This window comes from Malus sylvestris, chromosome 17 (genome assembly GCF_916048215.2).
Source record: "Malus sylvestris chromosome 17, drMalSylv7.2, whole genome shotgun sequence".
NCBI classification, from domain to species: Eukaryota; Viridiplantae; Streptophyta; class Magnoliopsida; order Rosales; family Rosaceae; genus Malus; species Malus sylvestris.
The window spans coordinates 5857955-5926115 of NC_062276.1; the positions used below are offsets into that span (position 1 = coordinate 5857955).

General features: G+C 39.2%; 8 protein-coding genes and 1 non-coding gene across 14 annotated transcripts; 7 read left to right on the forward strand and 2 right to left on the reverse strand.

Annotated features, from left to right (window-relative positions):
- The first annotated feature begins 1832 nt into the window (after positions 1–1832).
- On the forward strand, positions 1833–7194 carry LOC126610265 (proline-rich receptor-like protein kinase PERK8). Its single transcript, XM_050278277.1, has 8 exons — positions 1833–3608; positions 3936–4343; positions 4679–4765; positions 5329–5399; positions 5644–5720; positions 5824–5971; positions 6373–6534; positions 6614–7194. Exons 1-8 carry the CDS (start codon positions 2558–2560, stop codon positions 6962–6964), a joined length of 2355 nt encoding a protein of 784 aa, XP_050134234.1. The 5' UTR covers positions 1833–2557; the 3' UTR covers positions 6965–7194.
- A 1278-nt stretch (positions 7195–8472) lies between these two features.
- On the forward strand, positions 8473–12212 carry LOC126612000 (uncharacterized). Its single transcript, XM_050280287.1, has 9 exons — positions 8473–8799; positions 9495–9603; positions 9763–9857; positions 10456–10581; positions 10678–10798; positions 10894–10978; positions 11229–11342; positions 11462–11501; positions 11765–12212. The coding sequence occupies exons 1-9, from the start codon at positions 8623–8625 to the stop codon at positions 11915–11917; spliced, it is 1020 nt and encodes a 339-aa protein (XP_050136244.1). The 5' UTR covers positions 8473–8622; the 3' UTR covers positions 11918–12212.
- Positions 12213–16492: 4280 nt separating this feature from the next.
- Positions 16493–16611, forward strand: LOC126612678 (5S ribosomal RNA). The gene has a single exon (XR_007619245.1). It is a non-coding gene; the product is annotated as a 5S ribosomal RNA (ribosomal RNA).
- A 325-nt stretch (positions 16612–16936) lies between these two features.
- Positions 16937–20836, forward strand: LOC126611318 (probable isoprenylcysteine alpha-carbonyl methylesterase ICMEL2). The gene is made up of 11 exons (XM_050279540.1): positions 16937–17370; positions 17582–17658; positions 18166–18235; positions 18324–18404; positions 18597–18671; positions 19132–19233; positions 19340–19477; positions 19778–19843; positions 19956–20099; positions 20253–20343; positions 20526–20836. Exons 1-11 carry the CDS (start codon positions 17084–17086, stop codon positions 20685–20687), a joined length of 1293 nt encoding a protein of 430 aa, XP_050135497.1. The 5' UTR covers positions 16937–17083; the 3' UTR covers positions 20688–20836.
- A 1046-nt stretch (positions 20837–21882) lies between these two features.
- LOC126611317 (uncharacterized) lies at positions 21883–27424 on the forward strand. Of its 2 annotated transcripts, none has more exons than XM_050279539.1 (9): positions 21883–22268; positions 22737–23259; positions 23472–23553; positions 23767–23842; positions 24302–24382; positions 24658–24794; positions 25235–25487; positions 25702–25765; positions 26549–27424. In XM_050279539.1, the coding sequence occupies exons 2-9, from the start codon at positions 22785–22787 to the stop codon at positions 27181–27183; spliced, it is 1803 nt and encodes a 600-aa protein (XP_050135496.1). In that variant the 5' UTR covers positions 21883–22268; positions 22737–22784; the 3' UTR covers positions 27184–27424. The 2 variants fall into 2 exon arrangements, with proteins under 2 accessions (XP_050135496.1, XP_050135495.1); XM_050279538.1 differs by having other exon boundaries at positions 21884–22179.
- An 8569-nt stretch (positions 27425–35993) lies between these two features.
- On the forward strand, positions 35994–45560 carry LOC126612588 (histone acetyltransferase HAC12-like). 4 transcript variants are annotated; one of them, XM_050281048.1, is made up of 17 exons: positions 35994–36153; positions 36773–37001; positions 37110–37212; positions 37529–37721; positions 37814–38044; positions 38576–40074; positions 40193–40474; positions 40558–40836; positions 41387–41515; positions 41639–41839; positions 41939–42081; positions 42185–42485; positions 42981–43120; positions 43329–43407; positions 43707–44102; positions 44363–44589; positions 44698–45560. In XM_050281048.1, the coding sequence occupies exons 2-17, from the start codon at positions 36784–36786 to the stop codon at positions 44738–44740; spliced, it is 4464 nt and encodes a 1487-aa protein (XP_050137005.1). In that variant the 5' UTR covers positions 35994–36153; positions 36773–36783; the 3' UTR covers positions 44741–45560. The 4 variants fall into 4 exon arrangements, 3 of the variants coding, with proteins under 3 accessions (XP_050137005.1, XP_050137006.1, XP_050137004.1); XR_007619175.1 differs by lacking the exon at positions 35994–36153 and having other exon boundaries at positions 36169–37001; positions 44698–45017; positions 45302–45560; XM_050281049.1 differs by lacking the exon at positions 35994–36153 and adding an exon at positions 36169–36465.
- An 8828-nt stretch (positions 45561–54388) lies between these two features.
- On the forward strand, positions 54389–56525 carry LOC126610448 (transmembrane ascorbate ferrireductase 2-like). The gene is made up of 4 exons (XM_050278501.1): positions 54389–54728; positions 55246–55294; positions 55758–55957; positions 56050–56525. Exons 1-4 carry the CDS (start codon positions 54582–54584, stop codon positions 56356–56358), a joined length of 705 nt encoding a protein of 234 aa, XP_050134458.1. The 5' UTR covers positions 54389–54581; the 3' UTR covers positions 56359–56525.
- Positions 56526–57018: 493 nt separating this feature from the next.
- LOC126610447 (uncharacterized) lies at positions 57019–60311 on the reverse strand. 2 transcript variants are annotated; one of them, XM_050278500.1, is made up of 7 exons: positions 59580–60311; positions 59336–59470; positions 58847–59217; positions 57978–58722; positions 57790–57886; positions 57629–57683; positions 57019–57492 (listed from the first exon to the last, which is right to left on the reverse strand). In XM_050278500.1, the coding sequence occupies exons 1-7, from the start codon at positions 60085–60087 to the stop codon at positions 57430–57432; spliced, it is 1974 nt and encodes a 657-aa protein (XP_050134457.1). In that variant the 5' UTR covers positions 60088–60311; the 3' UTR covers positions 57019–57429. The 2 variants fall into 2 exon arrangements, with proteins under 2 accessions (XP_050134457.1, XP_050134456.1); XM_050278499.1 differs by having other exon boundaries at positions 59336–59479.
- A 688-nt stretch (positions 60312–60999) lies between these two features.
- On the reverse strand, positions 61000–63339 carry LOC126610449 (cyclin-B1-2-like). The gene is made up of 4 exons (XM_050278502.1): positions 63154–63339; positions 62906–63006; positions 62082–62179; positions 61000–61354 (listed from the first exon to the last, which is right to left on the reverse strand). The coding sequence occupies exons 1-4, from the start codon at positions 63277–63279 to the stop codon at positions 61254–61256; spliced, it is 426 nt and encodes a 141-aa protein (XP_050134459.1). The 5' UTR covers positions 63280–63339; the 3' UTR covers positions 61000–61253.
- Positions 63340–68161: the final 4822 nt, after the last annotated feature.

Sequence of the window (68161 nt, forward strand, 5' to 3'; positions counted from 1 at the left end):
CCATTAGAGAGAGCTTGCATGCCATATATTCTATCATTACCTCAACCAACAAACCTCTCATTCAATCGAAGCACTTGAGTTGAAGATTTCAAGATTATGAGATGGATTTATATTAATTAATTAATTAATTAAACGACCTTATAAAACAACTCAAAAGACAAAAGCCCTCCTCATCCTTCGTAACTTCGAGAGCACCTTATATATAGCAGGTTTATCATAATACAATTGTATTATCATAGTTAGTGTACTAGATTGTGCTTTTGACATCCAAAAAATCTCTCCTCACTTACTTGTAGTTGGAGAGCAAATGAAACAAATAAAACAAGTTAAAAGTTGGGTTTGCTACTCAGTACTACAGTCTGGTGATATTCATCTTAACTTGGAAGTGAGAAGTCATATGTTCGAATCTCATGGATGTCGAATTCGATACCAAATTAGACTGTTCATTGTGTAACTTAACCGAACTCATTTTCTCCTGAATGTGAAAATATCGATGAAGTATTAAAGAAAACGCTGTATTTTGTAGAATTGTTTATTGCCGTTTGATCAACATGCGCACATTCGGAGATCATGGCCGTTGGGAACTGTGCTGGCAGTGAGAGAATGAGATCTCACAGTATTTCAGTATTTGTTTATTAATTGATTTCAAAGTCCTCCGCGGCCTCGTTATTTGACTATTCTTTTTTTTTTTCATACAAAAACTTTGTTTATTCACCTCCCCTTGATGCAAGATTAACACAACTACGCAGTACTTCAACTGCAAAAGTTTTTAACCTAACAGAGTGAAAGCCTTGTTGGTCAAGCAATGCAAGTCTTTTTACATGTTAGGCGTGAGCACCCTCTCAATAAGATATTTCATTTTGCTTTTAGCTTATTAGGTATTAGCCACCGTTGCCAGCTGTTGTTTCCACATACGGAACATGTTCAAGAATGAAACTTAAAAGAATTGACGGGAGCTCAAACAAGCGGTGAATCATGCGATTTAATTCGATGCAAAGCAAAGAAACTTACTAGGGCTTAACATGCTATGTAACATCTCACATCGTTCAGAGGAGTGAATCTTGTAAGCCTTATATGTATATTCACATTTCTACCTAACATGAGGCCTTTTGGGAACTCACTGGTTTCAGGTTCTATCGGAAATCCGAAGTTAAGCGAGTTTGTGCGAGAGCAATCCCAGGATGGATGACCCACTGAGAAGTTCTCGTGTGAGTTCCTATAAACAAAACTGTGAGGGCGTGGTCGGGGCCCAAAGTGAACAATATCGTGTTACGGCAGAGTTAAATCCGAGATGTGGTGGGGTCCTGAGCCGGGATGTGACATGCTAAGAATCCTCTTGAAAGGGAGGGGCGCCTTTGGCAACGCAAACACAAATAGTGTACACAATAAGTTTTACCTAAAATCAAGTTTACAGCTTGGAACGGTTTCTATGGAAAACAACTTGAAAGGGTTGTTCTTTAATATAATTAAAAAAATTGTGGTTAGTTGCCCTCAAATTTTTATACTTTTGCTTGAAAACAAAGAAAATATACATTGAATATAAGTTATTTTTAATTTTAACACATATGATAATACGTGAGGAAACTGAACATAAAACATTAAGTGTAGAAGTAAACTTGCACATCAAATAAGAGTTTTTTTTTCCCAAACACATCAAGTAAGAGTTTGAATAATATCTTTGAAAAAAAAAAAAGAGTATGAATAATATATGTTGAGAACATTACTAAAATTCAATTAGGAGAAAAAAACAAGAAGTAAAAATTCAAAACAAAATGATACACAGGAAGGAACAGCTAAGAGCCAGGCGTACTAAGCATAAAATTTGTGATCATGCTGTGAAGTAATTTTGCAATCATTGTTTTTTGGCACTCTGCATGTGTAGTCTCTCACTGGTCACTGGAGAGATAGAGTGAGACAGACAGACTACTTCCGAAGTCGCCCCCACGTTAACTAGCGTGTTTTGTGGATTTGTAACTTTTTTTCCTCCCGCTCTCTACCTTTTTTCACGAAAATATCAAACTTTCTCGGGAACCATTGCGGCATTCGAAGATTCAATCATTTACGAGATAGGTACGAATTTGTTCGAGCATTTAGTTTCTGGGTTTTGTTTTTGAACTGTTTTAAAGATCTGGGTTGCTGCATTTGCCCAGTAAAGTTATGAACTTTGTAGTGTAGATCTGGGTTTTAAAGCTTGAAGCTTGCAGATGGTGGGTTTTTTTGATCTGATTTGTGCTCAAATTTTGGGGTTTTGGTTGTTAAATTTGTTCTTTCGGGGGTTCTGTGAACTGGGTAGTGCTTAGATTCTGTGAATTTTGGTTGATCTGAAACTTTCCGGGGTTTTGGGAAACAGTGAAGGAGTTAGAAGAAGACATTGGATTTTGCCTGGAAATTTTGAATTAGGACATTTGGGGATTGTATTTTTGTGATGTAATGGCATCTGTTGTATAATCATCAGTGAAAGTCACTATTGTTGTCATTGAATTTGGAAAGTTTGGTGATGGAATTGATATAATAAGCCAAAAAATAAGCAAAATTTAGCATTCAATTCCACACAAACATGTCTTCAACAACCTCACCTTCTCCAAATTCTTCCCCTTCTGCGGTCCCACCAACTTCACCTGATACCTCGTCACCACCCCCGTCAAATTCTTCAACTACCCCAACTACCACTGCAACCCCTTCTGACGCTTCACCTCCCCGTGCCCAATCTCCTCCTCCAGCATCACCAGCTGCTCCCACTCCAAAATCGTTACCACCGCCGTCAACTCCGCCACCAACTTCACCACCGCCTTCCACGCCTCAGGCTCCACCACCTTCCACGCCTCAGGCTCCACCACCTTCCACGCCTCAGGCTCCACCGCCTTCCACACCGCAGGTTCCACCGCCTTCCACTCCTCAGGCTCCACCACCATCCCCTCCACAGTCTCCACCCCCATCATCTCCGGCATCACCCCCGCCATCACCTCCTCCAGCATCACCACCACCTTCTCCACCAGCTGCCTCTCCTCCGGCTACGTCTGAATCCCCACCACCTGCATCAAAGGGTTCTCCCCCTCCCAAATCTTCCCCACGTCCAGCACAAGCCTCACCTCCACCTAAGTCCACAGAGACACCACCTCCTCCAGCTGATGTCCCGCCCCCTTCGTCCGCTTATCCACCATCACCACAAGGAGAAACACCAAAAAAATCTCCTCCATCCCCCACTTTCACACCTCCTCCATCTGGCTCCAAATCTGCTCCTCCACCAGCTGATAAATCTCCCCCTGCACCCACGGTGCAATCACCACCTCCTTCGGTCCCTTCATCTTCTTCACCTCCTGTTACTTCTCCTACCCTGCCTAGTAGTAATTCGTCAAGTCCCCCTCCCTTACCACAGAAGCCAACTGCAAGGTCAACCACTGGTGCCAATGTGACATCAAATGCCACATCCGGAAAGAAAGGAGGGTTAAACACTGGAGGAGCTGTGGCAATTGGAGTTGTAGTTGGATTCCTGGTGCTCAGTCTTGTTGTCATGGCGGTGTGGTACAGAAAGAAGCAGAAGAAAAGAAGAGCTGGAGAAAATTTTGCGTACAACATGCCTTCCCCCTTTGCTTCATCCCAGAATTCAGGTAACTCATTGATCATGCACTACTTGAATGATATCATTTTCTTTTTTTTGTTCGCTGACACTTTTTCAAACTTGCTTCATTGACAAGGAACTGTAGCAGCTGTTTTATACGAGTTGGATGAGCTTGCTTATTAAAAATTGCTTTATTTTCTTGTTGGTTTCTGCCATTCTACTTTCTTTTAGCACCATTAGTTCTTATTCGACCTTTAGGCTTTAACATTGTAGAAAATCATATTAGAAGTAAGCTTTTGAGTTAGCTAGCAAGCTTTAGTTGAATGTGCGATGAGGTAATTGGATTCAAACTAATGAACTTTTTTCTGCTCTCCAGATTCGGTATTTCTTAAGCCTTATTCTCCAGCTCCCCTCATAGGAAATAGTTCTGGCAGTGATTTGATATATGCACAATCAGATGGTGGCGTAAACAATTCAAAGTCATGGTTCACATACGAAGAACTAAGCAAAGCCACAAATGGGTTTTCAAAACAGAACCTTTTGGGCGAAGGTGGATTTGGTTGTGTTTACAAAGGTGTTTTGGAAGACGAAAGAGAAGTTGCTGTAAAACAGCTCAAAATTGGTGGGGGACAAGGGGAACGTGAGTTTAAAGCTGAAGTTGAAATTATTAGTCGAGTACACCATCGCCATTTGGTTTCCCTGGTTGGTTATTGTATATCTGAGCATCAAAGGTTGCTTGTCTATGACTTCGTTCCAAATGATACACTTCATTACCATCTTCATGGTGAGTCTTCTGATTTTGAAAGCAAGACCAATCTAATATGTTCAGGAACAAAATTAGGGGGCTTGTGTTATATCCTGTTGGGTTTGATATAGATGTCTTTTAATTGAATTATTAACTAGTATTCTTATAAGCGATGGCTACATTAACCTGTGCCAAATAACTTGCTAATGCTGCAAATGGTGCTTGGTAATTTATGCTTCAAAGTCACTGCATGTAGTTCTCTTGTCTACATGGGGTAAATGTGGAGCATAATTTTGAAGTGTTATTCTCGTTTGTGTGTAAGTATCTTGTGAAAAATTGTACCACTTTTAACTTCCCTCTATTGAAAACTGCAGGTGAGGGCATGCCGGTTCTGGATTGGGCAACCAGAGTCAAGGTTGCTGCTGGTGCAGCTCGTGGAATAGCTTACTTACATGAAGATTGTGAGTTTATTCTTCTGTTCTCGACCTCCCAATTTCAGATTTGACTTTTTAGACCTTGGTTTGTTCGAGTACAAACACTGGCAAATGTTCTATTATTTGTTAATTCAATGAACAGTATCCTTTCCTTTAGCCATAAATTTCCTTTCAGTACAAACAGTGATTGATTCTATGCGACAGCCATTAGTCAATAATCATACAGAAACTAAGTGTAAGCGAGGGCCCTGTACATGAGAGTTTATGGTTCACACTAATTTCCAAGGCCTTCAATCTCCGAGTAATATTAACAATTGGGAAAGAATTTCTTTGCTGTCAACACAATGACATCTTTCATACAAACAAGCTTCATTTCTGAATTTAATTGTGCTCTATGCTTTAAAGTTTTTATTTCCAATATGGTAACCCAACGGCTAGTTATATAAATGAAATAAATCTTTATACATATAAAAGTAGCTATTTTCACTCAAAGTTGTGCAAAGTTTGTTTATCCATCGCTGTATTTATTGTCAGGCCTTTGAGCATCTTATTCTCTCTTTCTCATTATTTTGTTTTAATGTGTTTATCAGGTCATCCTCGCATTATTCACAGAGATATTAAGTCGTCAAACATCCTTTTGGATAGCAACTTTGAAGCTCAGGTATGTCTGTTTATATAACCATAATTTTCATGAAAAAAAGCTTGTATCAGGTTATAGTGGTTGCTTGTAGTGCTTGTAACACGAACCCATTTCCATCTACTTCTAAGCAAGAGCCGTTTAGTAGCCTGATAATCATATTCTCCTCTTACAGTAACTGACAGCCAGAGCTTGGTTTTGCTGTTTCCGATTGCTAGTCATTTGATAGCAATTAATGTTCTAAAGATGAATTTTCTCTTACTAACAGGTTGCAGATTTTGGGCTTGCAAAGCTAACGTTGGATTCAAATACTCATGTGACCACAAGAGTAATGGGAACATTCGGGTAGATTTCTTCACTTTATTGGATTAGGATCCTCCCCATTTCTTCAATCTTTCTATTCATGGCATCACTTACGTTCTGATGAATGGAATTGTGTGATTTTTAGATACATGGCACCAGAATATGCAACAAGTGGAAAGTTGACGGACAAGTCTGATGTTTACTCTTATGGTGTTGTGCTATTGGAGCTAATTACAGGTCGCAAACCGGTGGATTCTTCTCAGCCATTGGGTGATGAGAGCCTAGTTGAATGGGTAAATTCATAAACATTGTTGCTATCTCCCTGTAGGTGGTGGGAGTTAATTCTTTTCAAAAGTGCGTCTATGCAAATCCTTGCGATACTATTTTTTGCCAAATTCCGTATTTTTCTTTTTCCATCAATTACGGAGGGGTTGAATTGTGTTTAGAATTTTAAAAGGATCAAGTCCAAAATTTTTATTCTCAGTTATGCATGTCATTACTGAGAATTCTCAAATGGCTCAAGTCAAAAGTTGTTAGTCTTGTAATTCTCAAATGGCGCGTTTAGATTACTGCTTTCCGTTGGGCATGTTTGCCGTGGAGATTTTACGTGTATTATGCTTACACTTTGATGGATTGTTGTGGTTCAATCTGGCATGGTTAAGTCCTAGATTATAATAGCTAATTTTTCTTCCAGGCTCGACCTTTGCTTAGTCAAGCACTTGAGTGTGAAGACTTCGAAGGGCTGGCAGATTCAAGGCTGGGAAAGAATTACATCGAGAATGAAATGTTCCGAATGATTGAAGCAGCTTCAGCTTGTGTGCGTCATTCAGCTGCGAAAAGGCCACGGATGAGACAGGTATTTACAAAATATTGCATGACACTCACCCACATTTACATGTACAGCAGATAACTAATAATCGTCGTTACTTTCCTAGGTGGTAAGGGCTTTCGACTCCTTAGATGAATTATCAGATCTCAGTAACGGAATGAAACCTGGCCAGAGCGAAATATTTGATTCTGCAGAACACTCTGCACAAATTAGAATGTTTCAGAGGATGGCATTCGGTAGTCAAGACAACAGTACGAGTTTTTTCAATCAAAGTCAGAGTAGCTGGAAAAGTAGGGACTCCCGAGAGCAAGGGTACCAGAATCAGAGAAGCTGGGCGAGTAGAGACTCTCGGGAGCATGGGGATCAAACTCAGAGCAGCTGGAGTCGAGACCAGAGAGACGCGGGAAACCCGAGTACTTCGATATCCATAGATAGATCTGGGATATGGAACAACTGAGAGTTCAACCAACTGTTTGAGCCAGGCTAAGCTGTGTTGTGCTGCTCATTTCTTGTAAATCCTACACATATCATATCATTTTTCCATTTATTTTTTGTATTCTCTGCTAACATGATTTTGTTGCCAGGATCCCAATTTCTGTATTCTTTTTGTAATTTAGATTCATTGATGCAGTATATTGTATCTGTATTTGTTGTTTTAATAGAAGTATATAATTTTATTATTCTGAATTATCTTCTCTCCAAATTACTATGCATTAAAGTTTTTCCCGCCCTTAGAAAAGTAGCACGCCTCTATACCCTTCTCGGCCATGTGACTAAGATTAAGATAATCTGTATCTCCTAGTTGTAGATGACAGACACTTATATACCTTTCTCCGCCTTTTAGTTAAGATCAAAATAAGATGCAACTGTGTGGGCTGTGCATGCAACCGGTTAATAACATATCTCGAATCAAAAGCAAAACGAAAGGCAAACATGTCAACCACAAACTAATAAGGGTCTTTTCATTCCAAGTATAGAGGGATGGTTGGTCCGAGTCCTCATTCAAAATGAAGGTACGTACTAGAATACGGTTCTCACAGAGTTCCCGAAATTCCATTTTTTGACACCGTATTTAATTTTGTTCATCAAACTATGTGTTATGGGCAGTGGATTTTGAGGACATGAAGAAGCTAATGACAGATGAAGAAATAAGCCAATTGGAGTGAGTGGTTGTTGCAAAGATGGGTGATTTGGATGGTCTTTGTGATGCTTTTAGAGGTTGCCATGCAATTTTTCACACCTCCTCCTTTATTGATTCACACGGTATCTTCAGTTATTCGATGAGTTTGTCAAGACAGTGTGTTCGCTTGCACCAGAGTTTGATACTCCTTCAAGTGGATAGACTAGTTTAGAATAATTTTCTAAAATTTTGTGCATGTATATGAAACTCGGGAACAAATGACATTTCTTGAAACTGAAGGGACAAGAAATGTTATTGAAGTTGTCATTTCCTCTCTTCTTGCTGCCATTTGGACTTGAAGAAGCGACTATGAAGACAAGAATATCATTTTGATGAGTTTAGCTGAACCAATTAGGAATCATGCAAAGAAAACAAGGTATACAAATATAAACATATAAATATTTGAGGCCTTGGAGTGAATTTTGTATTTGATAATTATTCACACCAAATAAGATTTTAACAAATTCATAATTTTATTGTCATCGCCATTCTAAGGAAGGTATCTTGCAATCCAAATATAATTTTTTTTTTATATAGAATTAATGCATGATGAATTTTTTGGAGTGCCGAGAACGGCTTCCAATAAATAATCAGGACAAAGGGAAAGAAAATATTCAAAACAAATTGGTAAAATTGAGTAAATCTAGAAATAATTGGGCTTTCACTTTTGTTTTTCTGAGATCAAAAAATTATTGGACCTAATTGAAAAACATCAAACCCAAAAGGCCAACTTACCTAACTGAATTAAGAAAACGTCCTCCAAACGACGTCGTCGGGCGTCGAAAGAAAGGAATAGGAGAGTGTGGAGAGTTCGGTTGCGCCGCAAGAAAACTAACCAGTACAAAACGACTCTCTATCTCTCTTTGTGATCGGAAGAACTAACGAACGGAATCAAACCAATCAATCAAGCGATCGAGAAATCAAGAAGTGAAGAAATGGGGGAAGAGAGAGAGGACCCACAGCAGCTGAAGAGAGTGGCGGCGGCGGCCTACGACTACGAGAACGACCCCAGATGGGCCGAGTACTGGTCCAACATCCTCATCCCTTCTCACATGTCCTCCCGCAGCGACGTGATCGACCATTTCAAGCGCAAGTTCTATCAACGCTACATCGTCCGTTCTCTCTCTCTCTCTCTCTCTCTTCTTTATGCAGTTTCTTTAATCTAAGTGATTACCCTGTATCGATTGGTTGTTAATTAGCATTTATTTCTTCGGAATTTGGACTCTGAACACTTGAATCTCAATTGGGTTTCTTCTGTTTTGTGCAATTCGGGTCGGTTTTCCAATTGGGTAATTGTGGGTTTTGTACTCTGTTTCTTTGTTTGATGATAATTTGGGTTATTGGTTTTGCTTTCTCCGAGTCCTCGATCTTTACTACTGGGGTTTTTCTTTGCAAGATTTTACGTTTTGGGAATTCGAATTGGAGGTGCTTGAATGCATGCTGGCCCGCTATAGAACCTCATTCGAATGTAGGGGTTCGATTTTGGAAAGTTTATGCAGGATTCAGTAGCTCTTTCAATTGTTGATTCAGTTGATTTCTTTTCTTTTAGATTTCTGAGTATAAGTGAGATCTTGCTACCTTGTTTCCAAAGGAATAGTTTTTGACACATGAGTGCAACTTTAAAGTCAACATTTGGTTGAAGAATTATGCTTTAGGGAATTCTGTTTGTAGTTTTATCATAGATTAAGAGTGCCTTGTTGGTAGATGTTTTGGGGGAATGTAATTTAGTCGGAGATGCATGGATTTTGTTAGATTTTTGTTAATTCCGTGCATCTTAACAAAGTTTGTACTTGGATTTTGTGAATAGGATCCTGAGCTTATGGTAGACGCGATGTCATCAGGCAGTTCTTCTCAGCCAAAGAGACCATCTGCATCGTCCCGGACAACAAATGACCAAACTCAGCCCCGTAGCGCAGGTTGGAATGCTTTAATTTTTTGGGTACAAAAGTTAGATTTGCCTAAATTGCTGTTTCCCTTAGAAGAAATGAAATTTATCTTAAAAGAAAACTCTAGTTGCTTTCAGTAGCCTGGAATTTGTTGATTATAGTGAATTGACCTTGAATTGGTGCTTGTAGGTTCAACTCCCAGAACTCCAGGGACAGCAGCAGCAGCTCCTCCAACTTCTCTGCGTTGGGATCGAAAAACCATTCAGTTTTCTGTAAACGCTTGGGTACAATCAAGTCTACTCATGCATTGATAGATAGACACGAGTAACCTATATAAACACGCGTTTATATCCACATATATGCACAGAGAATCAGCTTTCTTTTATTTTCTTATCTATCTGTCAAACTATTTCCTTATAAGGCGTATGATGTTTATAAATCAGCCTGATTTTGAAGAAATATCATATGACTTATCGTAGGTTTTTTTGTTTGTTATTGATCATTCACAGTGTATCTTGTTCCCTTGCAACCATGTTGTCTATTGACAGTCTCATAAACAGTTTTCTGTGGAGTTTACGTTTTACTTTTTATTAACTGCTTATTCACTTCTCTGAGCCTGAATTATTCTATCTTTTGACTCTATGGTTTTTCAAATGCAAAGAAACTGCTGTAATGTCATTCTGGTTCAGTTGGGCAAGGGTCTTTCTTTATGACAACTATGTATGCCTCTTTTGAATCCAAAACTTACTTTACCAATTTAGAGAAAAAAGTTCAAACTATTCATAATTTAGGCGTTAAAAATGGCCTCTTGCTAAGTTCTGCTTAGAGTTTAATAAGTCTCTGTTGTTATTGGTTCAGTTTGCTTGTCTTTCTTCCCCGCAGGTGTTTCTTGTGGCTGTGCTTGCAATTTTCCCACTGGTGCCTAAAAACCTTTCAGATAGGGCATATCGGCTTTCCTTTATGGGCACTGCATGTTCGTCTCTGTATTCCTTGTACTCACTGTATGGGGTAGATATACTTTCTCATATTCACTTGCTTCTTACTTCATTAATTTGGATATGCTGCCCTTGTTCATAATTTATTAACGCACCCTTTACTTTTCAGAAACCAAGGGCTTGGAACTTGCAGGCTTTGCAAGTTTACTTTCAGTCAATAATCACGACTAAGGATTTTATCTACTTGATATACTGCATTACCTTTGTCACATCACATCTTTGCCTAAAATGTGAGCATTCCTTAAATCCTCAAGTCTATGTTGTCAACCTAAGTTAGCCTCATTTTCTTGTTATGTCTAGTTTAATGGTGCGATCTTTATTGCAGTTGCACTGATTCCCATTCTCTGTCGGGCTCTTGAACATGTTGCCAAGTTCCTTAGGCGCAATTTTAGTCAATCCTCATTGTACAGGTAGAAGAGTTGATGTTTAACAATGTTGCTTGATATTTTCTTGTGGTGTTTGAATCCAAGTTTTATTAAGTTGAGAATTGGTAATTCTGAGTGCTGGGCATGAGGATTGTTTTCAGGATTCTTGTAGTGCTTTTACTTTTGGTTTGATGTTCAGTCCAGTCTTACTAAATAATACCTTACCGACGATGAGTTGAAATCTACTCGTGTTCTTTACTAAGCAATCTATTTCTCTTTCTGTCATGGTGAACAGGAAGTACCTGGAAGAGCCTTGTGTTTGGGTGGAGTCTAATAGAACTACCCTCAGCATACTCTCTTCACATGCTGAGGTCGGAGTTGGCTTCCTTCTGATTATATCATTGTTCTCGTGAGTTGCTTGGAACCATTTTCTCTGCTGCTTTTTTACCAGTCACAGATGTGTTCTTATTCCATTGTTATTATGCTTTTGACTTCTAACATTTCGTAATTTGTGATGTATATTTGTAGGTGGCAGCGCAACATTGTACAGGCATTCATGTACTGGCAGGTGCGTGTGTTTCCGTTCTTTTCTTCATAATTATGGTTATGGAATGGTATCTTTGTTCCTGAAGCTAAATTGTTTTGATTATATTGAACACACACACACACACACACCCCACAAACACACAAATGGATACAAGCACATGAAAGTATGCACCGAGTTAGTGCCCCTTGCATCACATTTCAAACGTTGTTCTTCTGATATCTCAACCTTATATCAGAGCCTAATGAATTTCCTCCCTCCTTGCCTCCTTGGAACACATTTTACAGCTATTGAAGCTCATGTATCATGCCCCAGCGACTGCTGACTACCATCTGAGCGTGTGGACTAAGATCGGAAGGACAGTTCATCCCCTCATCCACCGCTATGCTCGGTTCCTGGAAACTCCTCTTTCTGCTGTTCAGAGATGGTGGTTGAGGTAGAGAGTACTCGGAGACTCGGAAGAAGAGGATGAGATTTGAGGGGAAGGACGTCGATGGAAATTACCTTGAAATCCTGTAAACGAAAAACTGACGTCTGATATACTGAATTTGTCGAAACTGTCATTTGGATTCTAGATGGATAAAGAGTATATCTACCGAGGTGGTGTCGATTCTGTAGTTTTACTTCGAATTAGGGTTCTCAGTTCTCCCTACAAATTTTATAATGCTCCGGAATATACGATGCTCTGGGATTATTAATCATTAAATATTGTTTTTCGTGTGTGTTTAACTAAAATTTTAACCATGGAAGGGTTTAAGCGGGCGCGGAGATGCTCTCATCGTCCACATAAAAAGAAACGATTCTTTGACCTAATTATTTTTATTTCTTTTTATAAATATTATCTTGTATGTTAAATAAATATATTTTATTCAATTGAAATAAATGAAGTGGAAAATGAAATAATTGAGCAGAAAACTTGATTATTTCTTACGCGAATCGTTAGATCGACAAAAAACGATACAAAATAATAGATTTTCGGGTTAACTGTAAATGAGTAGGATTGTTATTGGGTTTTAACGAGTCAACTTGTTATTGGATCATCCGTTAAGAATATGATAAGATAACGTTGTCAAATCTAGACACCATGCATGACAATTTTTTGCATGACGTGTTTATTCGACACAAAACAATACGACTTGTTAACAAATCGGAAATTTAACGAATCACTTGTTAGAACCCGTTAAGATAAAGAGTTTGATACGTCACGTCCAGTTAAAATAACGTGTATGACACAAAAACGACACTAAACAAGACAAACACTTTTGCCACATAAGAGCAAATGAGATGCCAAAATGTACACATCAGTTATAACAGTAAAAAAAGACCACACTAATATTCTCCAACCGAAGTGCCAAATCCTATTGTGACGATGACATGGATTGGTAGCAAAATAGGTTGTTGTCAAATTTGACAGCAGCTTCAAATGTTTTTTTTCTTAATTATTAAATGTATTTGATTAATTTTTAATTAGTTCAATTATTTATTATAATTAATGTTGAGTTGATCGATGCAATTATCATATTTTTTTCTTCTTTTCAATCAAGGAAGGTGAACAGATTACTGATTAATCTTTAAATGTCTTTTATTAAATTTTAATTAGTTTAATAATTTATTTTATAAAATAATAATTTAATTTGACATATTAGTTAGAGAACAACAACAACAACAACAACAACAACAACAAAGCCTTTTCCCACTAAGTGGGGTCGGCTATATGAATCCTAGAACGCCATTGCGCTCGGTTTTGTGTCATGTCCTCCGTTAGATCCAAGTACTTTAAGTCTTTGCTTAGAGTCTCTTCCAAAGTTTTCCTAGGTCTTCCTCTACCCCTTCGGCCCTGAACCTCTGTCCCGTAGTCACATCTTCGAACCGGAGCGTCATTCGGCCTTCTTTGCACATGTCCAAATCACCGGAGCCGATTTTCTCTCATCTTTCCTACAATTTCGGCTACTCCTACTTTACCTCGGATATCCTCATTCCCAATCTTATCCTTTCTCGTGTGCCCACACATCCCACGAAGCATCCTCATCTCCGCTACACCCATTTTGTGTACGTGTTGATGCTTCACCGCCCAACATTCTGTGTCATACAACATCGCTGGCCTTATTGCCGTCCTATAAAATTTTCCCTTGAGCTTCAGTGGCCTACGACGGTCACACAACACGCCGGATGCATTCTTACACTTCATCCATCCAGCTCGTATTCTATGGTTGAGATCTCCATCTAATTCTCCGTTCTCTTGCAAGATAGATCCTAGGTAGCGAAAACGGTCGCTTTTTGTGATCTTCGCTAGATTGCTCCGGTCATTAGTGTGGATAAGTATATAAATGGATAGAGATAGGAAAGCAAACACAAGATGTACGTGGTTCACCCAGATTGGCTACGTCCACGGAATAGAAGAGTTCTCATTAATTGTGAAGGGTTTACACAAGTACATAGGTTCAAGCTCTCCTTTAGTGAGTACAAGTGAATGATTTAGTACAAATGACATTAGGAAATATTGTGGGAGAATGATCTCGTAATCACGAAACTTCTAAGTATCGGAGTGTGGTGTCTTCTTGACTTGCCTTATCTGTCTCATAGGTAGATGTGGCATCTTCTCTGGAAGTACTCTTCCTCCATCCAGGGGTGGTATCTTTAACTGGTGGAGATGCACAAGGTAATGTATCAATTTCACTTGAAGCTTACTTGTAGTTTCAGGCTTGGTCAAACGCGATACAAACCATGTAGTAAGAGTCCCCCAAGTCGCCGAGCTAGGGGGTCTGCTGAAAGAGGTGACAGACAAGGTAAGCAATCAGAGCTCCGACTGATTGTTCACCTTCTCCCCATCTTGCAGCAGCATGAAGGATAAAGAGAAGAAAAATGAGAAGAGATGATATGAGATACTTTTGCTTTTGAAGAAGTAACTTTCCACAGGCTTATTCTTGAACTGAGCTGGAGGGTTTTCTGGTTTCCTCCAGAGTATAAGGCCGACTGAAGAATTTGAGGGTCAAAACAAGTCCATCAAATCTAGAGTACGTTCCACCCTGCTGATATGGGATACTTTTGCTTTTGACAGAGTAATGGATGTATCGGCACGTGTGCTGTTACGCTTGTCTCCACATGCTTCCTTGTATCCTTCGCACTTGCCCTATCTGTTCCTCAAGCAGATGCGGAATCTTCCCTGGAAACATAAGATGTTGAAGATGAGTACTCGAGAGCAATGCCAGGTAAGTAATCAGGTAAGGGGTTCCAGGCAGTCAGTTCCTGGCTGGAAGCTTGATTCCAAGTGCTGACTGATTGCTCTCTTTCTCCTTGTCTTGCAGGTAAAAACAAGGCCAAAGGAAAAGACAGGGAAAAAGCATGATATGAGATACTCTTGCTTTTAACCCTGATGATATGAGATATTCTTGCTCTAGTATAGCTTGTTTGCAGAGGTATTATCGGGGGGAAAGAAAGCTGAATATTTCGAAAGGCTTCGTTGGGAGTGCCCTCTCAGATATGATGAAGGGTTGAGCATTTTTGCAGGTCTGCCTGTCTGTTGGGGATGGAGGTCGACATATATAGGAGTCTCCCTAACAAGTAGTAATGTTATTCCTTTACCCTGCTTGGTCATAGCACGGTAGTGGGAGCTGCCAGTTTCACATGTTTTAACTCTGTCAGAGCACTTTGAAAAAGTGGTCTGTGGTATCTGGCTCTCGAGATTCGGAGAACGATGCCTCTTCGATTTTTGAGAAAGCAATCATGCTGGGGGTCTGGCTCTCGAGATTCGGAGAGCAGTGTCTCTTCGATTTTTGAGAAAATAATCATGTTGGGAGTCTGGCTCTCGAGATTCGGAGGGCGGTGCCTCTTCGATTTTGGAGCAAGCAATCTTGTTGGGAGTGTTGTCTCGAATGTGAGTAAAGGTTGGGCATGTTTGTTAGTCTACCTTGCCACGAAGCACAAAGGTTGACACACAGGGACTTTCCAATTATCCAGCAATGGTACTGTTCCTTTACCCTCTCTTCGATTTTGAGAAAGTAGTCATGTTGGGAGTCTGGCTCTCGAGGTTCGGAGGACGGTGTCTCTTCGATTTTGGAGCAAGCAATCTTGTTGGGAGTGTTTTCTCGAATGTGAGTAAAGGTTGGGCATGTTTGCTAGTCTACCTTGCCACGAAGCACAGAGGTTGACAAACAGGGACTTTCCAATTATCCAGCAGTGGTATTGTTCCTTTACCCTTGTGGGTAATAATATGGTAGCTAGAACTTCAAAATTTATGTGTCTAAACTTTGTTAGTGCTGTTTCTTTGCTATTCTTTTACCTTTCTTGGTCAGAGCGATGTAGTGGGAGCTGCAAGCTTCACGTGCTCAACTTTGGCAGAGAACTTTGGCAAAGTTATCTGTGGTACCCATGAGCTATTGTTGCGTGTGGGAAGTGGGTGATTGAACAGTAAGATTCATGTGCTTTCTAATTCACCAGAAGTCTTCGACAGAATGCCCATAATTTCTGCAAAGCTGAGTGTGCGTGTGACAGGTGCTGACAAGGCTAGAAAAGTAGGTGCCTCTTCGATTTCTGAGATCGGCCCTCGTGGTCTCTGAGCAGCCCAGCTTTTGAGAAAGCGAGCGCCTCTTCGATTGATTCGGAGAACGATGCCTCATCGATTTTTGAGAAAGCAATCATGCTGGGGGTCTGGCTCTCGAAGATTCGGGGAGCAGTGTCTCTTCGATTTTTGAGAAAGTAATCATGTTGGGAGTCTGGCTCTCGAGATTCGGAGGGCGGTGCCTCTTCGATTTTGGAGCAAGCAATCTTGTTGGGAGTGTTTTCTCGAATGTGAGTAAAGGTTGGGCATGTTTGCTAGTCTACCTTGCCATGAAGCACAGAGGTTGACACACAGGGACTTTCCAATTATCCAGCAATGGTACTGTTCCTTTACCCTCTCTTCGATTTTTAAGAAAGTAGTCATGTTGAGAGTCTGGCTCTCGAGATTCGGAGGACGGTGCCTCTTCGATTTTGGAGCAAGCAATCTTATTGGGAGTGTTTTCTCGAATGTGAGTAAAGGATGCGATCATACCAACTCACATGCACCGGATCCCATCAGAACTCCGAAGTTAAGCGAGTTTGGGCGAGAGTAGTACTAGGATGGGTGACCTCCTGGGAAGTCCTCGTGTTGCATCCCCCCCCACCTAACTCCGCCTATGTCTTACATGGCCGGTCCCAAGCCCGGATAAAGGAGGAGGGGGAGGGCGTCAGGTAGTCGACAGCCGGCACTCCATGATCACGTCGAATCCTTATGAAAATATTAGTTAGAGAACAAAACTTTAAAAGATGTTAAAGTACCATATAAACTGTCAAAATTTAAATTTTATGTTCAAAATTACACAACTGTAAATTGTGGGCCTGAATATTTATTTCATTGTTACTTTTTTATACATCTTTAATTTTTATTTTCTTGTACCTTTCAGGTTCCAACGGTTCGAGGCTTCCAGTTGTCAACCGCGAGCTTCAAAATTAACGGTTTAACGGTAACTTAGTGAAAATATTGCCAACCGAAATTAGCAACCAATGACCAAAAAATCCTAAAAAACAATTTCAGATCCATTTCTTTTACTAAATACTGGAGCTATCATCCAGCTATATATCCAGCAGCTATGGCGTCGGAAACCGATCGTCTTCTCCGGCATTCTTTCACTTCCGAGGCAGACGTCATGGCGGAAGATGCGGACGCAGCGACGCCCTTCCTTTCTAGGTTTTTGAGCTATCCTATTGCTAATACCAATACATCGAGCCACAAGAGGCGTCGCAGGCTCGCCAAGAAACAAGCCTCCGCCTCGCCTTGGCCTCACCGGCAGCAGTCGTTCAGCCACGACATTGGCCACGCTGCCAAAGAGACTTACTTGATTACTAGCCTCAGCTTCACGCTACTTCAATGCCTCGGGTACCTGTTCTTCTTCTTCTCCTTTTTCTTTAGCTCCTCCTAGTTTCACCTTGCTCAATTATTGGATTTAAGCTCTGTTTGGTTGCCGAGAAAATTGTAGGAAACCGAAAGAAAATTGAAATGTAGGACAAAAAATTAACCAGTCTAGCAAATTTGTGAATTATATCGAATTTTTGTGTTCGATTATTTCTAATCATTTATTTTCTTTCAGGCTAGGCTATCTGTGGATCACAAAGTTACTTGCTCTTGGTTGTTATGCTATGTTACTTATGCCCGGATTTCTTCAAGGTGTGTGTGTTTATGTAACTACTTGCTATTACATATTCATTGCCCGTATAAATTGTTCCCCTTTTCGTTATCCGTTTGAATTTCGTCAAATAATAGTATCTACCGATCAAACTTATAAGAAAATTGTCGGTTATCCTGCGTAAAATAAAAAAGCATCCGCTCGGATGCTACCACATTTGATGAGCTTCACTATCATGATTTGTTTGGTTTGTTGCTAATCGATGAAAGAACTTGCCACCTGGATGGGATTTTGGACCATCGAGATCATCTTTCAGAAAAGCTCCAAGTTTGATTACTGTTGTTGATGTATTTCAATATTCTCATCTCTAAGACTTCAGTAGACGCATGCCACCATGATATTCTTTGACTTGACCTACTTCCTGAACGTAGATTTGTCTGCTTAACATGATTAGAGTTTCTGTTTTTATTTGTTTTGTTCTTTTAATGTAGTGAGTAGTGAGCTGTGCATTTGGCCGGAATATAACTTGTTTGTTGATTTTTCTTCAGTTGCTATATGTTATTTCTTTTCAAGCCAGGTCCGGCGTAGTATTGTGTATGGAGATCAACCAAGAAATAGGTAGGTTGAATTTGTGAAGGGAAATTAAACAGTTCATTGTGATTTTGTCAACTTCTGTGCACTCATTTATGTCATGTATCATTTACAGGTTGGATCTATATTTACCTGCAAATAGTGATGGAAAAAAACCGGTAGTAGTATTTGTAACCGGTGGGGCCTGGATTATTGGGTTAGTGATTTTAAATAGATGTTAGCTGTTAGCTCATCAATTCTTATAAGTTTTGTTCTTGAATTAGTACAACGGCCTGGAGATGATATTCTCTTCGTTTTTTGGGGTATCATGCAAAACATCTTTAGGTGAAGCTTCTGGTTATATATATGTGGTCATTTATTTAGTTTCTATAGTTTCATGCTGGTTTAGGTATAAAGCTTGGGGTTCTCTTTTAGGTCTGCAATTGGCAGAAAGGGATATCATCGTGGCATGCGTTGATTACAGGTAATTTGTTTTAGTTAAAGCAGTACAAATTGTAATGCACGATTTCATTAACTTGCATATGGTGATCTATATGAAGTATTTGAAAGAAAAAAAATCTTTGGCAGTGAATCATTGATAGGCTTGCAAACACCATGTTCACCGTGTCTGATTATTAGACCGATACATTAGCACATTAAAGTATTCTTTTCCTACATTAGCACATTAAAGTATTCTTTTCCGTTCAACCAAGCTGATCAAGCATGGCTAATTGGTTAATTTATGCCTTCTGTTTCCCATATAAAGAACCAGTCGCTGAAGCTTGAGCATGTTCCATGATCTAAAAGTAAAATGAACCTTTGGTTTTTTATAGTTCGTTGTGTACACATTGAAGACTTGAATCATGTTACTCAAACGAACAGTTTACACATCCGTTATGTCCTTTACCCTATAAGTGTTGATATGCAATATATGATTCTTGCAGAAACTTTCCCCAGGGTACCATCAGTGATATGGTGAAAGATGCTTCTTTGGGGATCTCATATGTCTTCAACAATATAGCAGATTATGGAGGTGACCCTAGCAGGTGACAGTCTAATATTTGTTCTTTCCTTCCCTATACATCTCAAAACCGGTTGAGTATATATACATTTATTTATATGTTTTGGTCCTTTTGTGGTTGTTTTGAGTAGAATCTATCTAATGGGACAATCTGCCGGTGCACATATTTCTGCTTGTGCTCTCTTGGATCAAGCAATCAAAGAATCTAAGGGAGAGAGCATTTCTTGGAGCGCCTCCCAGATAAAGGCTTATTTTGGTTTATCCGGCGGGTAAGGTTTATTTGTTGCATTATCATGAATCAAGTGAAACTTTAATGAATATAGTTCGAATAAACTCAAATTCTAGAAACATGGATATTGGTAAGCATTGGATATGATGGTAGAAAGAAATCTTCCCATCAGATCATGTACTTTTCCGTATAAACACTACAATCTGCGCTACACGCACAGCTCGTTGTAGCATCGAGCTGCAGAGACTGATGACCAGTCATTACTTTAGTACCATGTTGATAGATCTGTTGATTGACGGCAATGGATGGGTACACTAATTTTCTTATGTGCTCCTCACAGGTACAATTTGTTCAATTTAGTTGACCATTTCGATAGTCGTGGACTATATCGTTCCATCTTTTTGAGGTACTTACCAAATGACATTTTGCTAGCCACTCTTTGGTCTACTCCTATCAATTATATTGCACTTTTTCCTGTTTGTTACTTCATGATGCTATTGTGGTGATGTGTCATGCAGCATTATGGAAGGTGCAGAATCCTTGCATCAATTTTCTCCTGAAGTTAAAGTAAAGGACCCAAGCAATAGGAGTGCCGTTTCTCTCTTGCCTCCTATCACTCTTTTCCATGGAACTGATGATTATTCGATACCATCAGACGCTAGGTTAGAATCCCTTAATGTACATTAATATGGGATTTTGATCTGTACAATACTAGTTTAGGCCTCGAAGTACAGACATCTGAATACGACTTCAACTTCTCCACAGAATATATCATGGTGTGATATTTTCAGAAACTGATGCGTCTTTATATGCAGTAAAGTTTTCGTAGACGTGCTTCAAAAGGCAGGAGCTCGAGCTGACTTAATACTATATGAAGGAAAGACTCATACAGATTTGTTTCTTCAAGTAAGTGATATTTCTGATGCAAGCCTTTTACAATTGTGACTGCTAAAAACTTACGGCCTCCATTTAGTACTTGTATTTTAGTGCACCGATGCTTGTTAAAGGTTCAAATTCTTGTAAGGAGATCTGAAGTGGGATATCACAAGTTCATTTCGGGGCATCTGACTCTTGGAAGCACTTTGCAGGATCCTCTAAGAGGCGGTAAAGACGAATTGTTTGACCATCTAGTTTCCGTGATACATGCTGGTGATAAAGACGCTCTTGAGCAAGATGCTATGGCACCTCCGAGAAGGCGGCTTGTTCCAGAGCTCTTGTTGAAGTTGGCACGCAGCATTAGCCCCTTTTAGGCCTTGTACACTTGTCAGTATTGATCACCAATTACGTCCATGCAAAGGAGAGGCTTCGATCAGCTCGCGGAGATCTATTTTTCAAAACACATTACGACATGTTTCTATTTCGACATTATTACAGTCACCTACGACATGTTTGGATTCAATTCTCATCCGTAGAAAGCCCCAATCAATCTCTTGAAGGGCACGTACGCGATCCTGAGTCTTGCGAAGCCTTCTCCATCGGTAGGCACTGCAGAAACCAGCAGCAGATTGGGGACTTGTGGGTTGCTGCAATTGTTCTCCCTTTTCCTCAGTTGCCATTCCTCAATCTTCACACACAATCGAAGCCACTGCAACAATGTGCATAGAACAGAGAGCCATCTACATTACAACACCATGATACACGAATATCTTTGAGAAATATGCACAAATACAACCGGTTACAAACTCCGAATCAAAAGTAGAAACACCAAACCAATAATAAGTCGTATATAAACCACAATTTGGTGCCACTTGATTGACTTCTGTGACACTCAAGTTCTATTTTTCATTGAACTTCGGGTTCCATTCGTGCTTATTTCCCATTACATTTCTAAACAAGTCCAAAACCAAAATAAAGATAACATTTTGGTACTCAGAAAATTACCAAATCGAAAACTTGAGCGTAAAACAACCCACCAATTAGCTTCCAAGAATCGAAAAATTGAAGTTTGCAGATAGATACCCAAATGAAGAAATCCAATGAAAATGACTGACTCATATAACATGCACATATGACTTGCAAATATGACTTTATGTATTCTCTGTCATTTTAATTTTTTAGCACAATATTTATAAATCTGGTAGGGAAATTGACGCTAAAAATGTGAGCTGGCAAAGAGTTCATAAAGAGTCTCACTTTGAGAGAGTCCCCTTAGCATATCTCATTCATATTTGGGTGAAATTGTGCTAGATTAATAACTAATTTTAGGCAAAATCATACTCGGTAACACATGTGATATAATAATTGTGATACCAAATTAACCATCTTGAATTTTTACCTTATAATTTTACTTAGAAGTGAGGGATTGAGGTACAAATTGAAATTTTGGATTTAATATCAAAATATCTCATGTGAAAGACTAAGCAAGAGTCTTGCAAGTCATTAATCTCTTATCTAAACAAGGTAAGAAAATAAAATAAAAAAACAAAAAACAAAAGTCAATGATTTCTCCACACTAGAAATATAGCCACAAATAGCTGCGGCGGCGAGTCCGCGTTGTTCCGTACGCCGCAGCACACCAATCATCTTCTCTCTCTCTCTCTCTCTCTCTCTCTCTCTCTCTCTCTCTCTCACACACTCGGAATCCGAGGCGTCGCAGGACTTCGATTGAAGCTGCGCAACGCCGCAGCACACCCAATCATCTTCTCTCTCTCTCTCTCACACACTCGGAATCCGAGGCGTCGCAAGACTTCGATTGAAGCTGCGGTGCTTCTATACAGAAACCCTAATCTCACTCAACTCAAGGTAATTGCACTCTTCAAATCCCTAATTTCGAGCCCTTTTCTATCAAGTTTCTCTTTTCCGTTTGGTTGCCGAGAAACCCTGGAATTTAGGTAAGGAAGTAAATTAGCTTGAAATGGAGCTTGAATCCGTTCACAATCTTGTGTCATTGCCTACTTGTTTCCATTTCAATTAAAAGTTGTTCGCAATCTTGTGTCATTGCCTACTTGTTTCCTTTTCAGTTAAAAAATTTCTTACTTTTTTGTGAAATTAGTACTAATAGATTGTGGTTTATGCTTCAACATTGGATTTTTGAGTTGTGGGGGTCTGGATATCTGGTTAATTTGATTTTTTTTTGTATAATTACTGTATTTTGATGGTGTTCCTGACTCTTGAAGCTCCAATTTTTTGTCGTAATCCTGGACATTTCAACTTAAATATCGAATTTTTGAAATATATTTATATACAATATACATGAGTGTGTTTATGTGTTGTGTTTAATTTACTAAGTAGCAGTATTTGAGTTCAGTATCGTACTTGGTTGGTTTTCTGATCTACCAATGATTTTTTATGTATTGCAGAGTACTTTCTGGGTGGTCTCTTACAAAAGAAGTTGCTTCTTCGTAAATATGGAATCCCAGAATTTTATAGGTCTCCTTGCTTCTGGTGATTCTGTCATCGAGAATGTGGGGCACGAAAGTGATGTTCAATATGAAGTTAAAGAAAATGGGGCGGATCTGGGGCAGGAAAGTGATGTTCAATGTGAAGTTCAAGCTAACGGTGAGAACCTGAGGCATGAAAGTGATGTTCAATATGAAGTTACCCATTGCATGCTGGAATCAAACCTTGAAAAAGAATTGGTTGAAGGTGATTCAGATATGGAAATTGAGGACATAAACAACCTCCCTGCCTTGGACAGTTCTCGTTCGGCAAATGTTGAAATCAAATTAGGGGGTAACAAGGACGGGGATGCTCATTGTATACTGTCTGAAACTGTTACAGTTGCAGGAAAGTCAAATGTTTTGTTCCCGAAGGTGCATGAAAATGGTTGCCTTCCGGTCCAAGATTCAAGTACCTTTAAAGTCCCCAAAAAGGGCGGCACTTGTATCCTTCTTCCACATTTGTTTTTTCTTAAGGTTTTCTCCTTGTTCATTTTCAAGCACTTTCCAACTGTGTAACTTTGTGGCATGTGCAAATAGGTTTACTTCTTCAACCATATAATGCAGTATGTTAAAATTAAGAATACTGAAATGTAGGTTCTCTTCATTGATACCATGATCTTTGAATTTTTGTTATCCGTAATTCAACATTGCTAGCTGTATCAGGTGTTAAGAGAGCTAGAATGACAGTTGATGAACATAAAGCTTCAGTGCATGTGACATATGAGTCGTTGACAAGGTGGGGTTGGATTATGCTGTCAATTTAATTACTTTTATTTTTCATATGCACTTAAGCATATATCAGTTATTTTTCATATGCACTTAAATGGGGTTGCATAATGTTTTCATATGCACTTAAGCAAAAAATACAAAGTATTTAGATTATGGAGTATATTTCCAATTGCAGTTTTCCATTTCTCAATTTCTTAATGAATTGTCATAATTTTTTTAGAGCTAGTAAACAAAAGCTTGAAGAACTATTACAGCAGTGGTCAGAGTGGCATGCAAAGCATTCTTCTTCATCTCAAGTAAGACTCCTCGTTTAGTTGGCTCATCATATTGAATACTTTATCTTGTGATGTCACTTTCCATGGGATGGATCATCCAAAGTGTTAAGTTTTAAAGAAAGATTAAGTTCCACTTTCTGTTTGAATGAAGACTCGCTCAAAATTCAGGGTGGGTTGAGTTTAACAATCCTGGGTTTTGGAAGCAATTTTGAACATTTGGCACAGAGAGGTGGCTTCGGCTTGTGAAATGCAGTAAACTTTGAAGAATGATTTTTGTTGTTATAATTCTGGTTATATGGCATGAAAGCAAGAGTATCTTAGAGAATGAGAGGTCTTCAATTGGTAGAGTCCAATCAATAAACTCGCTATTACCCTGTTTTGATTTGTTGACTAAAATTATAATGATGTGTTTTCTTGCCTTATTTTTATTTTTCTTTTGACTGCTGGGTTTATGATTACTTGTATCATGTGATCTTTCAGGATTCTATTGAAGTAGTGGAATCAGGCGAAGAGACCTTCTTTCCAGCTCTTCATGTTGGCATAGAGAGGACGTCTGCGGTGGTATGGTCCTGTTATTGTGTCTACTTTGCTCTATATGCATTTTGTGTGCTTGAGTTTGGGTGCTTTTCTGATTACTTATAAAAAATCTTGTATTATACTTAGCTGCTAAAGTTGTGCAGCCACTAGTTGTTATACTTGGTGACATCTCCTGATTTAGCTTTCTTCAATTTGTTAATTTTTCTGTTTGTCACAAAAACTAGAAAAAGGAATGTTTTATATAAGTTTCATTGTTTAGTACCATTTGTTAGTTTTCTGAAGTATTCTTTCATGTTCAGTCTTTTTGGATCGACAACCAAACACGGAAGGCAGATAACAACGAATCCAATATTTTGGATAACAATGATGTGCCCCTGTATGATCGGGGTTACGCCTTAGGTTTGACTTTGGCGGGTGGCTCAAGTAATGCGGAGGGGTAAACATTTTTATCAGTATTTTCAATATAGTAGGATCATGTTATTGGTTTTATGTTTTATGATGATGGTATTACTATATTTGTTGAAGGTTTTGTAGTTGGTTCCTCATTTTTCATGTTTTGATTTAATCCTTCTGATAGACATGTTTATGTCCTTGATCTTCTTGAGGGAGAAACCACCAGATAATTAAAAATGAATAATGAGTATCAAGAGTGAAGGGTGATTGGGCTCTGAATATTATTAGGTGTCTAAGTAGAGGTCTTCATTTAATCCTTAATCTCATCATGACATGACAATCAGGAGGCTTTGTATGGTAATCTGGTGGTGAAATGTTTGAATCCATTTCATGGTTGTCTTCAGCCTGACTTCTACGTATAAGCAAAAAGTTGTTTTGCAGATGTTTGATATCTTTCTTTCTTATTTTTATTTTTTGTTTCAGAGGCTTGGAGATTATAGATGATGCAAGCCGTTGTTTCAATTGTGGCTCTTATAGTCATTCGTTGAAAAATTGTCCAAAGCCTCGTAACAATGCAGCTGTCAACAGTGCCCGTAAACAGCTCAAGTCCAAACGTAATCAGAATGCTAGTTCTCGCAATCCAACACGATACTATCAGAATTCTCCAGCTGGAAAGTATGATGGTTTAAGGCCTGGTGCCCTCGATGCTGAGACACGGAAGCTTTTGGGTCTTGGGGTAAGTGATCACTCATTGTGTTTAATACAGAACACTTGTTATTGTCTACTGGTGTTCCTTAGAATTAAGAGGCAAATACTGTTAGTTGAACGTTAAGCCCCTATTCCAGATTGTATTATTATAGAAGCTTAATGATGTGCTTGCGGTCACATGAGTCTAGAATATTAAGAACCGATTTATTTATTAATTAATTAATTTATCTGCTTGTGTGCAGGAGCTTGATCCACCACCTTGGCTTAACAGAATGCGAGAAATTGGTTACCCACCAGGATATCTAGGTATTTGAATATATTTTACTGAATTGGCAGTCACTTAAAGCAACCGATTATAAATAATTGTTGTAGTTCTATCACAGAAGTACCAAAAAGGCAAAAAAAAAAAAAAAAAAACAAACTTGGTGAAGTGTTTTCAAATTTACATTCCATTTTGCCAATGACCAACCAAAAGGGGAAAGAAAGTAGTTAGGTTTTTAGCAGGGAATTGATCTGGCCCTTGTGTCCTCCGGCTTCATTTACTTTGTCAAATTTTTATTAGGCAGAAAAAAAGCTTGTGGGTCTGATTTGATGCATAATCAATGGAAAGTTGCTGAAGCTCTGATTAAATGGTTCATATGGTTGAAATGTTATATGCGGGATTAGGCTGTGCATTTGAAACATATTCGAATAGTACATGTTGAAAAGTTCAGAACTATTATTGCAATTTAATACTTGATTCTGGTACTGCATTGTTTGTGGCTGTGCAATGTGCATTTTGAAGAGATTACCCAGCATTAGCAAACGTTTGAGGTTTTTTGCTTTGTGATGTGTGGGATTTTCATATGCTCAGTTTATGGAGAGTACAACAACAACAACAACAAAGCCTTTTCCCACTAAGCTCAGTTTATGGAGAGTGATGTGCTAAAATCCTGGATAGCACCCTTGACCGTCCTGTTTTCTAGAAATATCAAACCTAGGTTTCAAAAAACTATTTTTTAGTCGTACTTTTAATTTATTGTACTTCCCTTTTCCTTTTAGATTTAAATTCTGTTTTGAAGTCGTAACACCTTGTCTTGGCATTTTTAGATGTAGATGATGAAGATCAGCCATCAGGGATAATAATATATGCTGATGGGGAAATTAAGGAAGAACAGGAGGACGGGGAAATTATTGAGACAGACTTTGCTGATCCAGCGAGGAAGAAGACGGTCAAATTTCCAGGAGTAAATGCACCAATCCCAGAAAATGCTGATGAGAGACTTTGGGCTCCTGGACATTCATTTGAAGATCTCTCTAGGAACCGTTCACACAGCAGAGTGAGCCATCATTCAGAACCTGTCAGCAGAGGGCATCACCGCGAGCAAAGGTGGTCCAGGGATTGTAGAGACGATGGGCCTCCTGGCGTTGATCCAGGTTTTGCGCCATCTAGTTACCCTCCAAGATACGGTAGCTATGATTACGGTTACAACTCTCACGGTTCAAGTAGTGCTTCAGCACCAAGAAGTCCTACCTTCGGAAGGTCCCAGTCAGACAGAGTTAGAAGAATCCCGTCATCCAATGAAGGTTCTTTTCCATACTCCAATTCTCGTCATTCACCAAAGAATTATGACTCGGGCAGTACTGAAAGTTGGAACGATGGAAGCAGGAATGACTACGACCTTGATCTTTCAACTTATAGTAGGGATAGGCTAGACAGGCATCGCCATCACCGCAGGAGGTAATGGCAATGACATGTAGCCAGTAGAGATGCTTACTGTGATGGATATAGGGATAGTTTAATCCAAGGAGGCAGTTGTACAAAGAACTAGATGTGATGAGTTTAGATGGCTCTGTGATCATCAGCTGCTGTTGTTGTATGTTATTCTCTAATTTAATGTACTCGAAGATTCCAAGTTCGAAAACTTTGTCGCTTTCGGGCCTCATCAACATTTAAATAAAAATAAGAATTTATGGTAGAGTGAAGTTAAGGTGCAGGGAGTTAGGGTTTTGTCAAGAACTACTATTTGTTTATTTAAAAAAAAAAACCTTTTATAAGGGTTTTGTCATTAAATTCGTAGAAACTAAGGGTTTCCCTTTTCAATTATATGCCCATATTTCTCTTCTAAAAAAAATTACAGATAAACGCTTCAAACCCGATACTTTAGAAAAATATCTTTTAGAATTCTCAACTAAGAGCTAATTAAAACATGACAAGTGATTGGTTGATCAAATGACCGATTCATTTTGAGCGCTATTGCGCAATTTATAATTCCAATGGCTGAGTTTTTTTTTAATAGCAATAAATGAAATAACTTCACTCATCTGCTTCTAATTCAACTATACAAATTATTTGATGTGCAGAAAATGGCGCGGATATGAGTAGCACTCAACAAATGGATAGTCGTGAGACTTTTTTTTCCACAATTTTTTCTCTTGAAGTGTTTTTTCTAATTCTCTGACTTTTGGTGGGTGTAAATCACCTTTAATCTAAAATATATGAGTGCTAGAAAAAAAAAACAAAATTAGAGAAAAAAAAACATAATTATGTTGTAAACATTCCTAATTTAAGTGTGATTGTGTAAATCCTACGTTAGATTTGATTCTAGTTATCATTTCCTATTACAACTTGTATTACTTGGGGAAGAAGGAATATCTTCTCTAGGAGAGATAACAACACACATTCCCCTACAATTCTACAAACACATCTCTCTCTACCGCCGACCCCCTTAACCTTGTCAGATAAAATAGGCTACAACACGTTATTAGCAAGCTCCTACCGCTGAGCTTAGGAATCTGACGTTGAAGAATTTTTTTCTGCATCAAACCAGTTCATCCATATCATCACGCAATCAGGTTATTTCACAATGGTTTTTATCTCGATATTTTTGCAACCTTGATAGCATAAACATTCACTATAATGCATGACCTAACTTTACGTTTTTCAAATTTTAGATTCTACATAAATTGTGTATGCATTATATTCATAATTATTGAATTATGTGAATTTGATATTTGCCATGAATTGCATCAAATACATGTACATGCATTATATTATTGAATTGCATATGCTTTGAATTGAAAAAAAACAAAAAACAAAAAGGGGAAACCAAATCAATCGGTGCCGCTATGGTTCTTCGAACCCCCTGATCTTGCCCCACCAGGCTTGTAATCGGAGCCATCGGCTTCTGGCCTGACCCCAAGCAACTGGGCTTGGCCCTTTACTGGCATCCTGCTCCAGCTCGTTAGGCTTTGGAGCTTCCCCGGCCTAAAAAAAGAATTTTTTTTGGGCTCGCCTAAAGCGGCCCGCGTGAAAAAATAAATTTTTTAGCCTTTGGGTCTGCCTGTAGTAGCCCATTCCCTCGGCCGGTCCTCCCCATGAGCCTGCAGTCCTACCCAAGACCCCCCCCCAACCCAATTTTTGGGCCTAGGTCACACATATCACATTTTCTTAAGCCACCCGTGGGCTTATTATTTTTTTTGGGCCATGAGTTTTATTTACCTAATTATTTTATGCCTAATGTGTTTTATATTTTTTTCACCCATACTTTAATTTGGCCCGAAGTCCAAATAATTAATTCAATTATAATTATCGTCCTAAAGTTATATTTTTGCATATTCTTGTTGCATATTTCTGCGTATATATTTGTGTTTGCCTGCAGGAATATATGAACCTGAAGTTCATAATTATTTTGAAACCTAAAGTTTCTTATAACATGCCTTGTTTGAAAACCTGAAGTTTTTCACTTAAAAACATCACCCATGAAAACCCGAAGTTTTTCATGCAAAATTAAACCAATACATGTCTATTAGAACCTGTATGTTCTACTCCTATGTGAATGGATTGATTTTTCTCCATTACACTAACCACATCTTGTCTATCTATTTTGTGATAGGAACATGTCGAATTTGAACAAACTCGACTTCACCACTTTGGAGGTCTCTGGAAGGAACTACCTCAAGTAGGTCCAAGATGTGAAGCTCCACCTAACTGCCAAGAACTTGCGTCCCGCTATTGAATAAGAGATGGACAACCCTGTTGGCAAAGCTGAAAAAGCCACCACTATGATCTTCATTCGAAGACATATCCATGATGCTCTGCAAACTGAATATCTTGTTGAGGAGGATCCACGTGCATTATGGGTCACTTTGGCTCGTTTTGATCACCAAAAAGACATATTCTTGCCTGAAACAAGACACGATTGGCAGCATTTGCACTTCCAAGACTTTAAGTCTCTGAATGAATATAATTCTGAAGTTTTTCGAATATGATCACTTATCAAGTTTTGCAACGAAACTTTGACTGAAGAGGATCTTCTGGAGAAGACTTATTCGACCTTATCTGCTTCTAATACTGTCATGCGGCAACAATATAGAGCTCAAAAGTTTACTAAGATCTTGGATTTGATCTTTGTTTTACTTTTCGCTGAAAAGCATAACCAACTGTTGATGAAGAATCATCAAGCTCGACCTACTGGGGTGACTGTTGTGCCTGAAGTACATTATAGCACAAACCAACGCCCAAAATGCCAAAAGAGGCATGGTAGGGCCGGCCAGATGCCACCCCACCAAGGTCAACTGAGTCAATGCCCATCCAAGGGAGGAAATAAAGTTCAGAAGCGCCCAAACCTCACTCCCAAGGCCCCAAACTTCAAGAATAAGGGCAAAGCACCTAAAACCATGGATGTGGATATGTGATATCGCTGTGGTTTAAATCACCATTGGTCCCGTGTTTGTCGAGCTCCCAAGAAGGTTGCAAATGAATATTGTTGATGCACAAAACCGGAGGTCTTGGAACAACGTAAATCCGACTGTGAATTTGCAAGTAATGTAAATAACACAAGATGTATCGTGGTTCACCCCAATGTTTGGGCTACATCCACACTAATTATTATATTTATCTAAGAGGTGAGGGAGAGAACCTCTGAATATGAGAGGGGATATGAGAGGGGTGAGAAGGCTTCAGAAATGGCCTCCCCTAATTGTGAGGGTGATGAGTCCTTTTATAGAATAAGGGCTCCTCACTTATTACATATTTGCCCCTTCCTTTATTACATAATTACATTTAAGTCCCCCAAGTATTTGTACGAGATCTAAATACAGAGGCCCTAAATATGGTATAAACAAATATCATTCTCATCGTAACAAGTTTGAATCAAACTTCGTGTAAGTGGACGAACTAGAGACTAGAAAGATGGATGTTTTTTATTTTTAAGAGGATACCACCTCTATAGAATATTAGAATCTTAGACATAGACTTATTTTTTAGTTGAAATAAGACAATGGGGCCGAATTCCACCTAGTGGCCGAACCTCTCCTTTGTTTTGGTTGATTTTTGAACAATTTTCCTTTATGTTTGGATTATTTGTTGGTGATTTGTTTTTTGATATTAAGTTTTAATTAGTTACCATCCTTGAATAAATGAAATTATTTTGAATTGATATTTGTTTTTAAAGCTTTTATGCACGTGATGGATTCAAATTAATTTTTCATTCTAGGTATGACTAGTGGGAAAGTTAGTTGTCTAGCAGATAGTGCAACCACACACACAGTTTTGAGTGAATGCATCTATTTCACTAACTTTATACCTAAAAATGCATATCTGACAACCCTCTTAGGCCCATCCAACCTAATTGAAAGATATGGTAAGGCACGTATAATATTGTCCAATGGTACAATCTTGACCATTTTTGAGGCACTTTTTTCTCCACGTTCCGGAAGAACGTTTTTAAGTTTCAAGGACATTGGATAACAATTACCACACTGAAACCCACGTAGGAAACAGAGTTAAATTTCTGTGCATAACTTCATATGAATATGGCTAGAAGTGTATTCTATAGAAGATGGAGCGTATCTCGAGTGGTCTGTTTACTACAACCATATGCCCCATAGAATTCCACTATGTGGCCGGCCCTACTACTGGGACCGCACACGAAATTACACTTTGGTATTATCGTTTGGGACATTATGGACGGATAGCGATGCACTGTATCCTCAAATTTTCACACGGGCATCCACTAACCTGAAGTTTAGGTTCGATCCAAGGAAACACATGTCAAACATGTTCAATGGGAAAGCTTATTACAAAGCCTTCTTATGACAAGATTCGTTCGAATCTTCCCATTTTTCTACAACGGATTCAGGGGGATATTTATGGACTGATTCACTATCCCTGTGGACCATTTAGATACTTTATGATTTTGGTTGACACTTCCACACGTTGGTAACACGTGTGCTTGTTGTCCACAAGGAACGTTGCATTCTCCAAACTATTGGCTCAGGTTATCAAGCTTAAGGCTCACCACCCTGATTATTTGATCAAATTTATTCAATTGGATAATGTTGGAGAATTCTCATCTAAAACTTTTTATAACTATTGCATGTCGGTTGAGATTGAAGTTGAACATCATGTACCCCATGTTCACACCCAGAACGACCTGGTAGAGGCTTTCATTAAGCGCTTACAAATGATAGCTCGATCGTTGATCATACGTACCAAGCTCCCAATCGCTGCTTGGGGCTATGCAATATTGCACGCAACAAAGTTGGTCCGCTTGAGGCCTGTTGTGACACAACTATTTAGCGCCCTTAAGTTGGTTACCAGATACGAACCTGAAATATCGTATATGCGTGTATTGTGCGGTATATGTGCCGATCTCGCCGCCCTTACGTACAAAAATGAGGCATCAGCGAAAGATGTGAATCCATGTCGAATATGATTCTTCTTCGATTATTCGTTACTTAAAACCTTTAACATGCGATATGTTTATGGCTCATTTCGCGGATTGTCACTTCTATGAGACAATTTTCTCGTCGTTAGGGGGAGATAAGAACGAATTATCATGGACGAGTCCCACTTTGTCTCATTTAGATCGCCGCACTGCTCAGTCTGAAACTGAAGTGCAGTGCATATTAGATCTCCAGAGCATGCCAGATGCTTTCATCTATCTAGCGCGCGTGACAATATCACATATTCCAGCTATGAATATGCCTGCAAAGATGGATGTACCTAATGTACGATGGACTTCCTTCTTGGAGGCCCATGACGCTAATATTGGTGATCCATGTACATTAGTGGCTAGCCAATCATCTGCTCCTACATAAAAACATGGCAGACCCCTTGGTTTAAAGGATTCACACCCTCAAAAGAGGAAATCCACATCACAAGGTCTTGAAGAGCCTACCGTGAATCTGATTATCGCTTACTTATTCTATCCAACTCATGAGGAAATTCTAGATTACGGAAGCGTCCTTGAAGAGACGAATCCTCATCCCAAGAATCGTGAGATTTCGGTCTATTATGCTAGCTTAGATGATGTGTGGCGTAGAAATGAGATAATTGTCGACGTTGCATTATCATTTGCAGTAGCTACTGAGATTATGTTAAGTGATGACATTGAACCGCGTTTCGTTGATGAATGTCGATGTAGAACTGATTGATCAAACTGGAAACAAGCAATCCAAGTTGAACTCGATTCGCTTGCGAAACGTAAGGTGTTTAGACTTGTAGCTCCTACTCCTCCACATGTGAAGCTCGTTGGCTATAAATGGGTTTTCGTTCGGAAGCGTAACGAGAAGAATGAAATTGTGCATTAAAAAACTCGTCTTGTTGCACAAGGCTTCTCACAACGCCCCAATATTGACTATAACAAAACTTATTCACCAGTTATGGATGTGATTACTTTTTGCTACCTTGTCAGTTTGGTAGTTTCCGAAAAACTGGATATGCAGCTGATGGACGTAGTAACCGCGTATCTCTATAGGGATCTTGATATGGAAATCTATATGAAAGTTCCTAAATGACTTACATTGACTGGTTCAAATACGAAACATGCTCTTAATTCGGCCAAAGTGTTCACTCTACGGTTTGAAACAATCAAGAAGAATGTGGTGTAACAGTCTAAGTGAGTATTTGACTAGTCAGGGATATGTGAACAACGAACTATACCCTTGTGTGTTCATTAAGAAGTCACATTCTGGATTTGTGATTGTTGCAATATATGTCAATGACATGAATCTTATCGAAACTCCTGAAGAGCTCGCAAGAATTGTCATGCACCTGAAGTCAGAATTTAAGATGAAAGATCTAGGTAAAACGTGATATTGTCTCGGTCTCGAGATAGAGCATTGTTTGGATGTAATCCTAGTATATCAATCGAACTACACCCAAAATGTGTTGTGCCGTTTTAATGAGGATGAAGCGAAGCATTCGAGTACTCCTATGGTCGTTCGATCGCTAGATGCAAAACGAGATCCCTTCCGTTCGAATGAGGATGATAAAGAGATTTTGGAGCCTGAAGTTCCTTATCTAGGTGCGATAAGCGCTTTATTGTAATTAGCTCAATGCACAAGACCCGACATCTCATTTGTTGTTAATCTTTTGGCAAGATACAGTAATGCACCAACATGTAGACATTGGATTAGCGTGAAAGACATCTTCTATTACCTTAAGGGTACTACAGATTTGGGCTTGTTTTATCCTTATGGATCCTCGAGTGATGCCACACCTTTTGCTTCTTGTGTCGATTCTCGCCTTGGTGGTTATGCTGACGCATGATACTTATCTGATCCGTACAATGCGCGTTCTCAAACCGGTTATGTCTTTACCATTGGAGGCACCATAATCTCTTGGAGGTCAACTAAACAGACCTTAGTTGCCCATTTGTCTAACCGTGCTGAAATTCTTGCCTTACATGAAGCAACTCGGGAATGCTTTTGGTTGAGAGCAGTTGTGGGCCATATTCGAAGCTCTTGGAATCTTTATCCCGCCGTTGATGTCCTGACGACGATATTTGAAGATAATGCAACACATATCGAACAACTTAATAAGGGTTGCATCAAAGGAGACAACACCAAGCACATTACGTTGAAGTTCTTCTTTTCACATCAACAACAAGAGTATTAGAAGATTGAAGTCGCGCAAATTTTTTCACAACAATAGTCTGGTCGATCTTTTTCACCAAATCATTACCGAAGACGACGTTTCAGAAGTTTGTTCATGGAATTGGTATGCGTAAACTTTCCGAGTTGTAACTTTGCTATTTCTCTTTGGAATTGTGTCAAACTCAGGGAGAGTATCCTAAAGATACTTGCTTGATCTTAATGTACTCTTTTTCCTTACGATTAGGAGCATTTATCCCTACTAAATTTTTGCTACCTAACTAGGTTTTAACAAGGCACCCACCTTGGGCTGGTCATATCCCTGAAGACATCTCGTAGACGTTTTTTTTTACTTTGCATTTCTCATACATTTTTCCTTAGACTATGAATTTTGTCACTACTCGGGTTTTTGCCATAGCCTTAGGGTTTTTTTTAGTGAGACTTACTACTTATGCAAGTTTCTACCTTATTGAGAATAAACGTTGTTCCTTAGAATCAGTGCCGATGAGTCGACTTCCTCAACTTCTGCATGATATTAAATCTACCTTGAGTATTTACACACTCAAGGGGGAGTGCTGTAAATATTCCTAGTTTAAGTGTGATTGTGTAAATCCTAAATTAGATTTGATTCTAGTTATCTTTTCCTATTACAACTTGTATTACTTGGGGAAGAAGGAATATCTTCTCTCCCTTTACTACTATAAATAAAGGCACAATGCAGGATGGATAACAACACACAATCCCCTACAATTCTACGAACTCATCTCTCTCAATCTCTCTTCACCGCTGCCCCCCCCCCCTTAATCTTGTCAGATAAAATAGACTACAACAAATTAATATATATTGTAATTTTTGGAACTAAATTATTTTGAAAATAACTTCTTCTTCAAACTTCTTCACTTATAAGATTTTATTTTTTGTCATCAATCCCTATAAAATATTTCAAACCAAAGAGAAATATTGGGCTTTGTTTTAGCAAAAAAAAAAAGAAATACTTGGGCTTTTGAGCTTGGGTTTCCCTTTCTACTTTATTAGGGATTTCCTACCAAAACGATGGTGAAAAAAAGAGTTTACCTTACTATTTAAAATTCGATACTTGAGACCACACAGTATTTCAGTCTGGTGGTATTCTTCTTTATTTAGAAGTGAGAGTCTTGTGTTCGAATCTAGTGGATAATGAATTCGATACCAAATTAGGCTGCTCATAGTGTGACTTAGCTGAACTCCCCTCCCTTTAGTGTAAAAATATCGATGTACTCGAAAAAAAATTTCGATACTTAAGGGTCAAACTTATAAAAATTGTGTTTTTACTTATTGATAAAGGGAACCCCAATGCAAATTCATGTTTGGGCAACTTAAGCACAACTGGAATCGAATATTTACTTGTTTACACTTTTTTCGCGTGACATTTAGACAGACAGAGTTAAAAATGAGAATTTGGGAATACACACATCACCAATCTTCTGCCGTAAAAGGTTTTTCTGTAAATGTAGCCAGAGCTAGATATTTATCCGCCTATTATGCATCTCTTCACTCGTGTAGCGCATCAAGACTGAGCTAGATATTATTGGCGTATCCAGACGAACGGAGGTGAAAAGTGGCGTGCGGGTAATTTGGTAATATAAAACACCCTTCTCCTTGCGTGGGGAGTAAAACCTAGGTTTTTTCTTGGATATTATATAAGTATTTCGACTGACCGCTCCTGCTTAGTATTTGTCTCTCTCAAACATTCACTTAAACTATTCAATAAAAAGCTTCAGTGGGCCACCACCGATGGTAACGTCGAGGACGCAAACTTCAGCTTCAAGCCAATAAAGAAAAAGAGGAAATTACAGGTCTTTTTCCTTAAACCCTATCCCTCTTTATTTTTTCCAATTAGGGTTTTTCTCGATTTCCCTCCTCTTTGCTTCCTGCTGATTTTTTTAGGGGTTTCTGACTTCGTTGCTGATTGCAATTCGGCCGTGGCCGGCGGCGTTAAATCCCAATTCTTGTTTCCGACTCGCCGTTGATCGCAATTTTGTTGCGTAATTTGATGACTTATAATTTTTTTTAAAAATTTAATTGAATGGTTTTTTTAGTGGGATAATTTGAGCAGCGAATTGCTGAATTTTGGATTTGGGGGATTAGGGATTTTAGCTCTCGGCGAGGTAAAGATTTGTAATTTGTTGAAAAAATTGGGGGATTGATAATTGTGTTTGCAAATTGGCGATTTGAGCGAATTGATGAATTTGATTATTTTAATAGGATTTTGAAATTTAATTTAGTATAATGTGATGGTTTCGCGTGGAAAATCATGATTGAAACGTGGTAATTGGTAAATGTTATCAACCAGCAGCTGCATTGTTATCGAGATTATTATTTTGTGGATGAAACTTTAATAATTTCCTGCAGTGTTGATGCACACTCAAACATTCTGTTTGTAATTTTTCATACTAAATGTTTGGTAATTTACAGTTTCAGCATGAATGAAGTCTCATAAAATCAGCAAGATGGATGTACAAATATACAATTCAGAACAAACTCTTGGCCATATGCCAAACAACCCGGGGCTGAATTCGAGTCCTTTTTTGCCGGGAGGGGATAGTTTACGCCGTCAAGCATTAAAATGCCCAGTAGGTTACTTGAGGGATTGGCGCAAAGGTCCTAAAGTTATCCGCTTTCGTAATTTCGTTAGGAAACTACTGTAAGTCTCTTACAGCTCGTATTTCAACATAAGCAGATATATTAAACTACGCTTGCCTAGTCTTAAGAATTTGTTTTATTTGTTCTGACTTTTGAAATTCTTCCACAGTAATGAATACTTCTTAATACGTACCAATTACGGGTGTGGAGAGATGGCATCTGATTATGCGGCTGTGGTGGAGAACCAGCTATTTATGGAGGCTATTTCTGAGGTCTGCATTCACATTAAATTGAATTTAGCTTGATAAGTTTGTTATTTTATCTTTGTTTTTGCTACTAAATGGGAAAAACTTAATAGCCAATCGTGGCCATGCTATTGGAAATACCTTTTGTATTCTGATGCTTAATAATTAGTCCTTGTAACATGTTTTTGAGTAACTCGGTGACCTCATCAACTAGCTTCAAATTCTTTTAAGAAAAAAACTTGTTACTTGAATCGTGTAGGATATATTTTGCTATCTCGTCTGCCTGAAACTTTATGAATATGTGTTAGTTATCCTGAATTTTTCAAATTTTGATATATTTTAGGAGGAGTATGTGAATGTGGAAACATTATCTCATCGGCTGCAAAAATTACTCAACCTATATGATGCAAACTCCAGTCAACCAGCAGTTTCTGCAGAAACACCTTTCAACTGCTTGGGTGGTGCTAGTAGATCTGACTCCGTTTGTAATAATGCATTCATAGCTAACAATGCTGACGATGTTAACCTCATAAAAGGTGGGCCATTTGAACCGTCCATCATAAACATAATTAACAATTGGTTAGTTTTGGACATATTTATCTAATAGCATAATTAATTTCTCTTGCAGGGTTCCCTTTTAATGGTGATAAGCAGGGAGATACTAAAAGATTCATTACTTCCGATGAACTGGACATGCCTTGCCTGACAGGCCTAAGACAGGCTTCTTCTGAGACTGTTGTTCCTTTTGAGGATGCTTCAACATCAGTCGCTGCATACTCCAATGCCAATCAAGGATATCTGAATTACATTTCTGGCATATCATCTGATTGTCAGGTTCAACAGCAACATCTTGGCCATGGTATGGGTTTGTTTTTGGTCCCCAAATCATATAATCTGAATAACATTCCTGGAGATGTAATTCTTGATTCCATATTTAGCTACAGGCTATAACTTAGTATCTAAATGACATACTCCTTTGAGATTTTTGATGACTTTATTAAGATGTCTTGGTTTTGCTCTGAATTACTGTAGAAGTAGCATTATTGTGTTCTTATTATGAAACAACATAGTTGGATCCAAGGCCATATTGCTCATGCTCCCCAAGTTCTCCCATTTTACATTTGATAAACTTGCTTGCTATATTGTATGTTCACTGATCCAATATGTTCTCAAGCAGACTATTTGCATCTGTTTATCAACAGGCGTGCACTTATTTAGAGTTGTAAATTATGTTATTAGAGAATTTATATTTCTAGAAGTAAATATATTATATAGGAAAAGTGTAAAACATACTTGAGTTTAACTAGTCTATCCGCTCAAACATCTTCACTAAACCCTTTATGCTGTTTGCCTGCTTCTAACAAGTTTTTTTTTTTTTTTTTTGGTAAAGTTGGATCCTCTAAATTCGAAGGTCGTTTGGGGAGTAACCAGAATGCTCAATCGGTTGTTTTTCCATCCACAGAGGGAGAGTTTTCAGTGTTTTCCTCTTATAACTTGCTGATCCCTCAACATGTTCCAACGGATGTTCCTGTAATCTCCAGAGAGATCTCAACTCTTGAGGATATATTGCAATCTTGCTCCCAGATGATAAAGTGTCAACATAACCGGAAACGATCCCTTCATCCATTAATGTGGTCTCAGGTGCCTCCAGTACAGTCACATGGTGCTCACCAGTATGCTTCAGATGGACCCAGTGCAGGAAACATTGAAGATATGCTGCCTTCATCAAAAAGGTTGAAGATGGGTAACAAATATGGAAGTAATCATCTATTGGCTCCTTCAGTTGTTCAACATTGTGTTCCTGGAGGACTTTCATATCTGCAGCAAGAGTCTAAATCTCCTACATCCATTAATTCTGAGGACATAGTGCAATCTTGTTCTCAGACGATAAAGTGTCACCATAACCAAAAACAATCCTCTCATCCATTGAAGCGGCCTCAGGCTCCTCCAGAACAGTCACATGGTGCTCAACAGTATGCTTCAGATGGACCCAGTTCAGGAAGCATCAAAGATTTGCTGCCCTTGTCAAACATGTTGAAGACGGATAATAAAAAAGAAAGTTCTCATGTATTGGCTCCTTCAGTTGTTCAAATTTGTCTTCCTGGAGGACTTTCAGATCTGCATCAACAGTCTGAATCTCCTGTATCTATAAGTTCTGAGGATATAGTGCAATCTTGCTCCCAGAAGATAAAGGCTCAGCATAACCGAAAACGACCCTTTCATCCATATTTGCAGCCTCAGTTTCCTCCTGAACAGTCACATGGTGATCAACAGTATGCTTTAAATGGACCCAGTTCAGGAGATATTGAAGATATGTTGCCATCGTCAAAAAAGTTGAAGATGGAGAACAAAAATGAAAATTACCATATATTGGCTCCTTCAGTCATTCAACCTTGTGCTCCTGAAGGACCTTCATATCTGCAGCAACAATCTGAATCTCCTGTATCTATTAACTCTGAAGTAACACATGTGGAGATGGAACCAGTAAATAATTCCATACAAGAATCAATGAGGATCAATGACGTTACAAAATGTGATTCTGACAATATCCTTAAACTGAACTCTGAGAGTGTGCCCATTCCTTCTGGGGAAGGATCTGCTTGTCATCAGAGGGAACAGATAGACCTTACTAGCAGTAGTGAGATTATAGACAATGTGAAAGAATTTTCTGGAAGAATGGGGTCGAATAGTTTCCATTTTTTCTCAGAAGAGCTTAAAGAGGGAACTGTGAGGACTGAGTTCATCCAGACAGAGCCAGAACCAGACTCTGATTTTGAGGAAGTAATAAAGCCACAGAATCCAGAAACAAATAGTGTCCTATTGACGGAACTATTTAAACAAGAGAAAATCAAGGAACATTTATCGAATCTTGGGCAGAGCATTGATAAGGTAATAATTTTATATTCATCATTACTACTGCTCCAAGAGTTTCAACTGTTTTTAATTGCCAAGGTTTTCATTCATTTAGCATGAAGGGTAATATTCTCATGCATGTTGTTTAAAACAGAGTATCTTGATGGAAGACAGAGAAAACAGTGAGAAAGTGTGTCAGTTGTGCGCATTAGGAAAGCTGTTTTTTGCCCCTGCACAAATATATTGCTCATGCTGTGGTCTCCGTATCAAGCGCGGTGTAAACTATTACTGCACACTAGACGAGCATAGTTCACGATATTGTTTTTGTAACTTGTGCTATAAGGGGTCTCGAAGAGGAAATATCTCATTTCATGGGATCCGTATCTCAAAGGCAACACTTGGTAGAAAGAAGAACGATGAGGAAACTGAAGAACCGGTAAGTAAAGTCATACTGACTTCTTATCTTCTGAGATCGTGAAAGTAATTACTTAATTACTGAGGCTTTTTATGTGCTTGCAGTGGGTTCAATGTGATAAATGCAAGGGCTGGCAACATCAGATATGTGCTGTCTTGAATGATAAAAGTGCTTTGGGAGGCCAAGCTGAGAACACATGTCTCAAATGCTTGTTAAAAGAAACAGAATGTGGGGAGCTCAAGAACTTACCAAAGAGTTCTGTTTTCAGTGCAAAAGATCTGCCAACTACCATGCTTAGTGACCATATAGAACAAAGACTCTTTAGGCGCCTCAAGCAAGAGAGAGAAGAGAGAGCAAAGGTCGAAGGAAAAGAGTTTTTTGAGGTAAGAAGTAATCTTCGATTTGGAATATAGTACTTTCAGCTTATCTGATTTATTTTTCATTCTACTGAGAATTTTATTTGTTTTGAGATTTGCGCAATTTTGATCACTGGATAGATGTCGTGAGATGAATGCCTAGCGATTAGGAATAATCAATTTAATCATGGGCAGCTTGATCTTTATTTTCTACCTAATGAAGTTGCTTGTTTTGGATAATCGTGTGTGTATCACCATACAGAAACGTTCATAATCTGAAGTCCTTTGAAGCTGCTTGTTTGTTATGTTTTATCTTAATGGGTTGTTAGGTCCCGGGAACAGAGGGCTCTGTTGTCTAAATGGTTTGTTCTGTTGAAAGTGTAAAAAGAATACATCCAATCTAATGAGAATAAATATTCTGCCTTTAAGTCACATGCTAATCAACTCAATCACGCCGGTTCAATGTAAATTAAATTTTGATTTGAAAGTCCTGTTTTGATATTCTCAAAGAATGTATCTACGGTATACAATCCTTTCTGTCTACTTATTGTTTATGTTTTGTTTGATGGGTTGTTAGGTTCCAGGAGCAGAAGATCTTGTTGTGAGAGTAGTGTTATCTGTTCAAAAAACACTAAAAGTTAAGCAGAAATTTTTGGATCTCTTTCATGATGAGAATTACCCTGCTGAATTCCCATACAAATCAAAGGTGAGACAGCTTTTACAATCCATAGACTTCTTTGTCCCACTGAATCTCCTCTCTTTCAGTATAATTGCTTGTTTGTTACAACTTTAGGAAAACCTAATTGGACTTTTTTCTTTTTGCATCCAGGTTATTCTTTTGTTTCAGAAGATTGAAGGAGTAGATGTATGCCTTTTTGGACTGTATGTGCAGGAGTTTGGCTCAGAATGTAGTCACCCGAATAAGCGTTGTGTTTATATCTCATATCTGGATTCTATTAAGTACTTCAGGCCAGAGATAAAAACCGTGACTGGAGAAGCTCTTCGTACGTTTGTTTATCATGAAATACTGGTAGTTACCTCTTTTCCCTATCATTATTTAGTCCCATGTTATTGCTATGTAAATCGACATATGTTTACTTTCATGTTCTGTTTTGCTATTTTTCTACAGATAGCTTACCTTGAGTTTTGCAAGAAACGAGGTTTTGTTACCTCCTACATATGGGCGTGTGCCCCTTTAAAGGGTGAAGATTATATATTACACTGCCATCCAGAAATGCAGAATATGCCCAAGCCTGAGAAGCTGCGGCAATGGTCTCCCTCTCACTCTGTCTCTCTCATATGTGTGTTTGTTTGTCTTTGTGTATGCATTTCTGCATATTTTCCTTCTCTGATTTTAACTAAGTCCCTTGTGCAGGTATCAGTCAATGATAAAAAAAGCAGCTGAAGAAAAAATTGTGGTCAGTCACACTAATTTATATGATCGGTTTTTTATCCCCACTGGGGAATGTAACTCCAAGGTAACAGCAACTCGTTTGCCATATTTTGATGGTGACTATTGGTCTGGTGCTACCGAGGATGCAATCAGGGCGATTGAACAAGGGATGGCAGATACACAGAAGAAATCAAAGAAAACAATAACAAAGAGAACTTTGAAAGCCATGGGGCATACAAATCCTTCTGATGGCTCTACCAAAGATATTCTTCTGATGCAGAGAGTAAGTATTCTAAACCTTTTCCTTTCTAATTCTTCCTACTAAATTGGTGGCTTAAAAGCTATCTTCTAATTATCTTATTCTTCACTTTGCATACTCTAGATGAAGCAACCTTGGTGGCTTAAAATATACCCTATCTAGTCAAGTGAGACCAGTGTGCGAACTCTGATAGATATGGGTACAAACAGAGCACAAACTAATGCTTGATTAATACGATCGCCTTCATTTTGATCTCCTACTTCCCTAGGGTGTAAGGAGGGCAATATATTATCTAGATTCTGTGGTTTTCTGGGAATATCTATTCCTTGATCACAATATCAATATTTGAGTGTGAGTGTTAGTCTTAAATTTCAACAATGATAACAGTCAATAGGTCTTCGGAAGAAATAAAATATTTACACGAGCATTGTCAATTGCGTTAATGCTATTAATAGATTTACCCTCTTTTTCTACCTGTTATTATCTCTCGATCTTATTTTGTTGCGTCTTCCTTTTTAGATGGGTCAAACCATTTTACAGAGTAAGGAGGACTTTATAATTGTCGACATGCAGTATGTTTGCACACACTGTCATGAAGCAATATTATCTGGACGACGCTGGTCTTGTGGTCAGTGCAAAAGTTTTCACCTCTGTGGAAGGTAATGAATCACTCTGAAGTCTCTCCTTCTCTTCCAAACTTTTTATGTCTCCTTTAATAAGAATGTTCTCATTGAAATGTAGTATTGTTCATCCTTCTTAGTTACCTGATATCTTATTTCCCAACAAGGAATGAGTGGGATGAGCACTACTACATAATTGATGTGTACCGTTTTATCTCTATTTACTTTTTGAATGTATATGTTGCAGATGCCATGACGCTGAGCGCAAAAATTGTGGACAGGACATTCACATCTCCATTAACATGGAACGACATGTGCTTTCTCAGGTGAACTTTAAACCTTATGAGCTCTATGGTATTCTTGTCCCTGTAGCAATGCATATCTGCAGACATGATTAGCCTTCCCAGTAGATAACTAAGCGAGTGGCAAAGGAAACATAAAAGTTTATACCAGTCAACTAGTGTTAACATCTACCAAGCTTAAAATAATATGAACTGGCCTAGGTACCAGTTTTACCAAATGCATTGTAGATTTAAATATATGCTCCTGTTAATGATTAGAGTGACATATTTGTACTTATAACAATTAAATCTGATTAATTCGTATGACTTTTGCTCTTTTCCAGGTTGTGGTGGAGGATATGCTTTCTGACACTAAGGACGAAGATGTTATTTCAAACAACAATTTACTTGAGAATAGGCATAGTTTCTTGAGCTTGTGTGAGAAAAAACATTATCAGTTTGGCACACTTCGCCGGGCCAAGTATTCCTCAAAAATGATTCTGCATCATCTCCATAATGCTACTGCGCTAACTTCTGGGAACACATGCAGTCTTTGCCATAAGGATGCTGTGATTGATCAGAGATGGGTGTGTGAAATGTGCCCAGAGTTTGATGCTTGTGCAACATGCTATCGAGAGAAAGGAAGCTCTTGTCATATTCATAAGTTGACTGAAAGTTCTCCCTCAGCTAGCCATAGCCGTACGACAGAGAGTCAACAGGCACCGAAAAAAGGATTTCTGGTATAAAAGTTATAATTTTTAATATTTCAACATTTCTTCGGATTTGCATGTAGTAGTTTTCATTTTTTCTCATGATAATAATATTATTAAAAATAATGATAAAGATAATATTCATCATTCCTTCTTTGCAAATAGTAATTTTAGTTAGCCAAAGGAAAAGTTGCACTGTGCGTGCGTGTGTACATGTTTTTGGAGATGTTCAGTTTCTTTCTCAGGTCATTATGCTTTGATTAGACTTATAGCGTAAACATGTGGTGCAGATAAGGGAACTGCTGGATGTTTTACAGCATGCAACTACATGTTACCCAACCAAGAGTCAGCCTTGCTTTTACCCAAACTGCCTCCAAATGAAGAAGCTAATCTACCATGCAGTCAAGTGCACAGTTCGGGCTTCAGGAGGTTGTCAGTTCTGTAAGAAGGCATGGTCTGGATTGATTTTGCATTCGATAAACTGTAGAAAACCAAATTGTACCACACCGCGTTGCATGTGAGTAATCTTTGCATTTAGCCACCACCCCCTCCACACAAAAAGGGGTCTTGCTTTTTTCGTTTTCATTATCTGCATTACCATAATTGCTCTATTTTTTGGCTGAAGGGATCTGAGGAAGTATGCAGAAGAGCGTCGGCTGAAGAATTAGTCAGGTAGTGAGCAGTGAAGGTTGCTAAGAGTTGATAGTCTAAAGTGTACAGAATAGGGCAGGATTGTCAACAGCAGCAGCCTAATGTATAGAAAGTTGAGCAGCAGGACAACTTCCAGCGTTAAGTATTGCAGCGCTCAACGATGTTGTCAAATAAAAACACAGTAAAATCTGAGTCTAGTACCAACCCCATGTATACAAACTTTGTGGCATTCCTTCAGACGGGTTGTGATTCGAGGGGTTGGTACGGTTCCAATACAAAATAGGCTTAGAAAAGGTATGCTTTTGATAACTGGTTAAGGCTCTTTCTGCAGTCCTTACCCCTTCCCTGAACAGAGTAGTTTTCGTGGACGTCGGTAGACGAGCACATGTTTAGAATTGGTAAATCAGAACCTCTAGTTTGAGGCAATGACAGTTTTTATGTGTTCTTCTCGTTCTTTAGGTTTCTGATGTAATCTTCCGGTGACTTGATCATTTATGTACTTGCACATGTAAATTCAATGTCGTTTATTAGTTTTACCAGAAAGAGCTTTGTTGTGATGTGTCTTCTCTGTGCTGTAGTTTTTTTAAGGAGGATTTGAGCTTGGAATCTCTTGTTTGTCAATCAGCCAATACTTCTGCGAGAATGACTCGAAAACAAGATAATTTTTCATTAAACTGTTGAGCGTCGAGCAATGTATTAGAAGGCCGAGGCGTGGATGAGGCATCCGAGGGGTAGCCTCATCTTAAATTTTTTTAATGTATATGTTTTATATATTATACATATAATTGTATAAAAAATAATATTTTGTATAATAAACATCCATTCTCAATTTACCATTCTCTACTTTGTACCTATTTGTAGCTGTATCTATTGTTAGTGTGCTTTTGCTCTTGAAATGCATTGCTACTTTAATGTGTTGTATGGTCTGAATATGCTTCCTATTTTTGGTACGAATTGCCATCTGCTGCTCGGTGAAGTTGAAAATGCAAAGCAGTACATGGTGTTTATGTAGTTTTGTGTTCCGAATTAGTAAAGGTGTATGTTTTATGTCATAATGTTACAATGTTGTTTATATAGTTTTATATATTTTAGTATTATATTGATCATAACCTTTGTGTCTACCTTAAGAGCAGTTCCACCGTGGGAAAGCCCCCCAGGGCTATCCATTATGTAATCTACCTAGTGAACAGTAATTGCCTTTAATGAACAATAATTATCTTTTGCATCTTCACCCTTACACTTGAATAGCCCTGGCAATAGGTAAATAAAATAATAGTACTTTTTGCATCTTGCTTGGAATTTCCTGTGCACTCTCCACTCCCTCATGTCACTCCCTCTCTTTCCACTCATCTTTCTCACTTCTCTCTATTTTTCTGAAGTTCCTCTCTCTCTCTCTCTCTCTCTCTCTCTCTAAGCTCTCGACACTCTCGCTCTCTCTAGAGCTCTGAGAGCTCTCACCCACTTTCCTCTTCGAAAATTAAACAAATCAAACCCCAAAACCATGAAACCTTAATCTTTGGGACTAAATGATCCTAGCTATACCGTTGCATGCATCATCGGACCATCACGGTGTAAACCACCATTAAAGCCGAGAGCTTCAAGATCTAAAACTCGAACCCAGGTGAGGTTCTCTATGCAAATCTTGTTTCATTATGTCTTAATGTTGCTTGGGACAAGATTTGTGATATTTTTCCAGTTCGAAACCAGAGGTTTAACCCCCTGCAATTTCTCTGAAACCTTGCCTAGTTTTGGTCACCTCCTCGAAGCAAACTCCGGCAAGTTTGTGGGTTCTGGAGCTCTTCCTCAGTTTGAATCCATTCCATGTACTTACATGCCTCTTTGCATGTGAAAATTAGTTGGAAATTACTAAGGTTTGACATGCATGCATACTGTTTTTCCCCATTTCCAGAATCCGGCAAAGAAACCCAGCCCTTGCAGGCCATTTTCCGGCAATAAAAAAGTGGCTGACGTCTGGGCGACGGCAACCTTACGTCACGTTGCCTTCGGGCTCTCGGGCTGGCAACTTATGTCGGGCCTCTCCCTTGGCCCTGCTTGGGCTCCATCGCTAGCACACGCTGGGCTTGCTTGCTCGGGCTCTCTGCCATTGTTCCCAGGCCTGTCCCTCGGGCTCTAGCACACGCTGGAGCTGCTCTATCCAATATTAAGTATTCGCCAGTAAGATCATCACACACAAACTATATAAAAAAATAAAATACAAAAAAATCAAAAAATAAAAATCGCAGAAACCCTAACCTTTAAAATTGTGATTTTTTTTAATAAAAAAAAAAAAAGACAAACAAGGTGCCTGGATGCCTTGAGGTGCGCCTCCATCACCTCGGTGTCTATGGCGAAGCCTTCCATCCATTCCCTCAAAACAAAGTGGCGGGAGCATTGACGACCAACCTTAGAGGACGCTTAGGCGAGCCCTGAGGCGAGCCTTCTAAAACACTGGCGTTAAGATATAAACGTTGGTTGTGACTAGAAGCTCCCGAACAATAATCTTAGTCTATAATTCGTGAAAAAATTTAGTTAAATAAAAATAAAAATGACAAAGAATATCCTGAAATTTTGTCAAATTATTTCGGCTCGTTGTTTATCAAATCGGGGTATTTTGATATTTTTTTTTCTTTTAACGGAAGTTTTTCACATAACTCCGCCTATGTAAGTTTATCTTACATTGCCGGTCCCAAGCCCGGGTAAAGGAGGAGGGGGAGGGCGTCAGGTAGTCGACAGCCGGCACTCCACAGTTACGTCGAATCTTTATGAAAATGAATTCAGAACGAAATCGCGCTAAAGCTAGGGCGTCACCCGTAAGTGGCGCGCTGTGTGGCCCGAGCACAGTGATAAGTGAGCAAGGGTAGTTGTATCTCCATAGGCACTCGGATGCAGTGTTAAATGAGCAAGGGGGCCATAAAAAACTTCTTTTCGAACGACTCCACTCAAAGTTGTTTGGGAGCATATGCACCTATCAACTTTACACGGGACACACAAAAGAAGTACTTTGATTCCATTGGACGGGGGAGGGTGAAGAAGCTAGGACAGAAGGGTAGAGTTCAGGAGAGTAGAATGCGTTTAGGAACGTGGAATATAGGAACCTTAACGGGAAAATCTATGGAAGTAGTGGAAGTTATGGTGAGGAGAAGGATAAATATTATGTGCCTACAAGAAACTAAGTGGGTTGGTCTTAAGGCAAAGGATCTAGAAAACTCAAGGTTTAAACTTTGGTACTCAGGCACAAATAGAACGAGAAACGGTGTTGGCATCATCGTGGACAAGACCTTGACACAAGATGTTGTAGATGTCAAGAGGGTAGGAGATAGAATCATGGCAATCAAGATTGTAATAGGACAAGAACTTATCAATGTGAGGAATGTTGTAAAGCCTTATACAAGGATAGGACCGATGAAAATGGTGAAAGGTATAGAAAAGCGAAGCAAGAGGCGAAGAAAGCTGTGAGAGAAGCTAAGTTAGCGGCTTATGACAATATGTATAAGCGACTAGATACCAAAGAAGGAGAGTTGGATATCTATAAACTAGCTAGAGCAAGGGAAAAGAAGACAAGGGACCTAAACCAAGTGAGGTGCATCAAGGATGAGGATGGAAAGGTTCTTGCTACAGAGAACGCGGTTAAAGATAGATGGAAAGGTTATTTTCATAATCTTTTCAATGAAGGACATGAAAGGAGTGCTTCTTTAGGGGAGTTGAGTAACTCAGAAGAGTGTAGAAACTACTCTTTTTATCGTCGAATCCGGAAGGAAGAAATGGTTGTAGCTTTGAAGAAGATGAAGCATAGAAAAGCAGTAGGCCCAGACGATATACCAATCGAAGTGTGGAAAGTTTTGGGAGAGACATGTATAACATGGCTCACTGACCTTTTCAATAGGATTTTGAAAACGAAGAAGATGCCAAATGAGTGGCGAACGAGCACTTTGGTGCCTATCTACAAGAATAAGGGCGACGTACAAAATTGCATGAACTATAGGGGTATTAAGCTAATGAGTCATACAATGAAGCTCTGGGAGAGAGTCATTGAGCATAGATTAAGGCAAGAGACACGGGTTTCGGACAACCAATTCGGGTTCATGCCAAGGCGCTCAACCATGGAGGTAATCTATCTCTTACGAAGATTGATGGAAAGATATAGAGATGGGAAAAAGGATTTACACATGGTCTTTATAGATTTGGAAAAAGCGTATGATAGGGTCCCAAGAGACATTCTTTGGAGGATTTTAGAGAAGAAAGGAGTACGAGTAGCATATATCCAAGCTATAAAGGATATGTATGAAGGAGCAAAGATTGCCATAAGAACTCATGAAGGACAAACCGAAAGCTTTCCCATAACTGTAGGATTACATCAAGGCTCATCCTTAAGTCCTTACCTTTTTGCGTTGGTAATGGATGAGTTAACAGGACATATTCAAGATGATATTCCTTAGTGTATGCTTTTCGCAGACGATATAGTGTTGATAGATGAAACTCATGAAGGGGTAAATGCAAAGCTTAACCTTTGGAGAGAAGTGTTGGAATCTAAAGGTCTTCGCCTAAGCCGATCAAAGACAGAATATATGGAGTGCAAGTTCAGTGCAAATGAAACCAAAACGAGTTAGGGGTGAGGATCGGAGATCAAGAAATACCAAAGAGCGATCGTTTTCGTTACCTAGGATCTATCTTGCAAAAGAACGGAGAATTAGATGGAGATCTCAACCATAGAATACAAACTGGATGGATGAAGTGGAAGAGTGCATCCGGCGTGTTGTGTGACCGCCGTATGCCACTGAAGCTCAAGGGAAAATTTTATAGGACGGCAATAAGGCCGGCGATGCTGTATGGCACAGAATGTTGGGCGGTGAAGCATCAACACGTACACAAAATGGGTGTAGCGGAGATGAGGATGCTTCATTGGATGTGTGGGCACACAAGAAAGGATAAGATTAGGAATGAGGATATCTGGGGTAAAGTAGGAGTAGCCGAAATTGAAGGAAAGATGAGAGAAAATCGGTTACGGTGGTTTGGACATGTGCAAAGAAGGCCTACTGACGCTCCGATTAGAAGATGCGACTATGGGACAGAGGTTCAGGGTCGAAGGGGTAGAGGAAGACCTAGGAAAACTTTGGAAGAGACCCTAAGAAAAGACTTAGAGTACTTGGATCTAACGGAGGACATGACACAGGACCGAGCACAATGGCGTTCAAAGATTCATATAGCCGATCCCACTCAGTGACTTGGATTTTCCAAGTCTCCAACCGAGAAGTTTTCCTCACTCGGAAAATTAAGGGAATACTACCTCAACCTACATGCTCCACTCACAAAGCTTCAACATACAAGCTTCAACAAAAGAAAATTCAGAGAACTTAGCGAAGAAGGCTTTGGTGTATTTAACACAATACGTTGAAATGAAGGAAAGCTATTTATTGATATTCCCGGTAAGTCACAAATATGTACATATACATGAGTCAAAATAAACAAACAAGAGGGAGCCTTCACAAAGGTTGCTTAGGAGAAGTCTCAGCAGTCGGTAGAGCCCCAGAAAGAGCAGGCACTGGAGGGGGATCATTTGGAGCCTCAGTACTGGACAGAACCCTAGAAGGAGGAGGCAGCAGAGGTTGATCATTTGGAGCTTCATTACGCGGTACAGCCTCAGAAGACGAAGGCAATAAATGCCTTTGGAACAAACCCACAAATCTCTGATGATCAAGTAAAACCTGACCATCAGATTCCTTCATCTGGTCAAGCTTCCTCTTCATGTTTGTAGCATAGTCATGTGCGAGCCGGTGCAACTGTTTATTCTCATGCTTGAGCCCTCTAATCTCCTGTTTGAGACTCATCACTTCAGCCACCAATGATTCAACTTGGCGGGTTCGAGCAAATAGGCGTTGGGCCATGTTAGACACAGAACCTGCACACTGAACACTAAGAGCCAGAGAATCCTTAACAGCCAACTCATCAGACCGTTTGGAAAGTAGTCTGTTATCTTTGGGAGTGAGAAGGTTCCTGGCCACTACCGCAGCGGTCATATCATTCTTCATCACGGAATCCCCAACGGTAAGAGGACCAGTAGGGGAGACGAAGGATGGGCGCCATATGTTGTCTCGAGAAGGCGTGGCTGCCTCTTCAACAAGGTTCAAGTCAAAACGACGGTCGGAGGGGCCAGACATTTTCAAAGGTGTTGAAGAGAGAAGAGGTCGGACAAATCAAGATCTTAGAAGTGCAAGAATAGAGCTTCTATTGGTGGAGATTCAAGTGTGCTTTGGAACTTAATGCCAGCCTCTATAAAAATCTGCACTCGACGGAGCTTCAGAAATCGAAGAGGCGTTTGCTTTCTCAAAAGCTGGGCTGCTCAGAGACCACGAGACGTTTGCTTTCTCAAAAGTTGGGCTGCTCAAAGACCACGAAGGCCGATCTCAGAAATCGAAGAGGTGCTTGCTTTCTCAAAAGCTGGGCTGCTCAGAGACCACGAGGGCCGATCTCAGAAATCGAAGAGGCACCTACTTTTCCAGCCTTGTCAGCACCTGTCAGCTTTGCGGAAATTATGGGCATTATGTCGAAGATTTCTGGTGAAGTAGAAAGCACATGAATCTTACTGTTCAATCACCTACTTCCCACACGCAACATTAGCTTATGGGTACCACAGATAACTTTGCCAAAGTTCTCTGACAAAGTTGAGACACGTGAAGCTTGCAGCTCCCACTACACCGCTCTGACCAAGAAGGGTAAAAGAATAGCAAAGAAACAGCACTAACAAAGTTTAGACACATAAATTTTGAAGGTCTAGCTACCATATTATTACCCACAAGGGTAAATGAACAGTACCACTACTGGATAAGTCAACCTCTGTGCTTCGTGGCAAGATAGACTAGCAAACATGCCCAACCTTTTCTCACATTCGAGAAAACACTCCCAACAAGATTGCTTGCTCCAAAATCGAAGAGGCACCGCCCTCCGAATCTCGAAAGCCAGACTCCCAACATGATTACTTTCTCAAAAATCGAAGAGACACCGCTCTCCGAATCTCGAGAGCCAGACCCCTAGCAGGATTGCTTTCTCAAAAATCGAAAAGGCATCGTTCTCCGAATCTCGAGAGCCAGATCTCCGACAGGATTGCTTGTTCGAAAACCGAAGAGGCACCACTTTCCCAACTTCAAGAGCCGGATCTCCTTGGATAAAGCTTGTCTGTAATCTTTACACGCAACATCAACTTTCCAGATACCACAGACCACTTTTTCAAAGTGCTCTGACAGAGTTAAAACATGTGAAGCTGACAGCTCCCACTACCGTGTTATGACCAAGCAGGGTAAAGGAATAACATTACTACTTGTTGTTAGGGAGACTCCTATATATGTTGACCTCCATCCCCAACAAACAGGCAGACCTGCAAAAATGCTCAACCCTTCCTCATATCTGAGAGGGCACTCCCAAAAAAGCCTTTCGAAATATTCAGCTTTCTTTCCCCCCGATAATACCTCTGCAAACAAGCTATACTAGAGCAAGAATATCTCATATCATCAGGGTTAAAAGCAAGAGTATCCCATATCATGTTTTTTCCCTGTCTTTTCCTTTAGCCTTGTTCTTACCTGCAAGACAAGGAGAAAGAGAGCAATCAGTCAACACTTGGAATCAAGCTTCCAGTCAGGAACCCCTTACTTGATTACTTACTTGGCATTGCTCTCGAGTACTCATCTTCAACATCTTATGCTTCCAGGGAAGATACCGCATCTGCCTGAGGAACATATAGGGCAAGTGAGAAGGATACAAGGAAGCATGTGGAGACAAGCGTAACAGCACACGTGCCGATACATCCACTACTCTGTCAAAAGCAAAAGTATCCCATATCAGCAGGGTCGAACGTACTATAGATTTGATGGACTTGTTTTGACCTTCAAATTCTTCAGTCGGCCTTATACTCTGGAGGAAACCAGAAAACCCTCCAGCCCAGTTCAAGAATAAGCCTGTGGAAAGTTACTTCTTCAAAAGCAAAAGTATCCCATATCATCTCTTCTCATTTTTCTTCTCTTTATCCTTCATGCTGCTTGCAAGATAGGGAGAATGTGAACAATCAGCCGGAACTCGAAATCAAAGTTCTGATCTGGGACTGATTGCTTGGAGCTCTGATTGCTTACCTTGTCTGTCACCTCTTTCAGCAGATCCCCTAGCTCGGCGACTTGGAGGACTCCTACTACATGGTTTGTATCGCGCTTGACCAAGCCTGAAACTACAAGTAAGCTTCAAGTGAAATTGATACATTACCTTGTGCATCTCCACCAGTTAAAGATATCACCCCTGGATGGAGGAAGAGTACTTCCAGAGAAGATGCCACATCTACCTACGAGACAGATAAGGCAAGTCAAGACGATACCACACTCCGGAACTTAGAAGTTTCGTGATTACAAGATCATTCTCCCACAATATTTTCTAATGTCATTTGTATTAAATCATTCACTTGTACTCACTAAAAGAGAGCTTGAACCTATGTACTTGTGTAAACCCTTCACAATTAATGAAAACTCCTCTATTTCGTGGACGTAGCCAATATGGGTGAACCACGTACATCTGGTGTTTGCTTTCCTATCTCTATCCATTTATATACTTATCCACACTAATGACCGGAGCAATCTAGCGAAGATCACAAAAAGCGACCGTTCTCGCTATCTAGGATCTATCTTGCAAGAGAACGGAGAATTAGATGGAGATCTCAACCATAGAATACAAGCTGGATGGATGAAGTGTAAGAGTGCATCCGGCGTGTTGTGTGACCGTCGTAGGTCACTGAAGCTCAAGGGAAAATTTTATAGGACGGCAATAAGGCCAGCGATGTTGTATGGCACAGAATATTGGGCGGTGAAGCATCAACACGTACACAAAATGGGTGTAGCGGAGATAAGGATGCTTCGTGGGATGTGTGGGCACACGAGAAAGGATAAGATTGTGAATGAGGATATCCGAAGTAAAGTAGAAGTAGCCGAAGTTGAAGGAAAGATGAGAGAAAATCGGTTACGGTGGTTTGGACATGTGCAAAGAAGGCCTACTGACGCTCCGGTTCGAAGATGTGACTACGGAACAGAGGTTCAGGGCCGCAGGGGTAGAGGAAGACCTAGGAAAACTTTGGAATAGACCCTAAGAAAAGACTTAGAGTACTTGGATCTAACGGAGGACATGACACAAAACCGAGCGCAATGGCGTTCTAGGATTCATATAGCCGACCCCACTTAGTGGGAAAAGGCTTTGTTGTTGTTGTTGTTGTTGTACGGAAGTTTTTCACAAAAGTACAAAAAAATGATTGAGGTGGACAAACTCAGCGACCACTTCTATCGATTTCAAGTCTTAGGGATAAAAGTGAGAAATTATGTAAATCTCAGACACTATTTTAACTAAAATGCCATAACAAAATGAATACACATAGTAGGAGAGCAGTATGGTCAGAATCGGATCCCTTATGGACCCAAAGGAACTGAGCCCACTTATTAAATGATCCGGGCCATTGAAATTTGATCCAACGGCTACAAATAAAGGGCCATTCTAAAAATTATGATAATTGTAGCTGTTGGATAAAATTTCAATGGTCCGGATCAATTGATCATTGGGCTCAATTCCTTTGAGTCCGGAGGGGATCCGGTTCCAGTATGGTCAACATGCCAAAAAATTCAATAAAGAAGAATGGTCCTACGTGAACTAAAGCTGACGTGTCATATCTCAGTTGAAAGAAAGCCTGAAGGTCATTCGACCGCCACCACCTTCGTCGGTCCGCGCAGGAAACAGATCCAAAAATCGAAATCCCCAAAATAAATCCCCCTTCTTTCCCTGTCAAAACCCTAAATTCTCCATCCCTGAAAAACTTCAGAGCTAAAGGAAGAAGAAGAAGAAATGGCGGCGGTTCCGGTCGTCCGGTTCCCGATCTTGAGTGCAGTGAGGGTTATAGGAGTGATAGTGGCGACTCTGGTGCTCACGTGGAACGTTCATTTCCGCGGTGGATTGGCTCTCATCTCCGATGACAAAAGTCTTATTTTCAATGCACGTCTCTGCCCAAATCCTCATTTTCTCTCATTCTCTTCTTCTTAAAGTTCTAATCTTGATTTTTCATAATTTTTTTATATTAATCTGTTGGGAAATTAATTTCGAATTTTGTTTAATGGCTGATGGGTTTGCTTAGTTGACTTGTCCTGGGTACTGGGTTTATCATGTAATTTGTTTTAAAGCTTAATAGTTGTCAATTTATGCAATACTATGTTTCTCTTCTTTGCTTATATCTTAAGCTAGTTCCGTGTGATCCCCGCTCCACTCAAGTTCGAATCTTCATTCTCGTAGTTTGGATTAGATTATGATATCGTCCCGATCAAAGAAAGCTCATTCTATTAAATTTTTATAGTTCACTATCATCTTGAGCTGGAAATTGATGCTTCTTTGGCCAATTTCCTGGTTGTTTGATCTAGGAGAAATTTCTCTTTGTAAATTAAGCATTTGGTGCATTCCCATTGCTCTCTCTCTCTCTCTCTCTCTCAAATTTATATGTTTGTTGTGTGTCTTGTAGGTGCATCCAGTATTAATGGTGATTGGGTTGATACTGCTCAATGGAGAAGGTAAAGTTTCTGTTCTTAGGGCACTTGGTCCGGCATCTAGTTACGGATTTCTCAATGATGCGTCTCTCTCTCTCTCTCTCTGTAATCTTGCCTTAAAGTTATTGTGTTTACCTTGGGTGATTGTGTCCCAATACAATGAGTTCCTAGAGCATGCCAAGGATGATAATGATGAGTTTGATGTGTTTGTGGAAATATAATCGTATCGTATGTTTAAAATGTTCTTGATGGATTTTCGATGTACACCGATACTTTTCTTTTTCCTCCCTTTCGCAGAGTTGTGAGAGAGCAATAAGTATATTTTTTGTTCGTCTTGTGTTTCAATTACAGGTGGTTTTATTTCCTTTGCTTTAAAATGTGAAATAATTCTATAGGGGATTCTATGGAATCTGTGAAGTTATCGACTACCTGTATGTTTACCAAAAATTGCAATGAATTTGAACCATCCCATGTTTCTACGATGCAGCCATGCTAGCATACAAGACGGTTTCAGGAACAAAAAACTTGAAAAAACTAGTTCATCTTACACTACAATTCCTTGCCTTTTGCGTAAGCATCATCGGCGTATGGGCTGCTTTGAAGTTCCACAACGATAAGGGCATTGACAACTTCTACAGTCTGCATTCCTGGTTGGGTCTAGCTTGCCTATTCCTCTTCACCCTCCAGGTACCTTTATAGTTACTGTTTTTCTTTGCCTGAGAAGATAGCTTGTACTACTTTTTTTTAGCCAGTTTTCACCGAGGTTTTCTTTTTCCCAGTGGGCTGCTGGATTTGTAACGTATTGGTTCCCAGGAGGCTCGAAACACAGCAGAGCTAACTTGCTGCCATGGCATGTATTTTTCGGTGTTTATACTTACGCCCTTGCTGTTGTTACAGTAACTACTGGTATTTTAGAAAAAGTCACCTTCCTCCAAACCCACCAAGTAATCTCACGCTATTCGACCGAGGCTTTGCTCGTGAACTCTCTCGGAATATTGGTCATTGTTCTGGGAGGTTTTGTTATCCTTGCCGTTATTACTCCGATGAATGATAATAGAGGTGATGTTCTCAGAGGACCAATAGAGTAATCACAAGCTGCTCAACTGTACTGACTTTAGTTCACAAAGAGGGCAGAATTTTACCCTAATATATGGATTACAAGATTTTGTTACTGTCAAAAGATGAGTGTATTAAAGTAACAACTCCTTTGTTTCTTCCTTTCTCATCTGTTATTTGTTTATTTATTTTTGCAAAATGGTTATCATTATTGGTTCTTTGCAAAGCAAGGGTAAGGTTGTGTGCGATATAAGTTCCTCCCCTCACCCTCGTAAAGCAGGAAGCCTTATTGACTTGGTCTCCCTTTTTGGTTATGAGTATTCATGTCTTGGTTTATTGGTGGCATGATATGGCATTTGGAGGTTCTATTTAGGATAATAGGGTGGCAATTTCAGACACGACTCAAAATCTTCGTTGGTTTGGGACGTTGCGCTTTCGTTTTTAAATAATGATCTGGATTTGTAAAAGAAGAAAATTGTATAATCATCCAGTTGAGTTCTTCAGATGTAAACTGTAATCAATGGCAAGAGACTTGTAACAGAAGTGTTACAAGAGCTTTCATATTTACGCCTGAGGTCCTCTGCTTGATTCTCTTCCTACTCATATAGCTTTGTATAAAATTAGCCGACCCCACTTAGTGGGAAAAGGCTTTGTTGTTGTTGTTGTTATAATTATTAAGGTGAGAAGGAGAGTTCAAAACTAATACAATAATTTAGAAGATGACAGAGTTTCGAACATGTGACGCATTGGTGAAACTCAACTCTCCATTGGCCAGTATATTGGACCACATGCAGAGCCCGGTCATTAAAACAGACCAATACCACAACTTCTTGTGTAACATAAAATTGAAACATCTGACTTCTGTCTCAATCTATGGCCACGAAAAAGCCGAAACTTGTGTCTCAATGACTCAATCCACAGACGGACACAGACAAGAGTGAGTGAGATCAAAGGCTAACAAAAAAAAGGAGGAACTTCTGGCTCTGGTCTTCTTGTTTGCTAAAGGCTGCTAACTCCGAATCCACTGATTTCAGCATGCACATATAATTTTGAAGAAAACTCGCGAACCATAAGACCATTTCCGAGAGGGGAGTTTAAAATGATCACATCCACGAGTGTTCTCTTCTGTATTCGCGCACAATGACGGGCACGCTTGTGGGCGGAACCTAACAGAAGCACAAAAACATACGCGTCATCAGTCTTTTTCCTAATGAGAATGAACAGAAGTAATCTCATGAGCCATGAGTCGTCGTGATGACTTGCAAGTTCAGAATTTGTTGCAACAAGAAGAAAAGGACTTACCATGCCATAATCCGTGATTATCATTGAAATGTAATCTGATGGCAGTGCATCATAACTGCCAATGACAAATTAAAACAGGAGTGCACGGTTACTATGGGGAGATTAAAGCTGAGAATCGCGTTTAGTGCACAACACAACAGAATAATAAACACTTTACGAACATCAGATTCAGCGGTTGAAGATTTTCACAATTCGCGTGACCATCCAAAGGATTGACTTCCTCCCTCCCAGGAACCTTTAAAATGACATCTGGATCACCTGCAAGAAGAACAATTACCTGAGTAACCAAGGAAGCACTTCTTATAAAAACTTTTCAGAATGACCAAAGCTCTATGCTACGAGTGCATACCGAGCTCGTTAGAGCATATCGAATCAAGCTGTACCCTTTCATGAAACTTATATGCCTCACAACATACCAATACAGGTACACGGAATGCATGAGCTACCATAGCAACACAAGCAGTCCCAACCCTTGAGTAAACTGTTCCATTAGACAGCACTGAAGAAGCGCCTAGAAACACTCGAGTAACTTCATGCATGATATAGGAAGCAGCATTTATATGAGTGTAAGTGCAGCTGAGGCCCTTTCCCACCAACCTACGAAGTAAACGCTGTCCTTCAAGCTTCGGACGAGCGTCTACCACCACAACGCGAAACTGTTTGCCAAGCTCATGGGCATGCAATAGCAACATTTCAACTGCAGAGGATGACCCGTACGTTAGAAGAACATCACCATCCCTGATTTTGCTAACTGCATGCTTGACTATCACGTTATCAGCAAGTATAATCTTCTCGGCTATGAACCGATCAATATCTGACTGGAGAGATGCTTTTGCTTCTGACTCGGACATAGTTAAAGGTAACTTGGCAATTCGGCTCTTCAGAAACCGAATTGCATTCCCCATGGTGATTGAAAGTGGCCTGCACTCACTGAAAAATGAAACGTAACTACTTATTTTTGCTGTCAAATCCCTACTCAGGTTTTTCTCTGGTGGCGTCGAATAGTCTTTAATGGCCTCCTGAAGTGCTAGAAGCATGGCAATACAACGAGCATTACCACCCGATATATCTCCTGATAAATACTGTAACCCAACCTGACATTCGTACAAAAAGCTACAATTAGATAGAACCATAATCTCTTTTATAGTCACATTAACCTCTCGACATCATCAAGCGAAAGGCTCAAACCATAACGAGCTGACGTAATCATCTAAATACCTTATAAACAGCAGGATGCACAGGGTCAAGTTGGAAAAACTTGGACTCGAGATCAGGAAGCTGAGTTCCATGCTCGTATTGAGGCAAATGCCTGAACAACTCAACCCTGTTCCTGGCCTCAGTTTGCTTAACCACCGACCGCCTTTTCGCCTTCTCCACACGACTCTTATCATCATATTGCATTCGCGGATGAGGAACTTCTTTCTTCCTCTCTTTCTCCGGCGGACGTTCACTGCCACCACCTCCGCCACCGCCCTTCTTCTCAGATACCGCCATAGATGATTGTGACACAAGTTTCGTGGCCTTAGGCGGCTTCACAATTGCTGCTGCCGAAGCAGAAGCAGCAACAGAAGGTGTTTTACCTCCATCAGCTAATAACACAACGCAAGGAACAAATTCATAATCAACATACGAAATTCGAATTCTTTGAATACAATTACATTTCTATTAAAAACCACTTGTGAATTAGTAAAAGCTGGAAAAACATACCTTTGGCAGCAGCCTTAGCTGCTCGTTGAGCTTCCTGAAGGGCCCGCCTTTCGGCTTTCGTGGTTTTCTCTTTCAGTGGCTTCGAATTCCCAGCTCGCTCGCCTTGCACTTCCGTTGATGCATCAACATCTTTCTCTGCAAAAGCTTCAATCTTTGTTTCTTCAAGCTTAGCAATCACAATATGCCTGAGCTAAATTAAAATCCCAAATCAAATCAAAGTAATCGAACAGCAATCAGTAATTACCAGAAATCCCAGAAGGCATCTTGACCACGGAGACAGTCATCAACCCACTCGCGGGGACGCTACTCGCCTTCACGGCAGCCGTCAGATCGAACCCTCCACTAGGAAACGAAGAAGACGTTGTCAAACCCCCAGCTGCTCTTACTCTTCTGAATGTTCGACCCGGCGACATGACGACGTCGTTCAGGAACTCACCATTCCCCATCACAATTCCATACGACGACGACGCAGTAGGAGGCGAGGCGGGGAAGAGCTCAGAGGAGTTGTTGTAACTCTCGACGAGTACAGACTCTCGGCGGGCCGGTGAGGCAGGAACCGCAGGAAAAAGAACCGGACGGCTGGTATCGGAGGAGTGACGTGGCGGGGGGATCATTACCGGAGAGAGGGAGTTACCGGAGGGGGAGTTGGAGACGGGAGGCGAGGAGGAGGCGATGGGGTCGGGCGAGGCGAAGAACCCGACTTGTCGGACCTTGGGGTCGCTGACTGCGCGGGGAGGCCGGCGAGGGTCCATTTGGGAATTTGTGGGTGTGGAGTGAGGGTTTTGGGGGGTGGGGAGAGTGGGTTTTAGGGTGCGGAGAGAAAAGTTTGCGGGGTTTGGATCGTTGGATTTGATCGGAGAGGGGAGGGAGAAGAAGGGAAGCAGCAGAGAAATGCAGAGCGCGTGAAAAAGAAGTGGGAAATTTCCCTTGCGTAACTGTTGTTTGATGTTTTTTTTTTACATTATCGTTTGAAAGTAGGAACAAAAATTGTGATGGCTTCTGCCATTGAGCATTATGCACAGGGCCGTTGACGATGACATCACAAGATGCTAAAAAGATTCTTCTACTTTTTCAAATTTTGTTACTTATGTGAGTAACAAAATAATCCACATCTAAAAAAGTCTAGATCACTGGACTGTAACGTTTGTGATATAAAAAAAGCAGAGTTAAGAATGACTTTTGTAGTTTGTATGGCCTGCACAAATGACATTCATATAAAAGACTCTTTTTTAAGACTAGCTTGCGTGAATAGGGACGGTTTTTGTTAAAATTGTTTTTACTGTAAACTCGTTGAATTTTTATTCAAAATGATTTTTGTAAAAACGTTTGAAAGTTCTCTCTGAAGAAGCATTTGATACGTGCTTCTCCACAAAATGCTTTTTATGAGCCAAAGCTCTAGTGTTCATCCTTGCATTTGAGATCATGTGTTTGTTTTCTTCTTCCTCTAATATCGCACTTGTATCAAGCGAAAAAGTGTACGCATGCAATCTGACGTTCATGTTGTACCCATTCACCAATGGGAGCAATGCAGAAGGATAAAATGGGAGTGGAAATCACTATATCGTTTAAGAATGTTTTGATGAGCAACATTTAGTAATCAAAATCCGAAGCAACGTGAATGGAATAGATATATAAGGATTCTGATAGAAACACACATGGCCAAATTCAACATAAAAGAGGGGAGCTAAATTTTCAAAAATAAATTGAAGTGCCAAATAGAGGAACTGTTACTGGATAGAAGATACCCAATACTACTACAGAGTACATGTAACACGACAACATCAATGCCTGGACCTTTCTACTCACAGCGCGACAGACAATCAAATTTTAAGAAACAACGTTGGCATCGAAGTATAAACCCATGCATGACAACCGCAATGTTACAATCCTCTTCTTTTGGGAAGGAAGTCTACGAGGATCACATAAAGCTTGGGGCGACTGGACCCTTTGAAAGTCCAAGGCGAACTTCCATTGCATGATGTGTGTCCACAGGCCGGAAGGTTTCTGATTCCCGGGGGTCTGCAAATAGCACAATGAAACATATAAGAAACCAAAACACACAAAAAAACATCAGTACGCGTTTCACTCGCTAAAACGGCTCCATAATACAGCTAACCAACCAGGCAGACCAGACTTTTCTGGGGAATGACCCAAGAAAAGGTGATTGATTTAAGGAAAATTGGATAATCTGGACTTCCTAGGTTTTACTAAGATCGACTGACCTTCTTAGAAGCTTCGGCTTCTATAAGTATGCAAGTTCCAAAATATAAGCATACTAACTGCATTTCAGGGATCAGCATGCAATTAAAACACCATAAGCCATCTAGGGGGATAAAACTTCACTAGTTTAGAGCAAAAAGTGATATTTCCACTCAAGAAGAAGTTTCAACTCATTACTTACTGATCCCTAATTGTTATATTTAGCATCTTGAAGATGTATAGAAATTAAAAGAAAAATCAAATTACAGAACGCAAACTCCTAATGACATCAACACTACTTAAAAACGAATTGATCAGAACAAAAAAAGCTGCATGTTTCTAACTCATGGGGCTTACTACGGATGTTTAAACGAGGCAACAAGAGGACCCTGGTTGGTGACCTATTTACAAAGAGGAATTAATAAGGCTCCAATTGATCATAAACATTGAAGGAGTTCAAACAAATAGTTCAAAGAGAAAACCAGGAACAGTGAAAGCTTCAAATAGTTCAAAGAGAAAACTAGGTATAAGAAGAGTATTTTCTTACCATTCAGGTAATCCTCAAAGCCAAAATCATCCAATCTTCCAGTCATAGCCTCCAAACCCAACATTGAAGAAGGAATTGGTCCAGCAGGCCTCTGGAATCTGCAGTTGTTTCAAAGAATAGAGTACAAATGGTGACTCGGAATTAACTCCAATTTTACACATTTATGCAGTACCCAAACTAGCATGCATTGGTGTATACAAACTAAAGCAAATAAACATTTGGTGTTTTAAGCTCCATCACATACAATTACATCCTCCAATAATATACGGACTTTAGAGGAAAATCGGACTACAAAACAAGATTCTGTAACCTCTTTCTTACACTCATACTCAGTCTGGATATTTGATAAAAACAAAAGCACCTCAAATTGATAGGGAGCTGGTGTTATAATCAACTCAATATAGAAGATACGAAAGAACATAAGAACACAAATTTCCATCATCTTATTCCTAATTGAATCAGTTTTTTCGTCAATGAGTGAGAGATAACGACCCAAACTGGACACAACCTAAGAGCACAAACTGTACAAAGAGATTAACACCTACACAGACAGAACCACCAACAAAGCTCTAATGCAAAAGTTTCATACTGAAAAACCCTTACGATACATAAACAACAATCCCACAACGATTCCAAACAAAATACGTAACAGGGTTTCGCATAAAAAGGCGGCGTATATACAAATACAACAAAAGAAAAAAACCCTAACTTTTCAACATAGCAACACATGTATACTTCCACTCAATCATATAAAATAAGAGGAACCCATTACAACAATTCACAAACACAAGTCAGAATTCGACAAAAACAAAAGAATCGCATACCGAGAAAGGATTTGCCTTTCAAGATCCATCTTCAGTGGAAACGCACTTCCATAAGTGTACCCCAAGATTTTCCTATTTATCTGCTCCTGAGTTACCTTCGCCTAAAACCCAACAAGTAAATTAACCCAAATCAACAAAATTTAATCACACATCTTCAATTCCAAACAAACAGCAACGCAAATCAAGAGACATAAGAAAGCAAGAGAGAGAGAGAGAGAGAGAGAGAGAAAGAGAGAGAGGGAAAATACCGATTCCAAAGCAGATTCGAGAGGGTGAGCGCCGACGAGGTCGCTCTTGACGCCGTGAAGTCCGAACCGAAGGGCATCGTTCTGGATTCCTCCGATTTGGTGCTCGATCGTCTTCGGTGCCTCCATTTTGCTCTCTCTGGTTCTTCCTTTACTTCCTTCTTTTTCAGCAAGCAATGTATTTTGTATAGACTTCGTTGCCAGATATAGGGGGAGTGTTTACTTCCGTCAATTGGGTTTTTAGCTACGAGCCCATGTAGGCTTGATTCAGGCCCATCATTTTAACTGAGTTGGGCCAAACGGTAGTTGTCGGGCGTTATGCGCAACGTAGAGAATCGAATTTTAATTTAAGAAAAACTAATGAAAAATGCTTGAAAACTTTGAGTTTTAACGATAAGGACAAAATAAAGGGAAAGTGATTTGACTTTTTAGTGTAAAAATGTGATTTTTCGTAAAAGTGAACAATACCGTGGACTTTTCGTTAAAATTCTTTTTATTTTATTCTTCGCATTTGTATTTGTGAATAGACTAAATGAATGACAACCTATTTGTCACCTTAAAAGATAGTTCAAGCTCTTCTCTACATCACGCTAATCACGCTGTAAAGTGAAGTTTTTTGCACTCGAGATATGAACAAAGGAATCATGCAGACACCAATTTGATATAAAAATCACTAAATCTAAATAACTAATGTTGACAATGTACCATACAAATTAGTAAGCAAGTCAAGAAACTACCATTGAGAATAAAAAGATTCCACTTTTATCTTCCAACATTCTGAAAACCTATAAAATAGAAGATAAATTTTCAAAATTGTTAGGAATACAAACTCCCAAAACCTGTACATGCTGATTGAACCACCAACTCACTCAAAACATTTGATTCTGATCGAATTTGGATCCTGATTTCTTCCTGGTTTCAAAAAGACGAATTAACATAATCAAACCATATCAATGGTGTTCATACTTCAAAGATGCATGTGCAATACAATAGCATTAGGAAATCACACTTCAACACAAATCAACTGAACAAATTATAAACTGCGCAAGCTTTTCATCAAAATCACAAAAATCCAATGCAAATCATTTATGCACATATGATATTTGCATTTTAGGACTTTCACCTTTAGCATTGCTAATATCACTTGTTATTTTTGGGTAGCAATATCACAAAACATCAAATTTTGCATCCAAAATATAATTTCCTACATGAAAACAGCAAGAAGAAATTTTAGTCCTACTATTTTGTTTTTATTATTTTCAGCTAGTTGTAGATTTTTTTGTTTGAAGGGTTTTATAGTCTAATTATTTTTTGTGAAAACCTTAAGACACACCAAATTTGACTTCTGACTTTCTAATATTATAGATTAGAGATTTTGACAAAAAAATAAGGGTAAAAGACTATTTACTACCCTCATGTTTCGTGGTTTTCAACATTTAGTACATCAAGTTTTTTTCGTCTCAGATTCATACCTAAAGTGTAAATTTTGGGACAGTCTCATACATCCGTTAGTCAAACTGTTAAGTCTCCCGTTAACTGTGATGTGGCGCACTGACTGGGCGCCACGTGTCATCCACATTTTTTTTTCTTTTTTTTTTCTTTCTTTTCTTTTCTTCTTCTTCTTCCTCCGACTACAACTTTCTTTTTTCTTTTTTTTTTCTTCCTCCTTCTCCTTCTTCCTTCCTCCTTCCTTCCCTTTCTTCCCCTTCTTCCTTCTTCTTCCTTCTCATTCTCCTTCTTCTTCCTCCGAATCTGGGGAAGCTTTTTTTTTTTTTTTTCTTTTTTTTTCTTCTGCTTCTTCTTCCTTCTCTTTCCTCCTTCTTCCTTCTTCTTCTTCTTCTTCTTCTTCTTCTTCTTCCGACGAATCTACGCAGATTCAGTTTTTTCTTTTTTTTTTCTTTTTTCTTCTTCTTCTTCCTTATTCCTTCTTCTTCTTCTTCTTCTTCTTCTTCCTCTGAATCTGCCCAGATTCAGTTTTTTTTTTTTTCTTCCTCCTTTTTCTCCTTCCTCCTTCCTCCTTCCTCCTTCCTTCCCCTTCTTCTCCTTCTTCCTTCCCCTTCTTCGTTCTTCTTCTTCTTCTTCTTCTTCTTCCTCCGAATCTAGGGGAAGATGAAGGTTTTTTTTTTTTTTTTTTTTTGAGGAAGAAGAAGAAGAAGGAGGAAGGAAGGAGGAGGAAGAAGGGGAAGGAAGAAGGAGAAGAAGGAGGAAGAAGAAAAAAAAAAAGTTGCAATCGGAGGAAGAAGAAGAAGAAGAAGAAGAAGAAGAAAAAGAAGAAGAAGGAAGAAGAAGAAAGAAAAAAAAAAAAAAACTTCCCCAGATTTCGGAGGAAGAAGAAGAAGAAGAAGAAGGAGAAGGAAGAAGAAGGAAGAAGGGGAAGGAAGAAGGAAGAAGGAGGAAGGAAGAAGGAGGAAGAAAAAAAAAAGTTGCAGTCAGAGGAAGAAGAAGAAGAAGAAGGAAGAAGAAAAGAAAAGAAAAAAAAAATGTGGATGACACGTGGCGCCCAGTCAGTGCGCCACGTCACAGTTAACGGGAGACTTAACAGTTTGACTAACGGATGTATGAGACTATCCCAAAATTTACATTTTAGGTATGAATCTGAGACGAAAAAAACTTAATGTACTAAATGTTGAAAACCACAAAACATGAGGGTAGTAAACAGTCTTTTACCCAAAAAATAAAAAAGCATTATGTTGATTTCTCCTATGGACAATATTTAATTCATTACTAGTTTAGATTTTAGACTTGTTTAAAAGTGTTTTTTTAAACCACTTCAGTAAAGAAGTGCTTCTAATAAAAGTGTTTTTATTAGAAGCCAGTTAATCTTTTTAATAAAAATGTAAGTACTTTTGAACACAAATAGTTAGAAGAGTTTTTAGTGATCTAAAGTAGCTAGTGTCATCTATATTTCCTTACGCATTGACATAGATAAGTAGTATTATAGTACATGTCAATTTTTTTATAGGAAAACTAATGAAAATGGTTTGAAAAGTTTGAGTTTTAATGATAAGAACAAAATAAAGGGTAAAATAAATAGTATCAGAATTAACTTTTTAGTATAAAAATGTGGTTTTTCGTTAAAGTTTTTTTTTTTTGGATAATAATTGCACTCCTCAATGGGGGAATGTGCGGATCCCAATTTTTAAAATAATCCTCACAATATAAATTTTATAATAGAATCGCTCATCTTGAGAATCTTCATTTGAAGATCATTCTTACAAAAAAAATTTGAATCCGAGATCGTTTAGTCATCCCAGTATGGAACAAATCGACGATTTGAGTCCCAAGTAACATATTCATGATAAACCATCATCAAGGTTCTAAAAAACGCTAGACGCTAGTCGGGCGGCTGGTGGGCGCCTAGGCGGCCTAGGCGGATGTAGGTAAATTTCTTGTATATCTTGTAAATAAGTGCATATTGACACCTAAAAAAAACTATACTTGTATGAATAATAAAATAATGATAAAATGCAAATTAGGTACACTATTTCCATAAGTATTGGATGAACTTGTAGTAAATCCATCATTTGCAAATTAGATACACCATTTCCATAAGTATACCACCATGAAACCAAAAAAGAAAAAAGCACGCAATTAATAATAAATAATAATAAAAAAAAACCTCCTAGGACCGCCTAGGACCGCCTAGCCCACCTAGCCTGCCTAGTCGCCCAGCCCGCCTAGGCCCAACCTGATTTTTTCGCCCGATTTGCCCAAAAACGCCTCGGTTGCTAGGCGGCCGCCTAGGGCGTTTTTTAGAACACTAACCGTCATTTATTTGATATATTTGAATGACTAAACGATCTCCGATTCAAATAAATTTTTGTAGGAATTTTCAAATGAAGCTTAAGTAGCTGAGCAGAGATTATAGAGTTTATAGAATGAACATATGTTATTTGCCAAAGGTAGAATATGTGCATTCCCTCGGGGAGAGAACACAAGTATTATTCTTTTTAACGCTCAGTGTATTGAGTTTGTCATTTTTTATGAGTGCGAAAAATGTTCAAAATTTAAAATAAAAAAGGATACATGTTGTGATACCATTAGTCCATCTCACTGGATAAAAAAATTGGATCATGATGACATAGTGATGCCCTCAAATATTACTTTTACTAATGTGTCAAATTACTTAATTATAAATAATTAGTTTAAATCCCTTCACAATTGATAATATTTGCGAGAAACACTTAAAGAAATTACGAAAACTCAGTCACCGAAAGTGCAAAAACAGTTTAGTTCAAGAATGTTTTTCTTTTATCTCTATAAAACCAAGTTTGAAGAGTGTTGAGGTGCAAAAGAAATGAAGAACACATAAATCCTTAAATAGTTCTTAAAAGTTTATTGTAAAATATAATACTCCATTGTAACTAATTCTTCACGACTCAAAAGTTACCCTAAATGCAAGATTTGGGTCTTCAAATCATTTAACACCAAAACCAATCACTCATTCGTCACTATGGTAGATAAAAGAATCAAAAGAGTTGATCTGAAGGAAAGGCTGTTAAATGTAAACCCTAAACAACATTATACTCCAGAAAAGAAAACTAAACATTTACTTTTGTAGTGGGAAAGGAGCACCAAAGAAATTTCATAATTAAGATCATAAAAAGTGAATGGATGAGTTTTTCTCCAATTGAGCTTGTATGTAATTGTCAGGGTATTTTTTTTTCTTCTGATTTTCTGGGAAAGGAGTAAATTAGTTGCATCAGTTCAATGATTTCAATCAAATCAAACTTTCGGTGGGATTCCAATGTGAACTTTCACATGCAAACCCTAAACCCTAAAACCAGGATGGAAGAAATATAATCTTTCCATGAAGAATTTAACTAGTGACCATGATGAAAATGAAAGCGCACTAGTAGCTTTTCTTTTGGTCACATAACTAGTAGCTATAGTATATGTTTCCCAGATCTCTTACCCACCTAGCTTCTATATGTTAGAGCAACTCCACTCATAGAGCCCTCCCCCTGGCAATTCACTATTCAATCCATCATATTAAACATTAACTGCCTTT

Excerpts from the sequence above, each read along its gene's own strand:
- LOC126610448 (XM_050278501.1), top strand. The coding sequence starts at position 54,582 with ATGGCGGCGGTTCCGGTCGTCCGGTTCCCGATCTTGAGTGCAGTGAGG. Across the intron at positions 54,729-55,245 it reads ACAAAAGTCTTATTTTCAAT|GTGCATCCAGTATTAATGGT; the intron begins GCACGTCTCTGC and ends TGTGTCTTGTAG. Across the intron at positions 55,295-55,757 it reads GATACTGCTCAATGGAGAAG|CCATGCTAGCATACAAGACG; the intron begins GTAAAGTTTCTG and ends TCTACGATGCAG.
- LOC126610265 (XM_050278277.1), top strand. The coding sequence starts at position 2,558 with ATGTCTTCAACAACCTCACCTTCTCCAAATTCTTCCCCTTCTGCGGTC. Across the intron at positions 5,400-5,643 it reads ATAGCAACTTTGAAGCTCAG|GTTGCAGATTTTGGGCTTGC; the intron begins GTATGTCTGTTT and ends TCTTACTAACAG. Across the intron at positions 6,535-6,613 it reads AAAGGCCACGGATGAGACAG|GTGGTAAGGGCTTTCGACTC; the intron begins GTATTTACAAAA and ends TTACTTTCCTAG.
- LOC126612588 (XM_050281048.1), top strand. The coding sequence starts at position 36,784 with ATGAAGTCTCATAAAATCAGCAAGATGGATGTACAAATATACAATTCA. Across the intron at positions 43,121-43,328 it reads AGTTTTCACCTCTGTGGAAG|ATGCCATGACGCTGAGCGCA; the intron begins GTAATGAATCAC and ends TATATGTTGCAG. Across the intron at positions 44,103-44,362 it reads CACCGAAAAAAGGATTTCTG|ATAAGGGAACTGCTGGATGT; the intron begins GTATAAAAGTTA and ends CATGTGGTGCAG.
- LOC126611317 (XM_050279539.1), top strand. The coding sequence starts at position 22,785 with ATGGAATCCCAGAATTTTATAGGTCTCCTTGCTTCTGGTGATTCTGTC. Across the intron at positions 23,260-23,471 it reads CCCCAAAAAGGGCGGCACTT|CTGTATCAGGTGTTAAGAGA; the intron begins GTATCCTTCTTC and ends CAACATTGCTAG. Across the intron at positions 24,795-25,234 it reads GGCTCAAGTAATGCGGAGGG|AGGCTTGGAGATTATAGATG; the intron begins GTAAACATTTTT and ends TTTTTGTTTCAG.
- LOC126612000 (XM_050280287.1), top strand. The coding sequence starts at position 8,623 with ATGGGGGAAGAGAGAGAGGACCCACAGCAGCTGAAGAGAGTGGCGGCG. Across the intron at positions 8,800-9,494 it reads AGTTCTATCAACGCTACATC|GATCCTGAGCTTATGGTAGA; the intron begins GTCCGTTCTCTC and ends TTTTGTGAATAG. Across the intron at positions 9,604-9,762 it reads AACTCAGCCCCGTAGCGCAG|GTTCAACTCCCAGAACTCCA; the intron begins GTTGGAATGCTT and ends TGGTGCTTGTAG.
- LOC126610447 (XM_050278499.1), bottom strand. The coding sequence starts at position 60,087 with ATGGACCCTCGCCGGCCTCCCCGCGCAGTCAGCGACCCCAAGGTCCGA. Across the intron at positions 59,480-59,579 it reads GATGCCTTCTGGGATTTCTG|CTTTTGCAGAGAAAGATGTT; the intron begins GTAATTACTGAT and ends CAAAGATTGAAG. Across the intron at positions 57,887-57,977 it reads GATATGCTCTAACGAGCTCG|GTGATCCAGATGTCATTTTA; the intron begins GTATGCACTCGT and ends TTCTTCTTGCAG.
- LOC126611318 (XM_050279540.1), top strand. The coding sequence starts at position 17,084 with ATGGCGTCGGAAACCGATCGTCTTCTCCGGCATTCTTTCACTTCCGAG. Across the intron at positions 19,478-19,777 it reads TATTTTGGTTTATCCGGCGG|GTACAATTTGTTCAATTTAG; the intron begins GTAAGGTTTATT and ends TGCTCCTCACAG. Across the intron at positions 20,344-20,525 it reads ATACAGATTTGTTTCTTCAA|GATCCTCTAAGAGGCGGTAA; the intron begins GTAAGTGATATT and ends AGCACTTTGCAG.
- LOC126610449 (XM_050278502.1), bottom strand. The coding sequence starts at position 63,279 with ATGGAGGCACCGAAGACGATCGAGCACCAAATCGGAGGAATCCAGAAC. Across the intron at positions 63,007-63,153 it reads TCGAATCTGCTTTGGAATCG|GCGAAGGTAACTCAGGAGCA; the intron begins GTATTTTCCCTC and ends GTTGGGTTTTAG. Across the intron at positions 61,355-62,081 it reads CTTTGAGGATTACCTGAATG|ACCCCCGGGAATCAGAAACC; the intron begins GTAAGAAAATAC and ends TGCTATTTGCAG.